We start from the raw sequence: 72,089 nt of genomic DNA, 5'->3' as shown, positions 1-72,089 counted from the left end.
TTTACACTTTATTTGCAATTACCATTATCTCAATTACGAGTGAAAACCACCATTAAGAAATCCTAATGATGGTTATATATGCAGTGGAATGTTTCTGTAATTTGTATGAACTTGGGTGATATATAGACGCAAATATATGAACATGAAGAGCCAGCACACACTCAGGTGGACGGACTAACACACACACATGCACATAAGATAAGTAGGCCTATACTGCCCTAAGAGGCACATATAGCAGCACACTTTAATCACGGAGTTCATTTCATGTCCTCCCCTCTCTCCTTTATCACTGGCTTGGTCCATATTCATCTTCATAAGAAAGCAGAGGAAGAGGAGCCAGCCCCTAATAGCTCACTGATTTACATGATGAGTGTTTAGCCCCATATACAAACTTCTGGGGAAGGCAACGGCAAAAAAATAAACACCTCCTCTTTATCTATCTCTCATACGCACACAGAAGTATAATTTGTTTTCGTATTTCCTAAGACACACAATCAGAAGCTGATACATCCATACACCCAAATCTATACCCAAAACGCACCCAGAAAGAGAACAAACAAGGCACGGCCCCACTATAAACAGATGAGTTAGCACCCGCTCGCTGCTTTGCTTGCTTAGTGTGTAACTCAATTTGAAATGCTAACACTGCCACAGGCTCAGGGGCATGCAGCAGCAAGCCGAGCATCATCAGCCCACTTCCTAGCAATTTAACTTCACTCTTTCAGCACAGAGCAGCTGTGCAGTGGCCCCATATTTTACACACAGTGAATAAAATTAATTGGGAATTTTTTGGGCACATTTGCACGCTGGACCTGCTCTGAATTGTAGATGAGGAAGAGGAGGGGAGGTGGTCGAAATACACTGCAGCATTTTCCAGCAGGTATGATTGTTTCTGTGTGTTGTTACTGACCAACAAAGGTATGTGTGTGTGTCTGTGTGTGTGTGTGTGTGTGTGGAGGTTACATTGATGATAATGACCTGGAGCTACATCAACAGAATCCATCATCAATAGATGTGTAATGATGAAGATGAAAGGAGGGAAACTAATTGGTCATATGAGTAAAAAATGCACATTCCACATTAATGCATCAGATGGCGCCCTCTTTAATGAGAAAAAAACACAAATACATTACAGTCACATACTGTATACAGGCAAAAGTTAAAAGCAAGAAAGAAGTATGTTGTTAAAGAGTTGTTTAGAAAAGATAAATGTTCCTGGTTAGGGTCTATAAAAGTAAAGGCCAGCTTCTGCTGGAGAATAGATATTTAAAAAAACGTGCTGAGGCAAAAGGGTTGTAGTTTCCAGAGGGTGCAAATAGAAAATATGACAAAGGTAATTATACAACTGATTAAAAAAAGAGAAAGAGTGAGTAAGGTTCAAACCAAGCCTATGATTTCTAGCACCACACAGCTGATGGTTAATGGTAAATGGGTCTGTATTTTTATAGCACTTTTATCGTCTTGATGATCACTCAAAACGCTTTATAATATAATTTATTTCCATTTCCATTTTCCCATTCACACAAACATTCATACAGTGTATCCTAGGGCAGTGCTTTTTTTATCGAACCTTCAGGGTTCAGTATCACGCAGATCTAACCCTTTGGTTCTACCCCGTTAGCCGCAGTCACCCTAATGTGTGTGTAAATGTTATGGCCTACAGCCTGGTGAGCAGTTGACCTAGCTAACTGGAAACAGACAGAACATTTCAGCCTGGCTCAGTCAAAAGTAAAGAGAAAAATGTGACAAGCTTATTCATTGCATTTTATATTTTGTTTGTTTAATCTGTACAAAAATCGCTTTTTGTCATTACACTCTTTGTGGTGACCATGTAAAGACATTTTTTCTCAATCTTCAATATTGAAAACTGAGGGCCTCTACAGTTCCTAGATCAGCCAGAATGTCCAGATCCACACCAAAATTAAATGGGATCTTTCTTCTTCCACCATTTGTTTGTAATCCTGCTGAAATACAAACCAACCAATCACTAAAACAAACAGACAGGGGTTGAAAACATAGACTTCTTGGTGGAGGTAAAACTTTCCAAAGCAAAGCCAAAAGAGCTTCAAATAAAAACCAAGGAAACATAAGAAACCATGAAACTTAACCAAACAATAGAAGACTGAATCGGAGGCTTTCAGGAAATGGAACTCTAGGTCTACTGACAAATGCAGCAATTTCCAAGTGCGTTAAAACTCGAACATAAAAGGGGATTTATGAAAATAAGGAGAGTATAAGCCTAGAGGCTGGCACAAAAAGAGGCTGATACTGCAGGACACCTTATGAAGTAGAGAGAGAAACCAAAACACTTAAGTTGGATCTGAGTGAAAAATTGGATTCCACCATCACTGCTGCTGAGAAAAAGTGTGTTAACTTTTTCTTCAGAGTCGGTCTAATCATTACCTCAGCGACAAGCACGGTCATAATGAATTATAATTTACTAAACACAGCCAATCACCACGTCACACTAAAACTGTTCAACCAGTTTATGAGAAGTACTGGGAGGAGGAGGATGTGGTGATTTGGGCTAAGGTGTAGGAGTTTTGCAGGTCTGACAACTCCACATTTATGTTAGTTGGCTGTTGATGATAACAGGTGGAGCTCACAGTGAGGGCCCCAATTAAAATCAAACTCAACCTGCCTGCTTGTAATTGCTTTTCCGCCTTCACATCACATGTATATGTGTGTGTGTGTGTGTGTGTGTTTGTTCGAAGGGGGGTGGGAGTGAAGTTGGTGCTAAATTTAACGACACAGATTTCACAGATTAGTTTTGGTTAATAGACATGTTCCCGATATCATAATTTTAAGTGATCTTTATAGCTGCATAAAAACACAAGGATTAAATCCGGCACTTTTCTCTGTGAGTGTATGTGTGTCTGTTTTGGTGTGTGTGCGTGTGTCTTGGTGTGTGTGTGTTTGCGAGCAACACAGGAGTCATGGATATTGATTGGTCTGGGCGCTCAGTCTAATCTCTGCTGCAACACAAAGTACTCAGGTATCCACAGGAGAAATAAGACACACTATCCTGACACAAACACACACACACACACAGACTGACTGACTGACTGACACACACATGAATGTGAATGGCTGCTCTGATGGACTGAGGCTATTTAGACACACACACACACACTCTCAAACTCAAACACACAACACATACGCACACACACGCTCAGCTGTTGATGGAGTGAGGCCATTCCTTCTCCTCACCTCATGCCCAGTAGCTGGCTGCCAGCCCAGTGTAGACTTGCCAATTGGCCCTTACACCAAATCAACCACACAAACTTTTCTGATGAGCTCAGTACAGTACACCCCCTTTATGTCACACACACACACACACACACACACACACACACACACACACACACACACACACACACACACACACACACACACACACACACACACAGTCAGTATTGATTACTCCGGTAGAGCCCCGGTGGGCACTTTTCCTCCACTTCAAAAGTTAGGCATTCTGTTAGACTGCGGAGTCCTTTGTCATTTGCCTCACCCAGGGGCTTACAGAGACATTCTCTCTCTCTCTCTCCTCTTCACTTCTAGGATTTTCATCAGACTTTCAAAACGTGCACACTGTCGATTTATGTTGTACTATTCTTCTCCAAGGTTGGATGAAAATCAGGCCATATGTCGTCAAGTTATTTTTGACCATAAGCCCCTGGTAAAAAAAATAAATCACCTAATGACTGTAATTGTCAAACAAATGTTTAAACATAATAGACCACCTATAATGTGTTTTTAAAGTTCTCCATCTTCATGTTGCTGTATTAAAGGGTCTCAACATAAGGCTCAACACGACAGATTTGGCCAATTATTATAGGAGATGGCAACAGGGGTGTTGCAACAGGGAAGGCAAAGCAAGCGATTTCCTAACTTAGAGGGGGACTCTGAGAATGACTGGTTACGATGGTCCACAGCAATGACAATTTTGTGAGACCTCTTAAATTCTATCATCCACAATGTACAGGAGACTGGAAGGACACCAGGGTCAGAAATCCCCTTAAACGACCCCAAACCACTGGCCTTCTACCAGAAGCTTCATAATCTTAGAGGTTTGGTTTAAGACCAAAAAGTCTAAATGAGTTTATGATTTGTCTTTCACTAACTATACCTACAATATACATTTAGCCCATAGTAAGTGCCTATAGAACTAAACCCAATAATGTATTTCGGGATTGATTAAGGTTAAGACAATGGTTTTCATTTCAGTGTTGTCTTGAGGATAGTCTGGAACAGATTTTAAACCCCTAAGCTTTTGTCTTAGTTACATGATAAACTGTATGTTTAAGAAAATCTAAGCATAACATCTAAAGGTCAAGACCGATAGAGCTAAAGCAATAAGTGCCGGCCTTTAACAGCTGCTCAGGCCACACATCCCTGTTGGGCCTCGACAAGTCCTCTGTGAGGATGTGAAACAAAAGATCCATGAGGCAGCAAATTGACCTGGGATCTCTTTGCTGTCCATCTTCATTTGAGCCTCAGAAACACTGCTGCCCTCTGCTTTTATAAAAACAAAGAGAAGACTTTTCATGAGACACTACCCATTGCAACTAAAGTGCACATTTGGATCCCCATGCCTGTTTGTTTCAACTGTATTGACTTGACAAAATAATCGAATATGAATTTTTCGTCATAAAATCTCATAATCAATAAATACAGTCAAACAAAAATCTAAATGAACCACAAACCCTTTACACTCAGGAATATTCAATGTTCAGTTTAATTATCATAATATCAAAAAATAGTTTTTCCTGGTTTCACATGTGCATTAACCAACAGAACAGCCTGAACCAGAGAATCAAAACCTCTAATGTGTGCTGTCGGATGTGTGTAGAGCCTGAAGCTACTCCACCGGCAATGAAAGTGAGACTGACTTTGAGAAGAACTCGAGCAAAGACTCAAATTGAACTGACTTTTGTATCTGAACGGTCAAATCAGTCCCGAACCATGAGGAACACTCTAATCCCCCACATAATAATGGTGAATGGGATCTCTCTCTGTTCTTTGTGAATTAGAGCATCATAGAACCGGGAGAATCACAGAAATTATATTTCGTCCTTTGCGACTGTGAGAGTGATGAAGACTCACTGTTCCAAACCGCACTGTCCTGAGGCGGAGAAAGAAAATGTGTACAAGGCTGCAATTTACTGCCATTTTACTGACTGAAGGTGTCACGACTGCATAATAGACACTTGTCTAGTTCTGTTTTATATGGTTTTAAAAGTTAGCAATTCTTTTTACCACATCACAGTTTTACGCCTGCACCAACCAGTGCAGTTTTAGTCTACAGAATTTTTTTGCCAAGATTCACATGAGGTCACCCTGACTGAGTGGAAAACAATTTGAGACAACACTACAAATGTGGGTCTTAAGTGGCCAACTTTTAAAATAAAAATGTGGGCCTTTTTTGGCAAGCTGTAATCTGAATGTAGACCTCCAGTGGCCCATGTGGTAAATGGTGAATATAACCAACAAATGCCACCTTTGGCACCTAATGTTGACGGTTCACCTGTGGCTTACTTCTGACCCAGATCTGGCAACCAGGGAGCTAACCGCCCATGTGCCATCAATCCATGCAGTATGTGGGCCAGCTGGCCGGATGACAGTGTGGCAGGGTGACAAATAAGTCTTTTGTGAGGTCACAGTGACCTTTGACCTCCAAATTCTAATCAATTAATCGTTCAGTCCAAGTGAATGTTTGTGCCAGATGTAAGGACATTTCCCTATTAGTGTTCGTGATCACCGAAATCGGATCAGTTTCTTCGAGAGTCCAACTGAACATTTGTACCAAATGTGAAAAAGTTCCCTTCAGGCTCTCTTGAGAGATTGTGTTCACTAGAATGACGGACAGATGGATAACCCCAAAACATAATGCCTCTGACCACTGGCTGTCGCCGGCACAGGGGCACAAACATTTTAGGAATTTTCTAAATTATTGCAGACTATTTTATTAATGGACAAAAACACAATGCAGCTTTATCATACAATATAAGACAGCATGAAAATATACATTTACAGCATCAAACAATTTATTAGTCATCTCTGAAATCTGGTTCATTGTTGTCAACGTTTGCCGCCCCCCTCCTCGTGCACATCTCATATAACGCTGTCTCCTCCCTCTGCTGACCCGTCGAGTCTCGGATCACGACAGAGTCTCACTGGGAGATGGAGGTGACCTCCCCCACCGCTTGTCTGATGTTTTCCTGTCTTCCGTGTTCTCTCTGGTCCTGTTCAGGTTCCTGCTGGGGGTGCAGCCGTTCAGGTCTGTCCGTGCACCACAGCTCCTCCTACACACGATGGACAACGGTGGAGATGGGATGAGGAGAGGTTATTGTGAGCGACAGCGTGTGCTAGTTTGTGAGATGACCTTGTGGTCATCAAATTTCGTACTTTGTCAGAATCAACAGATTAGCATGCAGCCTGTGGTCACACTGAGGAAACATGAATCAAACTGTAGTGAGAAGCTGTTTAATGTGAATGACTGAGTTTCCTCCTTCGCTCTTAAACATGTTCATAATTAACACAGTATCCCTTGATAAGGTGTTGAACTGAATATGAATGTGCCTACGTATTTTGACCTTCTGAATTCCCGTTTACAAAATGTATGATTTCATAGCGTGACACAGAAATGTGGCCTAAAACCTCTTAAACATATTTAATATGAAATTAGAAGGGCAGTCAGAGAGCGCATACCTTGACACTATCTCACCATGTTAAAGAAAGTTTTTTATTAATCGTTAAGCCGCCAATTTATCCGGATCCGGTTTAAATTTTAATTTGTTCTTCCTTGGTCACACCCGATCCCTCCACAAACCTTGATGGAAATCAGTTTGTTACTTTTGTTTATTCCTGCCGATAACTGCTGTTTGCTCAAGTGATCATTTCCCTGTTCTTTTTTTTTTTTTACTATTTGATGCTATAAAAAACAATTTGAGACAACATGATTGACAGCTGAGACTGACTCACTATAGGTTGAGCTTCTGTTTTGGTGGGATCTCGATACCATGGTTCCATCCACAATTGCTCCAAGTGTGCAAGATGGCAGCGTTTTAAGGCTGTTTGTTTGTTTGTTAATGGTCTAACACCTATTTATATATTTGTTTGTTTATTTATAAATGTTTCTGTTTCTGTCTTCACTTCTGTGTTTTTTACCTCTTTAGATCCAGATGATCTGGGAGTGTGGTGAGGGAAGGGAGAGAGTGGCATGAGTGCTCTGTTAATTCAATGATAAATAGTTTTGACAGTGTTTGTACCCGGGCATCTATGTTGGGGATTGAAAACAAATCATATTTGCGTTGTGCTGTATCCCAGAATATGTGCATATTAGACGTACATGTTGCTTTCATTCATGCATGTTCTTCTTCAGGTTATGATCCATTTTCTGTTTGTTTGTGTCTGTGTATGTGTGTGTCTGTGTTTGTTTGTATGTCTTGGTGTGTTTGTGTGGGCCTGAGGCAAAAACTGAAATGAAGCCACATTCAGCAGATACTGCCCTAGGCCAAATATGGGCCCTCTTTGACACGAACACACATACACATGCCTGAACCGGGCCAGACGATGGGGTTTCACATCCATTTGGTCAACTCACCGCCCACCAGCACGCTGCAGAGTGGAAGGTTCAGGGCTTCACCTGACCGTTGTACATTTGAACAGCTAGGATCTAAGGCACTGACCTTGACTATGTGGCACCAAACAATATGTTTGCCATCCGAAACAGTTGATTTCACCGATGCAGGTTATGTTGTGTATTTCAAGCTACTGCAGTGCACTGGAATGACCTGTGTTTGTACATGTATGTGTGTGTGTGTGTGTGTTTTTGTACCTGTCCGAACAGACCAATGGTATCTCCGGGCAGAAAGCTGAGAGCCACGCTGCAGTCTGACGATGCTGAGAGAAGGAGGAGCCTGTTGCCATGGATACACGTCTCCAGGTGAGTCACTCGATCGAGGTGTGGTCGGAAACTACTCAATAGGTTTGGAGGTTCTTTGGTTTTTCCGTTAACTGGTTCAAGTAAATAATCCTGAGGGATGGGGGAGCAAAGCAGGGGATTACTGAACAGTATATTGCTATAAGATTATTATAGCATCAAATATTGATGAATAAATATAAAGCACTGTCTCCAAACATGGAAACACTGAAGGGTCCAACAACACGTCCGACCTGCACCCATTCGATTTTACTAGCTGTCAATCACACGGTATCCACTCCCAAATGCATAACCTTGTTTTACGGTCTATTTGACTCTAAATGGGACTATAATTTACAACATGAACATCATACTATATTGAGCAGACTTCAAACTAGAGATTGAGACCATAACCTCCTGCAAAAAATGTCTACAGACGTTATAAATCAAGTAAGATGTAAGGTCAGTTTCTCACAGACGTCAATGGAAATAGACTTCTTTTTGCGACCAGAGTCTCCCTCTGCTGGTCATTTGAGAGAATACAGGCTTCAGGCACTTCCACATTGGCTTCACTTTCCAGTCGCAGAGTCTACGTCCACCTTTTTATTCAGTCAATGCTAAAGTTAATTTATCTACTTCGTCCTACCAGTTTCATGTAACTGACAAATGATCACGTCAAATGAACAAGAAAGCTACTGGAACACGTTTGGAAATGATTTCAGTGTTATACAATGTTAATTCCTAATAATCATATGGAATAATTTATAGCCAGTTTAAATTAGTTATTTCACTGTTTGAAGTTACAGCTTCACTGCCTTCCTAAGACAATAGAAACTTCAAAATGCGTACGTGAGAACTTATACTGAACTGCAGTAATCCTGTGAGTGAGAGGACAACACTGTATAGGCCACTGTGCAATCGTGTTAGTCATCCAGCTGATTCCAAAGCACGTGCCAACTTGCTGTAGGACAGGATTTCCACCAGAACAGTGAGCTCACCAAACTTTCTTCTTCTCTTCTACATATACACATTTCCATAAATTAAACTGGGAGCCAAATGAGACGCACCCATCTGAATGCATCCCCTCTTATACACGGTGACAGAGTTGAGCTCTGAGTATTGTGGCAATAATACCCGGGAGGGGGTTCTTTTACTGCGATTATGAGCATGACAGTGATGCTGCTTCGCCTCAGAGCAGCATCACAACCCCTGTCTCCGCGATCAGAGTCAAAAAGTCAAAAGGTCTCTGTGAGGTGTCAGGAACTCTTCAGTTCCCAAGTGTTCATAGGCTGAAGTCAATCTGTGATCAGAAAATGTAATGACAAATTTTTTCTTCTTCTAATAGAGGTGATTTTGAACAAAGATAAGATATAGTCAACCATTGTTTTTCCACACATTTAACAATTATTGATTACAGTTTCTTTTTTTAATGCAAAACCTCCTGTTATTCATTGTAGTGGCTTCTAAATTTTGAAATACATTGCAGCCCTTTTTCACCAGCGAATTCAAAAAAGAGGTGAATGCAAGTAATGAGATCAGAAAGATTGATAATAAAAAATAATGATATATGATCAATTTTAAAGATGACTGTTAATTGAAGCTATGACATAGTTAATTGAAATGATGAGATATCTCATTTAAATTATCAGATAGTTGAATACAATTATGAGAAAGTCAATTAAAATGAAGGGATTTTAATTAAACTCTCATAATTGTTTGGTTATGAGTTTAATCATAATCTTAATTATTATTACATACATTTACATTATTATGATTCAAGAAATTCAATTGAATGTCTTAATTGAAATATCAATAATTAATATTTAAATTAAATTATAATTTGTTGATAGTTATTGATTGTTATGGCAGTTAATTCAAATTATGAGATAATACATCTAAAATTATGAGATAGTAAAGTGATATAACGAGAACGTTAATGACAGTTAATTGAAATGATCAAATAGTTAATGAAAATTATGAGATAGTAAATTTAAATTATAACAAAGTAAGTCACAATTATTAGATCGTACAAATTATCGATAGTAAATGGAAATTATGAGATTGTTATTTGTAATTATAAAATAGAGAATTAGTATAATGAGATTTTTTGTCAAAGTGGCAGAAATGTTCTTCAATACAATACAATTTATCGTATCAGTGGATCTTTTTTGAAGTGATTGACAGGTGTGGCTGTGTGTAAGCTGTTTGGGTTCAGAGTGACAGACAGTGCTGTCGTTTTCAGAGGGGACCGCATATCTGATCTTATAGAAAAACTGAGGCTCACGCTTTCTTCATCATCTATTACTGCTTGTGTCCTTATGTCTGTCTCTCCCTCTGGCTCGGTGTCTCCATTACTCCCTCTGTCTTGGCCACGCTTCATATGACTGTCCACAAACACATCATGGTGGAATGTACCTTTCAGTGGGGCCCACCGCAGATCACAAAAACATGTAGAGTATGTGCACACCTACCTGTATGTCCCATGTCTTCAGTGTCCCCTCTCTATCCGCAGTGACTAAGTATTTCCCACGAGGGCTGACCGTCATGATGATGGATCCCAGGTCTCTGCTGTGAGCTGCGAACTGTCCCACAAGACGACTGTGGACAGTGTTCCAGAGCCGGACCACACCCGAACCTCCACACGACACCAAGTCTGCACCACCTGATGAAGTTTCAGACATAACGCTGCTCAGACTGCCTGGGACAATGTCTGTGTGTGGAAGTCAGTTGCCTTTTCGAGTTGAATATGAATGTCGGGGCTTACGGACACTTGGATGACACCACAGAAGAAGTGTTCGCCAGTTACTACAATTCTATTGGATTTGGCTGCAAAACTGTTTACCCCTGAAACTCCAAAAGTGTTTTATGGACTCCAACACGTCACCCACCCACCATCAGCAAAGTGTTGAGTAGATAATAAGTGAATTTTCCTTTTTCAGTGAACTATCCCTTTAAGGCAAAGTGTCTTAACTCCATGGCTCTGGGCACATGTTCACTCTTTCTATGTGGTAATCCGTCATTGGCCCAATCGCTGATCAAGTTTTGTTTTGTCTTTCTTTTAACCGAGCAGCTTCAGCCAGAAGCAGCAGCTACTGTCGAAATAACTGAGAATAAATCAAACTGGAGAACAGGTTTGGATAAAAAGAAAAAAGGATAAGTAAAGTTCAGGGTTTCAGAGGCTGTGAAAGAAAGAAGCTAAAAAAAACTTGAAAGGAAGGAAACACATCAAACTATCACCGATGTGGAGATACTGAAAAAATGGATTAATGTGCAACTGTGTATTTCGACAACAAAACAAGGCTGTGTATGCAGTCAACTATAACTGTTCAAAATACAGGCTGCGTCTACCTTTACCTGGAATGAATCGGTTTGTAGACAGGCAATTATCTGACGCATGTTGCTAATTTGGCTTTTGTATTTGCTAACTTTTTATAATATAATGTATAGAAAAATGATTTCCATGGAATTGAGAAAATTAATGAACCCGTTCATTTTGTACTTTGTATTACGACCAGCAAGGGAACTTCCTCCTTATTCAAACATTATATCGTTCCAGGCAAAGACTACAAGCAATCATGAAAACTGCCTCTTCTTTGTTTTTACCCTCTACTGTTAAATGCTCTCAACTTCCTTTAATTGGTCTGAACGTCTGAATTATCTAAAAAAAATGTTCACGCTGAAAACAATACTCATGCGCACCTTTCACACCTTTTATTTTGGCTCGGACTAAACTGAGAAATCCAAAGTTCCAGACCAAACAAGGCAGGTGTGAAAGTTCCCATAGGCTAAGTCTGTCTGAGATTACACAGTAAATAATTTCAGTTTTTTACCTGCAGCTGCAGATGTGCGTCCTGGAATAAAGAACAGTCTGGTGATGGCGTCAGGGGAGTCGTCTAGGAAATCACAGATGACCAAAGTATTAAAAGTGGAACAGAAAAATAAGTAAAGTGAGAAAGATCACAGACTGAAGAACAAGAAAATAATTGGAGTGCCAACATAATTTAGTCTTTAAAAATGAATTGCGCTAGTAGATTTAATCTTTGGTTTAAAGTAGAGAACAGAGTTTTACAGAACAAAGAGTTTGTTGAAATGATTTGTGAGACCTGGCTGCTTCTTGTTGTCTTCCTGCTCAGGATGTGGCTGCAGTTTCCTCAAAGCTTTTTCTGTGTCATTGTTCCACACTATAATCTCTCCATTGTAGCTTCCTGCAGAAGGGAGACCAAACAAAAAGCAGAAATCTTTCAAAAACTTTCTCAACACCGCACTTTGATTTAACAGCAGTTTTGTATCGGAAAGTAATTTTCCCAGGCTTTGTGAGCTTCTCAAAAGAAATAGGAAAACACACCAAAACCTTTGGTCGACACACAAGCTTTTACTTTCTCTGTGCTGCTGAATGATGCAAGTCACTAAACCACTTTAAAGATGATAAAACTCCACATCTGTCCCCAGCTTCCATCTGTTCCACCACTCAGCCCTTAACCTCAACAGAAAGATCTTTTTAGAACAATCTTCATCTAGCGTGTCTAGGTGTGTGTGCGTGTGTTTGTCTTTCTATACTTATGAGGGCCAATTTGGTTCTATACAATCATTATGAGGACATTTTGTCGTTGTGAGGACATAATAGCTGGTCCTCATAAAAGGTCAAAGGGCTGTTTGAGGGTTAAGACTTGGTTTTATGTTAAGAATTAGGTTTAAATTAGGGTGTGTGTGTGTTTGTGTGTGTGTGTGTGTGTGTGTGTGTGTGTGTGTGTGTGTGTGTGTGTGTGTGTTTGTGTGTGTATGTGTTTGTGCAATAGGCAGCATAAAGTTTATTGAGAGTGTAGATCTCCTGCATTATTCATGCAGCCCAGAGCCACCTTCTGTATTTCAAGCGACTTTTATCATGCTCTTTGTGTGTGTGTGTGTTTGTGTGTGTGTGTGTGTCAGAGGCGGAGAGGAGTAGAGGGGATGAGACAGTGTAGATACCTGCATCATCAGCACAATGTTGAGTTCAAAGATTTAAATGGGTTATTAAATAAAGGAAACATCCTCTATCCATTAAATAATTCCGGAAATGTCAGCGTCTGTCTGTCTGTGCGTGAGTCGCATATCTCCAGAGCTGTTCATTTTATCGGGTTCACATTTGGCATGTGTATTAATTAGAGCCATAGAAAGTGCTGTGATTTTTACACAGTATACCTTCAATATCAATAAACTGCAGGTGATAAGTGCTCAGTAGCAGCTGCAGCTGGGACGTTGTTGATAACTACAACTAAAACAACAACTGATTCTTCAGTTCAGAGATCTGCATATTGAGTAGAGCTTCACTGAACTTTGAATAAACAGCTTGAAGGCTTTTGATGCAACAGAGGTATAATATATCCCAATATATATACACCATATTACAATCCTTTATAATTCTTTAAAACTTGGCTCCTACATAATTCACAATGCAACATGACCACCAAGAGTCCAGGTGTGTTATGATATAATGTTTTTTTCACATTGTATAACTCCAGACTATAGATTGTATATAGAGATGGACAACACAGCTGCGACCGAAAAGTGACCAAAGATGGTTTCTGAAACTTTAGCTAGTTATAATCACACTGCTGCTTGCACAGTTTGATTTTAATTTGTAAATTTTGACACTCTCAAAACATTGTGAACCTCTGGCTCCAAATGATGTCATCAATACAAGATGACAGTTTTCATATCCGCAATATTTTAGCTTGACTTCTAAACAGTGAGAGGAAGTGGGCAGACTTTATACACAGTGTATGTTCCAGACCTGGAAATTGACTTTCATCTGTAGCCTCAAAGTCCCTAACATGTCAACAAAGACATTTCAAATATACAGTATACCATATATTGTAAATCGGAGCATCCTCTGCGTAAGAATATGTCACTGCTGTCATTCACTTTTCAGATTTCTATTTCCAAAACAGTTTGGCTGTTCATCAAAGTTCAGATGAGTTTTTCCTTGGTCGCTTGGAAGGTGCTCAGCCAGGGAGGATTAAGGGATCCGAGGAGGTTGTGACTGAAGGAGTTACACACAGGACCCCTGTGTGTACCCTGCCATGTGTGTGTGTGTGTGTGTGTGTGTGTGTGTGTGTGTGTGTGTCTGTGTGTGTATGTTTGACAGTGTGTGTGTGAAGCCGAGCGGAACCTCGCAAAGACTCTGAATATGAATGAGGAGGCTTCAGTCCCACATCAGCCAAATGTTGCTGCTGCAACTTGATTCAACTTCTTGGGACACAAACAAATAGACACATGCACACGCACAAAAAACACACACACACATACATACACACACACACACACACACACACACGGTCCTGAGCACGTGTGTGTGTTCCCTACAGAACTTTTAAATTACTTTTGTCACTTGGCGGCATTAACACATAATTTGGCAGAACACATGCTTTGATGTGAGAACTTGCTGCAAGCGTGAAGAAATCTGCTGCCAACTGAAACTAAAGCGTCATCACTCTTACAGAAGAAGCCTTTGTGCTCGACGGATTTGAGAAAGAAAGAACATGCAAATATCGTTATTGTAGATAAATAATGCTGTCGATAGCTCAGATGTCTTTGTTACATTATTAACATACGATAGTTTTGCAATTTGTAATTGAGGGAGCACGATAAAGACTCTTGTGCAACATGTGAACCTCCTGCCTACGTGAGCTGCATATGTTTATACTTGACACCGATTGGTTTGATACGGGCGTGCATCTAATGTGTGTTGTATATGATTGTATTCGCTAACTTTTTTTAATTATGTGCAGTCTCTTCATTTGAATAGAGAAAAAGAATGAACCGTTTCACGTCATTAGTTTTTTTACCGCTGAATTATCAGTATGTTATTACTATCAGCAATATGAACATCCTCATTGTTCAACCATTATATCCGATGAGGCGAGGACTGGAACTAATCCTGTGCACTGATTCAGTTCCCTTTTCTTCTTCTGTTGTTAAATGCTGTCTCAACGTCTTGAAATTGTCCGGATAATGGTCAGAGGCTCCTTAACACCTGTTATTTTGGTTCAGACTAAACTGAAAAGTCAGAAGGTTCGAACCAAACACGACAGAATGGCACCTTCGAGTGTGCAGATTAAAATATTGGACAAGAGATGAAAGATATTCATCCTTTTTTCATATTAACCCAAAGGCCCGGAAAAGAGAGGGAGTAATGTAAAAGGAATTTATGAATAACAAAATTTTGTTGATTTTGTTCTGACCAAACACCAGTTGCACCAGTTGATCTGATGAAACAGAGAATCCGATTAAAAAAAGTGAAAAGTTTGATCCACACAAAGTTTTCATGAAGAAATTCACTCCATCATGTATTTTTCCAAGAACCCATCAACTCACTTCCAATATAGTATCATGTATATTGCTGCTATAGCTTATAATATAAAATAATATTTATGACTTGAACCTTTTGCATTCATCAGACAGGTTGCCAAAACCTGGAGAAGTGTGTGAGTGTTGGCTGAGTGACAGCAGGTTATGAAGAAGAGAGAGAGCACAGATGAAGGGTGATTTCTGCAGGTGAGCTGCAAAATGTTTCTGTTATCTCACTGTCTTGCATCAGCTATTAACCGAAGGAGTCAGTGATTCAGTTCAAGCCTGAAAACGCAACACATTTCAGAGATCTACGCAAATAGACACATACTGTATATTGTTATTCTCTCTTTCTGGCACACACAGCCCCCCTATTCCACAGCATTAACACACACACACACACACACACACACACACTCACACAAGCTTGAAAGACAGAAAGCGCTTCCTCTCATTTCCTCTCACCCCCACTGAGAGAGCTCTAATAAACATAATTTAAATCTGAGAATCTGGATTAAATTGAAGGTGGTGGGGGCAGCATGGGGCTGTGTGTGTGTGTGTGTGTATGTGTGTGTGTGTGTGTGTGTGTGTGTGAGTGTGTGTATGTGTGTGTGTGTGTGTGTGTGTGTGTGTGTCTGTTTGTGTATGTGTGTGTTTACGTGGGTGGGGAAGAAATGAAGCAGGCTAAAGTCAAGGTAAGGAATAAACAGAAATGAAGAAGTGAAGAAGAAATGAAGTCAGTTAAAAAAGCAGGAAGGTGAGAGGCAGCAGCTGAACACGGTCCGAGAGCGAACTCTGAACAAGTTTCCAAGTTCACAAATTAACTTCTGAATTGTGTATTTTTCTTTTGTTCCAGCTCCGACTGTTCATTTCCTTCCAAAAACTATAACTCCCTCCAGCTTTGAGAACACCCTCTCTCTTATCTACCTTTTCAGCTCCATCCCTCACTTTATCTCTCTCCCTCTGTACTTATCTCTGGGGTCGATGCGTCTTGAAAGACCAGAGAGGGTCCTGCGGTTTATGACAGCTCTCTCTGCTCTCGCACCAGCCTGATAAACTGAAACTGAACTTTCGATACGTGACCAACAAACGATACAACTTTTACGAACTGAAAAGCGTTCTCAGGCAGATTGGGTTCAAAGTGTTTGTAGTTTGATGGTTATAGAAGCGGACCAGTGACTGGAGGATCGCCAGTTCAATCCCTCAGGCAGAAAAATCTTAAATCAAAACAGTTATGAGAGCTGAGGGGCTTTACTTCTATTTCAAAGTCTTCACTTAAGACCTTCATTGGTCGAGTCATTTGTTTGCACGTTGATTTTCTTCACGTAACAGGAAATGTTCTTTGTTTCTCGCCCATTGTCGCTGGCTGGTCTCGAGCAGATCAAGCTCAGTGAATCCAAAGTGCCACAAGGTTGAATTCCAGGGTCTCAAAAGAAAGCACAAAACCACGCTCAAGAAAGTTTTCGGAGACAAGCTTTAATGTCTTGCACGAACTCACAGAAATGGAAAAAAAGACGGAGTGATTGAAAGAACACAGAGGGGAAAAAAACGGATCTGTTCACAGCCAGAAGCTCACAGCATTTCTGCACTTTAATAAGAGCGTGTGAGATTCTTGAGGACTCCATTGCCATTCCCTATATCACTGAGTCCCAGCACTGAGCTGCATGATCGCTTTCACTGCAACCCAGGATAGATGTGTGGAGTGTGTGGTTTGATTTGCTTAGTGTTTCAAATGTTGTGCAACAGCAAAAACACAAAATTAAACTAAAATCCCCCAAATCCTGCAGGTCCAACCTCTCACTTAAGATAAAAAGAGGAGAGGAAATGTGTAGTTCTGAGTAATTGCTCCTCTAAGCTCTTTGTGGTTATTGTGCTTAGTTATAGTTATATTACCTCTATCCCCCCGACTTTCTCCCCATAAAAAAGAAACAGATTTACACACATACACACACACACACACACACACACACACACACACAGGAAGAGATAGGAAATTAAATTAGGTGTAAAGAACAGGAATAACTTTAATGAGATGTGTTCTTATTAGACACATATCTTCATCTCTCTCTGATAGTACTCTATATATATATGTATGTTTTTTCATAAATCTTTCTTGACCTTAACAGTTCACTTATCTACATTCACAGCTAAATTAAAAAAATTAATTAGGTAGGAACTTGCCAATTAACAGATTTTGACATGTTCATTGTGCGGGCAGATGACAGCTCACAACAAAGAGACGGGAAGCTGTTGTTCCTCTGGGGAATAAAACACTGGGTTATGAGAATAAAGCTGCCAAGAGTAAATCAGCAGAGTAGTTTATAATCACCAAGGGCAACAGGGAAATGGGCTGATGTAAATGGTTCTGACAGTTCTGCTTCAAGTTAAAACCACACAAGACGAATCTAATGAACTTACACACATTTTCTTATAAATCTGACTGTACTGCTGATAGAGTATAAATGTTGCCTGGTGTTTACAACTGTCCGAATGGAAGTGTGCATTCGTTTTGTTGTGAATTCTGAGACACAGTCCATCAAGTCTCTTTCTCACATAAAAACCACAGGACCACTTCTAGCAGAGAGACATGTGGAGCACGAGTTCTTTGATAACAACACCACTCACTGTAATCAGCAGATAAGTGCTCCCATGTTATTTTTCATTCCCCTCATATTATTTAGAAGATTAATTTTCCCTTCCCAAGCATTTGTTTTTTTCTCTCTTCATTTCATCTCTCTCTCTCATTCCCTCTGCATGAGCCCTCATCCTCAGTTTAAGTAATGAAAGTGTATTTTGGAAATGAAAGACAACACACAGCACTATACTGTGGAATGGAAGGATGAGGTAGTACACACAGCGTTAAATAACTGTTGGTTAATAACTGTTGATTTCTCACATTCTGTGACTCAAATTAAACTCATCAGTAAACACAAGAGGTGTTTTAAATGTGTAAACACAATTTACTATATGCGTCATCAGCTTGTCTCGCTCTTACTGTTGCATCATTAGCTATTTGAGCGCCAACCACGTAGCTAGCTTATTAGCTTCGTCAGCGGCGTGCTACGAATCCAGGATTCCATCTCTTGGATTCCTTGTTGCTTGGGAATGGAAGGATGCATTTGTCGGCCACATTTGAAAGAGCCTTCTCAAAGTCGCACCGCTGAGATTCAATCGATCTTGGTGCCCTTGAATTGAGACACTTGATCCAGATAAGTGTTTGGAGCTGAACCAAATTGCCCACACTCATAGATATTAGTCTTCTTAAAAAAAAATTCATTCATTATTCTCTAGGACATCTGATCTGTCAATCAATGAAAATATAAAAACAAAATGCCCTTTCTCCCAATTATAAAGAAAGAAAAAACTATTTCCTGGATCTGCTCCTTCTTCTCCAGATCCACAGCAAAATATAATGGGTTCTTTCTTCGCCCATCCTTCCACCGTGTTCAGTGGAAATCGGTTCAGTAGCTTTTATGTAACCCTGCCGAAAAATCCAACCACAACCAACCACAGAACAAACAAACAAATGCAGGGGCGAAAGCATGACCTCCTTGGCAGTGGTTTTAAAACACTCACCTGTGACCAGAGTGTGTGGAGGCTGGAAGGCGGCACAGAGCACATCACCTCGATGTTGAACACCTCCCTTCCACTCCGAGGGCTCAACAAAAGACTGCGAGAAGGAATGCAGCCGGAACACAGTCAACATCCTGCAGAGAGGGAGACACAGAGAGAAGGAGGTATTGTAAGAATGTGCCACACAAAGAGGCTCCGGTACACCACACTGCAAGATGCATATGAGAGGCCTCGATACGCATCATGGGTTTTGATTTGGACGTTTTTTGGAAGCTGGTGAAAGGAGAACGAAGGAGAGCAGCTGATATCGTGTGCAGACGATTTAAATGTAGACTTGATGCATCAAGGCGACCAGAAGGTGGAACAAAATACAAACGCTAACAGAGTAACATGAGCAGGTGTCACCCAGTCTGAGGATTGTCTCCCACAGCATCCCCATATATCATCCTCTACTTGTCACCCAATATGACAGTGAATCCATGAATGGCGAGAACTGCTGTCACTCTCTACGTAACATGTAGGTGTTCACATCCTATTGGATAGTTAAGTCTGAAGTATGTATACCCAAATCACATTGTGTCCTTACGTCTTGCCCCTGGTGTAATGAAAAGGAGTTGGAGTTTGCTGGCTCTGTTACTGGGACATCTGAATAAGATATAAAAGTCCATGAGCGTAGAGTCTACAATGTACTGCTAGTTGGCCCATTATCTGTTACCTGACCTTGGGTACTGCTGGGAGAGAAGGGAGTATGTGTGGTGTTAGACAGGCACTATAATCCTAATGTGATTTATTTTTATTGTGGTTATGGGCCTGGACATGAAATGGAAAATGATGCAGTTGCCTTTAAACAGAGGAATGTATCTGTTGATGGGATGTGGACATTTCAACCTGCATGATTTCCTAAAAGCATCACAACACAACATGGACTGAACCATGTCTCAGTGGGAGTGAGGGAGCATTGTTTTCTTTTGCTGCTGCTGATCTGTCGGCTATGATCTCTTAATGGTTTGTTTTTATATAGCATGTGCGTATGTGTGTGTCTATGTGTATGTGTGTGTGTGTAGGTGTGTGTGTTTGTCAGGGTGGAGAAGAGAGGGAAAGACAGAAAAGGGAGAGAGTGTATTAACTTGTTGATGCTGAGTTCACTGGGTGTGAAATGATGAGGATGAAGAGGAAGATGAAGAGCAGATGTAATGTGGGTATACAAAGACACACACACACACACACACACAAACACACACACACACACGCACTCACACTCACAGTTTGAGGCAGTCGTACTAAAGTGATTGGGAGCACCCCAGAGCATTCAGACTCGTTAGAGTCCAGATGTCTGGTTGGCTGTGTTTTTGGCAGTCTGAGGGAACACACACACACACACACAACCCCCCCCCCCCACACACACACACACACACACACACACACACACATACACAGTAGTTCTTGCATACAAATATTCTCATTCTCAATCTTTGACAAGTGCAATGTTTTTCTCACACAGTCGATGAGGGTGATGCTGCAATGTAACATCTAAAATTATACATGTGAATTTTAGCAGTTTTTTGTATTTCAGACTTTTCATGTATGTAATAAATGAATACTGGAGTGCAACAGAGACTGCATAATGTGAAACAATAATAATCCCACGTGCATACACACTTCTTCACTACCTTTCCCAGCCCATCACCAGAATGCTCCTCTTCAGCAGCAGGACTTGAGAGATCTCCACAGCTCGACCCAGGCCGGCGTTCATCCTGTGGAGGCAGCGGCCATTAAAGTCCCACACCTGCAAAACACAAAACAAATGACAAATCTATCACAACGCCGAATGTGCTTGGTTTCAAAACACACTCACATGCCAACAGACAACCAAAACTTTGTCAAGAAGTTTGTTACTTCAGACATGTTTTGAGTTTTTGGGTCTTTGACTCCATTACAAGCTAATCGACTTGAAAAATGAAGATGTAACTGAGACAGGGTGATACTTACTGTTGTATTCAGTTTTGAAAGAGCTTGTTATTTTTTATTCAGGCAGACATGGTTTTGATAATAGCTTTGCTGCTCCTTAGGCAGTTAAGCTACTATTCTACTGTGTGTCCATCAGATGAATAGGAGTCAGATAATATCTCACACTGTCCAATTTTGCATGATGACGCAGTTTGAATGTGTGCTCTGCGGTTGCATTTTGACAAGAATTAATGAGGCTGATTATGTTGATTACACAATTATTTTGTTTATCTGTTCAGAATAATTGCAGTAAGTCACTATGTGATGCATTTAGAATGTGACTTGAACCTAGAGTCATATAATAGTGCATGTTTGAAACTAAAGAAAAGAAAAAGAAAAAGCTGTACGAGGCATGATTCTGCTCAGAGAAAGTAATCATGCCTGTATGTGCACTCGTAGAATTAGGTTACAGAGAAGGTTAACACTTAACACCTTAACAAGGACACAAATAGTCTGATATAAACCAGATTAAGATACAAATAAATCTGAAAGAAACACTGCCATGTAAATAGCACTTTGAATAAGGTTATGTGTTCAGAGATTACAGCCACACTATAGATATGAGTATTCTAATATACAGTAATGACACAAGATTAAAATTTTACAGTTACTGAGAGGGACATTGTTAAAAAACATGGATCCTTTCATTTTTGTTGATTTTGGCGTATTTGTGGACAAAAGCGGCAGCGTTCCATTTTCTCCAGTTGTGAAAACCTTGGTCTAACCAGCCCGTGTGTTTATTTTGGAAGGAGTGAAAACAAGAGCTGTTTGTAGGAAGCAAAGCGATGAGGCAATGTATCTTTTTGTTGCTGTATGATTTATAAAAATTACAACATTATAACTTTGAAGTACTGTTCATACACTTTGGTTACATGTAATCCTACAATATGTAGTTGCAAGGTTATAGCAATTTCACTCCAAAAGCTAAAGAGCGCAATGTTCCCTCGTAATGTTCCTTCTTCACTGAGCCAACATCAGATATCAATCAGTTGCAAGGCCGACATTAACTGTTACATTAAACGCCTGATCCAGCTTCCTTTCAACTGGCTAGCATTCTACTCACTGTGAAAGTTTGCCGGTGGCAAAAAGGCCGTAGAACATTTCATCTGGCCTCGCTGGTGGTGCGACCCGACCAATGACATTGAGAATAATGAGTAAAAAAAATGGCAATTTTCTTCCTGATTGTCTCCTTTGCTGTTGTAGGTCACAAAGAGGCATCAGGATTAAAATGAGACCATTTCCTAACTAGTTAAAAGCTCCTTGTAGGACGTTTCAAACATCATCCATCTTATGTTGCATTGGTGCCATCAACAAGTGGAATGTGAAGATAAACTATAAATCAAGACTTACACCATATAAGCAGCTACAGGGACAGTTACCCCTTCAGCTGTTTTGGCACTGGGTCTGAGGTTGAATGGCAAAGCCCTTCATGGCTTCAAGTCATGACAGATTTGGCAGTGACATGGTTTTAAGTGAATGGAATTCTTTTATCTGAAAGGCCACTTGACCTTCTTTTTATCATCTTTTTTCTCATCACCGCCTTCTTTTATAGACCGTGTATTTCAGAATTTGCATTTCTATGAGGTCTGACCTGCAGCTCAGTGAATTTACAGTATGTGTGTGTGAGTGTGTGTGTGTGTGTGGCCCTGCACCCACTTTGACCTCTCCGTCAGTGCCTGCGGTAAACAGCCGCGTCTGCGTACCATCCAGGACCATGGTGGAGATCTCGGCGTCGCCATGACAACGGTGGAACTGCTTGACCTTTTGGCCGGTGTCAGCCTGCCAGCAGATCACAGAGGAGGCAGAGTCACTGCTGACTACCTGCACACGCACACACGCAGACACAAGAACACACACGCACACACACACACACACACACACACACACACAAACACACACACACACACACACGTTGAGAGAAGAGATCAATTATACTATTTCATTAATCTCACAGAGCCAAACAGAACTCCTCACTTTGTTTCACTGTTTTTGAGGCATGCATGAAAATATGCTAATAATGTGTCTGTCAAGTAGAAATAGAAGCAAGAGGAAAACAATCAAGAGGGAATGCATTTAATAAAATGAGAGATATTCATATTGGATGAATTAGCTATTATTTCTTCTGTACTGGGTGGGATACTAATATAGCTGTGTAAGTGTGATACAAAGGAGACAAAACAACAATTTGCTCACAAGAATTCTCATATACAAAAAATGTAGAAATTGTTCTGTCTTTGTAAAACAAAATCCAATCTTTTGACTATTTAACATCGCTGTTATATCAAATCAAAATAAATAATCCAGATAAATGTATCCTCCAGGTAGTCCAGCTTCCTTCCACAGTCCAAAGACATGCAGGTTAATTGGAGACACTAAATTGCTCATAGGTCTGAATGATTGTTTGTCTCTCTGTGTCGGCCCTATGATTACCCGGCCTCTTGCCTCTAGCTGGGATTGGCTCACAGCCCCCCCAGTGACCTTCAAAAGATATGGGATACAGTTAATGGATGTTTGAAGCAACTAAATTTCCATTTAGCAGCTGTTGTGTAGCCTTTGATAGACATTGAATCATCCTCAACACCAAATGGACAAGCTCAAAGAAAATGAAAATTTGAACATTTGACAACTGGAAGACAAAAGCTGCTGCTACTTAATGGACCATGAGGTGTTTTGTCAACTTCAAAACTCAACTATTCATCGGGATCCGAGTTTTCTGCTCACTTACTAAATGTACTACCAACTAGTCTATATAACACATCCAGTTCACAACCATTCTCCCAACAATAGAAAACTACTGAATGGGATGAGAGGGACCTAGTTTCCCAGCATACCTGTCTGAACAGACTGTTGTACAGCACACAGGTCACAGGGTGTTCGTGGCTGCTGGTCCTCCTCTCCTCCTTCGTGGTCTCCAGCAGAAGAAGCAGGCTGTTGAAGGAGAGCAGGAGGAGATGACGCTCCTCGTGGAGGAACAGGAGGGTGTGGGTGTCCTCCAGTGTCTTTGGGAAGACGCCAGCCAGACGGTGAACACACTGCTGACTGGGCACGTCCCACAGGAACAGGACCTAGACAAATGATGAAAGTGTACGAGTGTGTGTTTTGTAAGTGGAGAAGCTACAGTTTATAAATCACCACATATAGTGGAACTATAATTACTGCCCTCTGGTTGTAAAAAAAATCTGACTAACATGAGCGAATTGTGCCGTTAATGTTCGACATCTTAAAAAAGATATTTGAATCCAAGTGACAAGCGGTAAAAATGTAAGACATTTCTTAAAGGCACCTTGCAATATCACATTCAAGAGGATAAAAACATGTTTTGTGAGGTCACTGTGACCTTGACCTTTAAAGAGACAATATCTAATCAGTTGCTCCTTGGGACAACTGTGAATCTGCCACAAATATGAAGGCGTTCTTGAATTATCGCATTCACAAGACAACTCGGAAACAGAATGCCTCCAGCCAACAGTTGTCACAGGTGCAGAGGCATACAAACAAACTTTAAACCTTCTACTATAAAAACCAATGTTTATGAAAAGACATTGCAAAGGTAACCAGACAAATACAATCATTGCTGAGAAGAATGGTTGCCATAGCAGCCCTGCACAGCACAGTACAAAGCCACACTCTGGACTTCACAAAAACTCGGCCATATTGCTTCCCGACACAAACAAGATGACTGTTGCTGTTCCAGAAACTCTTGCAGAGGAAACTAAGGTGAAGCTCTCAGAGTTTCTTGATTTGGCAGATGGTGTTTGAGGAGAAAGCTTATGGATCATAAATCACTTCTAAAATATGCATTCTCTTCAGCGAAGCCAAGGAGACTGCAAACATTCACCGAGCTACAACAGGGAGAGGAAAAGCAACACGAGCACCAACATCCTCCTTTCATCGGAGAGAAGGAAGGTTTAAAGGTGATGTGGTGCTCGGCTCTTTCAGCGGAAACAGAGAGAAACAGCCGACCAATCATCTGCACCGCACTCTCCTTTCTCTGCAGTAATTACAGCGAGTTATCACAATTAATATTACAATGAGAGGGCTCTTCATCATCACATTATCTCTCCCAGCAGAGTGACACACACACACACACACACACACACTCCTACCTTATCTTTGGAGTAGCTGAGCAGTTGTTGCTTGGTCTGCATGAAGCGAACTGCGAGGACCGGGCCCATATGTCCGCCGAGCACACACACCGGCTCCGAGGTCACGTACGGGTTCCACACCAGGACCTGATGATCCACGCCTGCTGTGGCTACAACCAACCGGAGCATCCCAAATTAGCAGGGTGGCTAACAGCACTTAAGAACAAGACACCATATTGTTTTAGACGCCCAGAAACCTTAACCTGAACCGAACTTCTGTACCCACCATGACATCACTAATTGGTTTGTGAGCTGATATTTTGAAGCATCGAGTTTTGCATTTTGTCGAGCGCCATATTGCTTTTTGAAACGAGATGACTGAGAGAGTATGTTTTGCAAAATGAACATCGTGCTGTGTCGAAGAAGACTTTGAACCAGAGATTGAGACCATAAAGGAAAAGGAAGATGTTTACCGATGTTATAAATCAAGCTAGAAGTAGAGTCATTATCTTATAGACTGCAATCAATACAGTTTTCTTTTAGGAGTCGCCCTCTGCTGGGCATTCAGAGAAGACAGGTTTTGGCACTTCCGCTTTGGTTATGGTTATTTTAAAAAAAAGTGTATGTAACATTGATGGAGTGGCCCTATTAATTTCACCCTACCTATCAGATTGAGTTTACGGTGGTGGTCCACGTCCCACACGCCCCTGTTTGTAAGAAACGATGTGGTTCGAAGACTGCGGCTCTCTTTTTCCCACCAGCCAATCACCAGGCTGCTCTGTGGTCTGGTAGTACACGACACAAAGGCTTCCAGTGAGTCCAGGTAACGCACTGCAGGGAGCGGGAAAGAGTCGAAAATTAAGATCAAGTGTGACAGATACTGTGATTCACATTAGTAACATTGACGAAGAACAATTGTGCTACCAATGCCATGAAACTGTATGCGAACAACACAGCAGACAGACAGACAAGTTTTTTGCCTCTTGTTTATGTAGTTGGGTGACATTTAAATTGTAAATCTGTTGTTTATACTGTGTCGGCACCAGGGACTCATGAGACAGCTGCTTTCGGATCTAACACTGAACAAAGCAAAACAAAGGTTATATTTCTACGATAAACTGGGACTGACATGTGTTGGGCAAGGCCCAGTGATCCGACATAGAACAAAGAGTCGTAAAACCTTAGGCCAGGCTCGGGAAACCCCTTACATTAGAAATCCAGCATGGGCCCTTATCACCATGTGGCAGCAGGTCACTTCCTGGGTCCCCATTGTAAGCCCGCCCCTGGGGGCCAAATCCTGACAACTCAATTGGCTGGAGGGCCACACTGACCCCTGACCCCTCCTCCCAGGGGGGAGTCACCTAGAACATGACTTAAATAGGCTGAGCTCACAGAAACCTTTCTCTCTTCACTCCGATGCTGATGTGACAACGGGACCCCCCTCGGGGTCTCACCAGTTAACCCAGCAACTAAAGGAGGCAACTAACTTCTTTCTCTTTTTCCTCCGATGCTGACGTCGCCACTAGACCCCCCCCGGGGGTCTTCATAGTCGACCCAGTAAGCTAATGGAGACGATAAGACGTTTGTTTTATTCATTTCAATTCATTTCATTCATTCATTCTTTTATCTTAGTTGACGCTTTATTTTGGAAAGGACTTTTCCTGTTTTAACTTGGAAAGACCAAACAGGAAATTGCTCGATGGACGATCTCAGACTGTTTCCTTTTCCACACGGACTTTACTTTTATGCTTTCTCCACACGATCTACAACGGCTACAAACCCGCACGTCCCTGTGAGGCAGCACGATCTCCGCTGCTGCAGAAGAAGACGAAACCTCATCTCGCCACGGAGCACGACGGATCGGCTCCGGCCCAGCTGCGGTGCTCACGAGAGCCCGCCTGAGAAACTTCAAGCGATTCACTGAACCTCCGGGGATTCGCGCCAAGGCGCATGCAACCCACGAAATCACGGTCACAGTAAGAGGCTTATGTTGTCTGGGCAGATGTTAGTTTTAATATGTAGCGTGTTGATTTAATACTTGAGTGTATTTTGTTGATGGAACTTCCGTGTTCCATTGTTTTAGCCGGCCACTACTCCGAGCCGCTACTTCCGGTTTCCGGTTTGATCGCAATGTTTTGTGTTGCAGTAAATAGGGCCGCGAGAAGCGCCTCCGCCCGCACTGTTAACGTCTGTGTGAGTCTGCAGTGATTTCACCGATCAGAACCTCGGCCCACAACGCTCGCTTGAGGGCTGAGGGGTGAATCACTGTTAACTCATCTCAGGCGTACTTTTAAGAGCTTCTTTGAACTCTCCTTACATGTTTTCTCATGTTTTCTCTCTCTCTCTCTCTCTCTCCTTCTAAACCGACCTATACACACTTCTGACCTGTATTTATAATACAGGTCATGTCACATAGTTAAATCTATGCTTAGAGAGGCTGAACACATCTGGAAACCATTCGGCCCCAAAGCCAAGCAGAGATAAGAATTCTCTTTGTCTAAAATTTCCTTTGTGTAATTCATGTGATGACCACCAGTGTGCGCTCCGGCCACATGGTGTCATTAACATATTCTCCATTTTGGATAACGTTAAGTTAAACCCACCATTTTGAGTCTATTATTGCCACGCCTCCGCTCTCTCTCTCCTCCCATCCTGGCTCTAAATTCATAACGGCTCCGCCATCTTGTTTTGTAGTCAATCCGCCATTTTGAGAGTTTTTAGGCCTTGATTCCACGAATCATGATCGGCCTCCATCTTAGATGTGATGTCACTACGCGTCATCGCCACGCCCCTTCTTTTTCTCTCTCTCTCGCACACACACACACACACACACACACACACACACATTGATAGACACAGACAGATACACACACACAGAGACACATAGATGGACCAGAGGTTACATGCGTGTTCTAAATTGTGATAAGCTGCTGTTGTTATCTTTGAAATATGGGAGTTTGTTAAGATGATGAATCATTAAATAACACTAACTTTATTTCACACACAGACACACACACACAGAGAGACACTTTGACACAGACACACACACACAGACAGACATACATAGGTAGACCGCAGGTTGTCCATGTATTTTCTGAATTGTGATGCTGCTGCTGTGTTTATCTTTGAAATATCGGAGCTTGTTAAAATGATAAATCATTGAATAACATTATAACTTTATTTCCCCTGTTTAATAAATACTTTTGTAATTAAAGTATCTGTAGTCTGTGATTATTTGTGCATATGTATGTGATTGCAGCTGGATTATGATCGCCTGTGCTCGAACTTAGAAGCCTTCACTGTTTATTAAGTAATCGTTAATATTAAAATATTGACATTATTAATTTGACATTTATCATTATGAGACTGATAATTATAGCTTGACATCGTTGGTCCCTGGGAAACCAGGGTGGTGCCCCCCTTTCTCAATTATTAATATAGATAGTATTATCCTTAAATTGATAATTCTATTGTTTTTTGACTAATTATTTTCATTATTCTTGGTTGATAACCTTATCATTGTTAATTGATAGCTCGTACTTTCTAATTGATAATTCCTATTTTCTCATTAGTGGTTTTATTGTTATTTGATTACTGATCATCTTCAATTAATAATTTAATTATTTTTGATAGATAATTTTTATTATTTTAATAATCATATTTCATGATTATTAATAATTAGCCAACGTCAAGTCTACTCCTATTGCACAACACATGTAACATCTGAAAGTACAGACACCTGCATGTATTGTTAATACTTCCACCAAGTACGTGTGTGTTTATTGGTTTGTTGTTGTTTGTTTGTCTGTCAGAATCATAGACTTTATCTAAAGATGGATGCTGGATCTTCACTTGCTCCTGCTATATAAAAACGAAGCCAAAATGCAACGGATAGGAACGCTGCCATCTGGAGTCTACAGTATGTTTGTGTCAATTTTTTCCAGTGAGTTTAGTTTTAATCACTTATTTGATCCAGGGTGAAATAACATGATTGGCAGATGATACTGACTCCCAATTGGTCGATAGCAAGTATCGGCAGGAGCTCTTACCCACAACTCCGTCCCCTGATAGCTACTGGGCAGACTCTGGCTCCAAATGCACAAGATGGCAGCGTTCGAATGCAGGATATTTGGGCTTCTTCTCTGGATAGTGGGAGGAAGTGGAGACACGTCCTCCATCTTTATTTACAGTCCATTGTACACAGATGTAAAGAGAGGAAAGGCCACTGGTTTTTCTACATGCGAAAGAAGCAAGGGATTCGATTAGTTCTTTCAACAAACTTATTTAAAAAAAAAATACATATTTTGATGATGACACACTGTTAATTCTATTTCATTTCTTCAAATTAGACACGTCTCCCTGCTGATGCCAAAGCGTTTTCTCGAGCCGACCTCTGAAGGGCATCAGCTCTCTGTGCTAAGTGACCTCGTGCTCATGCTGCGTCGCAAACCAACCATCCAACGGCGCTCACAATTACGCCGGTTTGATTTGCTCACTGGTATTACAGAAACTGTAATGGATCTTGCATCACCATCTATCTCAATTAACACTTTGACTGAGAACAGTTAAATTGGATGTCACATGCCTCTATTAGAAGCTGCTTAGCTTTCAAACACTGCACAAATAGTTGTGGGTTTGCTGAGATGGCATGTGACAGTCGCAGGTCAGAGATCGGCCGCATCACCGGGGCCAATAATTACATCTGATTGCATTTCATACACAACATCTTCTCCCCGCCCTGTGAATTAACAAGATCTGTGGGTTTTCAGACGGCGTCACCAACTCATCATTGATTAATGAGGCCGTCTCGCTTTCACTGACATGCACGCATCATGAAAATCTGTTTGTGATGCAGACCCAGATACATAACATCTGCCTCAGCCAGCATTGCAGCTAACCTCACACTGTTACTGTGTGATTCCTCTCAGTTTTCCTCCCTTCTCCTCCTCCTCCTCCTCCTCCTTTTCTTCTCCTTCTTCCTCTCTCTGGTGGCCCCGTGAGCCCGAAGGTTTGAGGAGGTCTGGATAACCAGCCATGTCTAATAGTACACAGCCCACTCATACTGCAGGGTGGGCAACTTCAAAAGAACAGCACCAGCACCCAGGAGGTATGCAAACACACGCATACACACTCATGCACACGCTCCCTCTTTCCCTCTCACAAAAAATACCACACACAACCGCAGACATGGAAATCCTCAACACACACTCTCGCTCTCTCTCTCTCTCTCTCTCTCTCTCTCTCTCTCTCTCTCTGTCTCTCTCTCGCGGTTTCACACACATCCTCACACACACACACACAGCCTGCTAAATTTCAATTAAGCAGTGTTTTTAATGCTTCTGGCATTGTCTCCAATGTTTCCACTGATTTTTTGTTATCTCTTTGTTTTCCCATTTGTTGTGCTTATTTATATGTGCTGTACTCTTGTCCCACCCCACCCTTCATCTGGAACCCCCCCCTCTCAGCCACCCTACTGTCTCAGAGCGCTGCTGCCTCTGCTGAATCATTATCAAACAGCCCGGCGAGCCATCAGACACTCGCCGATGATGATGCAACCAAGACACAACTAAGCGACCTCTTTGTTGCTCGAGTTGAGCTGAAGCGGGGGGGGGGGGGGTCTCAGGGGGTCCGACCTGGTGCCCGAGACTCGCTGCCAATAGTCAAAACTTTGGCTACACAAAACTAGAAAGTGGATGACTCAGGAGAGGCTGTGTGTGTGTGTGTGTGTGTGTGTGTGTGTGTGTGTGTGTGTGTGTGTGTGTGTGTGTGTGTGTGTGTGTGTGTGTGTGTGTGTGTGTGTGTGTGTGTGTGTGTGTGTGTGTGTGTGAAAGCGCAGGCGTTTCCATGGTGTTGCATAAGCCGTTACTGTAGTGACAGTGAGAGAAAAAGAAACGAGCGAGCTAGCACAGACAGTGGCTCTGATCCCAGGTGTCAAGGTGAAAGTGCGTGTGTGCGGGGTCTCCTTTCTCTCCGTCATCTCAGACACTGATTTAGTTTCATTGCTTTCATTGTGTTCGACTATTCCAATGTGTTATTTTTGGCCTGAGGCCCTGCAGGTGAATGCAGTTATCTAAGTAACAAGAGCAGCAGGGTAACGGTCAAATGATTGGACAGAATGATTGTACAGCCGGCTCTTTCTGCTGAGCCTCTCATTTACTCACTATATAGCTGTTTTCAGATATGCACTGAAGTCCTGTAACTTTCCTGAAAATGTCCAGAAGGGGTGTACAGGATAATTTTAATGTCTGTGTTAGGTGCTCTGGAAATTCCCCTGAACCTTTTTCTGCCAGACCCCTCGTAAAATCTTCGGAAAATGTCAGAGTGAGTCCAGGTGAGAAAACAGCAGGAAAATGTACGGAACATTTTATATCGCAGCATGAAAAATGAAGCTGTGCACGTAATTTTACAGATATTTTCTGATGATGAATAAAGACATTTGGGGCGAGATAAGACAATTAAGAGAAAGGGAAATGACAAAGAAGAGAAACAAGAAATTGACAAAGCATGACAGAAAAAAAGGTTTGGAATTATGTTTTGTTCCGTAAATAGAGCGTTTTATGTGTTTGTTGGGTGTGTGTGTGTGTGTGAGTGTGTGTGTGTGTGTGAGTGTATTTCCTACCTTTTCTAACCCAGGCGGGTGCGTGTACTCGGTGTGAAACAATGTAACAGGAGATGTGTTTTCCTCTGACCAGCTCATCCCACAGGACGATGTCTGCAGAATCTGAGTCCGTCCTCTGACTCAGTCTCTCAAACAGAGAGATCTGAGCTGAGGTGAAATGTAAAGCACTGACCTGGGAAAAGACACACACTCTCACACACACACACACACACACACACACACAGCGATGGACTGATGAGCACATGTAGATGATGCAGGAAACAAAAGACGAAGGTCTTCTTCCCACTGTGTATTACCTGTCCTCCAATGTCTCCTATGGTGAGAACGGCCTGGTCCGGGTTAGAGGGATCGGCCCAGTAGTCAAGACACCAGGGAGTGTGCGTCAAACCCTAGAGAAGGTAAGCAGTCACGTGTGCAATGTTACATGTAAAAGTTAGTATGTTATAGCATGATTAAAACAACAGAACCATAACATTAGAATAGATATGTTTATTTATTGATATTATTTTGTGTAATTTATTGTAATTAAAGCTGTTACCTGGACTTTATACTTGCAGCTGAAGTCCTGTTTCAACAGTATGTCATAAAAACACACCTCCTTACTTGTAAATGAAACAGCTATCTGAGAAAAAAAGGACGAGTATGAGTAATTGGATTCATCATTATGACAGAATAAAGATTTGAAATCTGATGCAGAAGCGTCATGGATCTAAATCTTATCTGTCAGACGCAAATTAGTGGATTAAAGCCTTCTAATTAGAAATAAAGATCAATAATTGATGCTTTCATTACAGAAAAATGAATGTTCGTTTTCTGAACAATATGCAAAAGCTGCGTGGCCTTGCAATGCCATCAACTACTAATCAATAATTCATTAATTGAGTGAATTACTTGTTTACTTCAAAACCCAATAACCGAGACCACTAATCAATATTAATTCATAAATTAATTTCAATGAATAGCAATTTTTTAACTATCTGTCCTGATAACCAGACAGGGCAGCAGATATCAATCATGGGACGGATCAATGTTAGTTACTTCGTACAAATTTAAAAAGTTTAAAAAGGGATCACCATGTGGACGTTGTGCAGCAGCACCACGTCTGTGGCCCAGAGGTCTTTGGGGGCGACCGTGCAGTTCTGCAGTCGATGTGTGTGTGTGAGGGACATGTCCTCTCTCTCCCGCAGCCCAACACTTCCTCCTTTGCTCACAGTCACATACTGACCTGAGCTCTGCAGGTACAACACCTGTGGGGACCAGAGGACATCAGAGAACAACAATGTGTTTTCCACTAGTGTAAAAACACCTATAATGCTCTCTGCAATGCAATTTGTGCAGGAGCAGATCCATGTTTTGAAGAAAAAAAAATTGTCACTTACATTAAATGTAATAAGTGCAGACAAAGTCATTTCCCACAGCCGCCTGCAAGCTTTGTCAGAGTGGTGCGGCATACATTTATCCCTAATCATTCCAATTACCAATTGTCAGTCACAGGTATGATGAGTTTCTGTTACGTGCTGTATCTTAATATACCTGGTGTATATTACTTCTGTCTCTTTCTTATTGTTGAGTGGCATTAAATTATTCTCAAAGCTAAAATTGGGAAATACAAAAATTTTACAATGGGAGCAGGAGCCTACATTACAGAAACCTGAGTATATTTGAGAAATGCAGGAAGACAAATGGAGTAATCTCTAAATTGGAATGGGGACAAGACTTCAGGGGAGAAAAGGACGAAACTGTAAAAACATTTTTGATGTAGTATCACATTCTAAAGCTGCCATGGCTAATATGTCAGACAATTGTTACCTCTGCAGCCGGCACCTGCACTCAATGCAGAACCTGAGTAAGTCTGTGCACTTCCTCACAGCAACAAACAGCGTAAACAGATAGGAACAACCCGGGGACCATAGTGTCTAGCAGACACAAAAAAACATTCGCACTAATGTTGTCTCATGTTCCTGCCAGCTGACGACTGAATGTTCAATTCTCATTGTCCTTTAAGCTCGGTTTTGGCCTCCACCAACTCCTGAAGGAACTATTTTTCTCTTTAGCTTTTTTAAACACAGACAAATCTTCGCAGCAGGAAACTTTGAAACAGTTTAAATCTAATTGGTGAACATGGCACAGTATTTAGCAGCTAAAGACACAAATATTTCCCTCTGGAGTTGGTAGAGACCAAAACGGAGCTAAAAGAAGAATGAGTAACATTTAATGGTGGCTAATTCACTCTGTGACAACTTAACACTCGGTTCACTATGTTCACCAGATTTGTTGCCAACTTTGGTGCTGCAAAGATAGCTGCAGGGAGCTAATCAGATTTTTCACTGTACAATTTCTTGATCAAAGTCAAAACACTGAGGTTGTGAAACTGAAACTGAAGCTATCAGCTGAAAAATATCAAAAGCTGAGTCAAACTGTCGTCACGACGCCCTGATTTAGTAACTTTGTTGTATTAAACTGTCAGTTGATCATGTAAAATATTGATTAGTGCAGCTTTAAGTATTACTGTTGTATTTACCTTGCTTGAGTCCAACCACATCACTGACAGAAACCAGAAATGAGTCTTCTAAGCTGCTTGAGTCTGTCTGACTCTTTATGACTCTTTAAAGCCTCCGGCCGAAAACAACCCGCACAACATTCTGACATTTTGACATTCTCAGGATTGAAAGATTAAAGTGGTGAGCCATCATTTTATCCACAGCGCTCGACACTTTATACCAGCCACTTCATTTACATATTAATTGATAGATGTTAAACTAGTCCATAGCAATTTATCCCAAAGGAAGTGTACCATTTTGATGAACCAGAACCTAATGCTTTTGAACGTTTCCTCGCACAATGTTTAACAATGATGAATTCCTCCGAGTCAGCAGAGATTTGGATTCTCCAGCCAGTTTTAAAATGTTTTTTTTTTGATAAAGTGCCACAAAGAATCATGTGGTTACGATAGATTACGTGTTCCTATATGTTAACCACCTTTTACCTTCTGGACCTGATCCCGATGTGGGCAGGTCAGGGTGCGGGGGGGCTTCCAGCACGGCACTGTGCTGGTTCTGTTGTTCTTCACTTTCTCAGAGAGCTCCAGCAGCAGAAAAGAGCACAGGCCTCCCCAGTCCACGCGTCCCTCGTCCTTCACGGCATCGCTGTCCAGAAGGAGGCCGCGGTGCTCCTGAGTGACAACCACGCTGTCGAACAGGAGGCCGTATTCCTCCCTGGAGCCTCGGCCGACTGACGACCAGGCCAAATCGATGAATTCAGTTCGGGACAGGGAGCGGGAAGCGTCCAGGGGGTCCTGCATGAAGATCAACAGGATTATGAGACCTTGCATTCAGACACAATGTGCCACAGCCTCTGTATTTTAAAGGTTTGCTATTGTGGGAAGCAGAAACATAAATCTGAATATAACTCCTCTTTAAGTATTCATGATGTGAATGAAAAGTGTCTGAATGTAAGGTTGTTATTAAACCCGCTCACCAGGAAGAGGCTCTGAAGCCTTCTATAATCCTCGGTGTTCATCCCGCTCTCCAGCTGTGCCACCTCCATCCTCGTTCCCATGGTTACACCTCACCTGTCAATCCATCACTGGCATGTCACATGAGGTGAGAGAGGTAAAGCACATGTCTGCAGCTCTGAACTCACAGTCAGATAATGACTTTCTCATATTCCTAGGTGTCACATGGCGAAAAAAACAAGATGTTCTCCGGCTCGAGTAATCCCTCAGTAACCTTCCATAGATGTTGTACTGCGTCAATCACCATAATCACGCAGTGGAGTCACAGCAGCATGCAGACTGCTTTTGTTGCCGCTTCTTTCACTCCGTCCAAACATCTCTGCATTGAACGGCGTGCAAAGGTCTTTTCTCAGTTTTCAAAGGGCCATTGTAACGGCCTCCGAATTATTTCTCAGGAATGGCTGGGGGTAGGCGGCGAGTTGCCAAAGCACGTATAGCCTCTGTTATGTCTGCTAATGTGAAATGAAATGCTGCAGTCAGGTAGACGAGCGGCATGAATAAAAGCATGAATGAAAAGGCACGATTTGTACAATTAGCCTGTGCCGTGATTTCAAAAAAAGGCAGAACAGAGAGAAGTTGGTGATGAAAGGTTTCTAGAAAGGGCAGCGGAGGACAGCGCCTGCCCACCCCCCCACTTTAATTTCCAGCTCGACATAAGCTTTTATGAGACAAACTCATTGGAAGTGGCGTCACGCTGAGCTGAGATTTAGATGACAGGTTGTGTAATAAAAACAGAAATAAATGCTCCGCGGAAACCGTTGTTTTTTTTCTCGACGGCGATTAACCGCAGTGTGATTTTGATATGATGAGTTTATCCGCCTTTTTTAAATTTACATCGCTGACAAACTAGTGGTAGACTGCGACAAATTGGTTTATGCTCCTGTAATAAATGAAAAGAATGGTGGAAACCGTAGGGACGCCCGGTTCATGTTTTGTTTATGAACGCGATAACTTCAATCCTGATTCGTTTTGCGGCAGGCAGCTGGCGTCAGTCTTTATGTGATCACACAAGCACAGTTCCATAAAATGAACACAAAAAAGAGACCAAAGTGTATTTGTACCTGAGGCGTCATAAATATTGCCGTTTGAACAAACGTTGGAAGATGTATGGCCTTGCTTTCAATGTAAATTTCCCTACAAGCAGTAATTTTGGCTCCTATTTGAACAGGTTCAGCATTTTTAGCTCTTACCTTACGCAAGCTTTTGTGTCGTCCTCCTATTTCACATCACTTTGGATAAAAGCATCTGCCAAATTACCTAATGTAATGTAATCAAATAATACAAGGAAAAAAGAAAAAAAAATATATATACATTATGTATATACATTATAGTGCTGTCATATCCGCTGCCAAACAAACTCCACTTACCAGTGTTGTGTCTCTTCTTCCTGGAGATCCAGACTGGAAATCCAGCGCAAACTGGATTTCTCTCTGGTCTTTATTGGAGTTGGACAGAGTTTCACCCACTGCAGTCAAACTGTCCAAAAAGACTATCTCAGCACCCGGCTATAACTGCCCCATGACAGACTCCTGGCTGGGCAATGCTTCATTCAAGCACGTTTTAAATCATAAAATTCACATAGGTTTGAACACACACTCAGTTAATATAAAATGTAATCTTACCAAGATACCCAAATTCATCCAACTTTCAGTCCACAGTGGGTGTCCACAGCAGCTTGACCCAGAGCCTCTGTGCTCATGCAATGAATCGTTTTTTAAATGTATGAAATTCAAACAAACCTCTGTCTCTGGTTACAGAGATTGTGTCGTTCGTAGGAGGTTCAGCTGATTCGAGCTTTGTGTCCCGAAGTCTGTCCAAGACGAGGCATACAGAGAGTTAACTACTGCCCCCAACTAGTCCAGAAAGTGAAAGAGGCCACACACACATGCTCTATTCTTTTCTTTTATTATGCTTCACTCTCAAAGACTCAGGGTAAGTTTCCTGGCAACCAAGTCGTCAAAAAGAGGGTTTGTGAGTCCAGACACTGTTGTCTGTATGTAAGACAATGTGGGCTGCTGTAGCTATGGTGTGTGTGTGTGATGTGTGTTTGTGTGTGTGTGTGCGTGCGTGTGTGTGTGTGTAGTGGTGTAATTATACCTTTCATATTATCTTTCCTCCAGTGCCTGGATCTGTGACTCGAAAGTAACACACAAACCCACTCACACATTTGCTCAGCTATGCTTATCAGGACTTTGCATTGATTTCCCTTCATTGTCGAAAGCCTAACCAAAACCTTATCCCTAACCTTTACCAGAATCGGTTCATGCCTAACACTAACCTTAACCCAACCGCCACGCACATATTACCACTAACCCTAACCAGGAACCTCACAAAAGATGTTTGGCCAAAGTCAGTTTACACACACACACACACACACACACACACACACACACACACACACACACACACACACACACACACACACACACACACACACACACACACACACACACACACACACACACACACACACACACACACACACACACACACACACACACACACACACACACACACACACACACACACCATGGCTAGAGCAACACAATTAACGAGAACATCAGTATTCTACTGTCACTCATAAAAGTGTTCATGCATTCACTCAAGTAAAAAAATACTGATGTGAACCCGGACCTGAACAATAATAAAACACACACCGCCAGAGCTTTATAGTGTCATTCGCATGCCTTTGAGGGGGCATCCAGTGGGTCACACACACAGACAAAAACACACATACACACACACACACACACGCGAAACAGTTGCAACAAAAGTTGTTTTTTAAACTGGAACAAATTACCCCTAAGTTCTACATCCAACATAGATGTTATCAGTCCACTTCCTCCCTGCTGCTTCAGTGACCAGGACAAATCCTAGCGTGCAACTTTAATGACCTGGAATAACTCGAATTAGCTGATTACTGCAGTCGTCAACGGCGACAGGATCTCAGAAAATTAGGTCTCAGCGATTTCAATAATAGAGCTTTAAGAAATTAACGCCATTACAATTGGATTAGAGCAGTGCACGCAGGAGCCAGTGCAGAGCTCCAAATAGCCCACCGCAAATCCACCACAGAAAATCCACCATTATACAGGGAGAAGAATGAACTCGCTGGAATTGGAGGGAGAAATGAAATTGGTGGATCTTGGCGCACAAGAGAAAACAGAATGGAGCAACCGAGCGAAAATAAACCACTTCTCTTACAACAATGGAAATCTGGAAAGTGACTCACATTGGGAAACTATTTCTCAAATATTGAATCCCATTCAATCACAATACAATGAAGAGAAAAGTTTGTTTTTTCTTAACACACTTCATGACTCTTGTTGACAATTTTTAATAAATAAAATTTGGCTGAAGGAACTCCGTCACGGCCACTGCATCAGAAAGAGAGTGAATGGAGACAGAAAAAGAAATAACACATGTATTTTCAAATACAAAGATGTAATTGTTGTAAAAGGTCTTACTAAGTACTGCTTCACATTCTCTGGGACATGGTTTAAAGCTCAGATAAGTTGTTCAATGCTAGTTTGAGACTGTATCGATCTCTATCAATGTCCATTTGTCTCCTTATTCCGTTTAGAAAGTGTGAGAGGGTCCAACTTTCTAAGATGGAGTTCTGTAACTTCTCCTGCTCTCTTTCCCTGAAGCAAATGTCATCTTCTGTTTCTGGTCTTCCTCGGCATTGAAGTGGAAACTGGGGTCTATAATTAAATGCTGACAAATATCAAAACACAATGTTTTTAGTGTTGACACAGGGATTTCTCTGTGTGGCAGCTTTATGTAATACCATGTAATCTACTGTATGTTTATCTACACTCTTCACGTTTCAAGGTGGATTTGCTTTACTCACATTTTCTGAGGGGTAACATGATAATTAACAGAAAGCTGATATACAAATACATGTTGGTAACCGCTGATGTACAGGGGGAAAAAACTGGGGCACACATAGAATCCATATAACATGTCAGCTCCTCAAGAATGAAGCCAAAACATCTCCATCGCCACCTGATGTCCTCACAAACCCCCCCGTCCTCGATGTGAGTGGATTGGACATACTTCAAACCAAACTTCAAAGTACCCATCAAAAGCATTGAGCGTGTGTATCAGTGGGACCTCAGTATCACGGCTCCACATATAACAATCCCAACTGCACACACTCTGCCTCCAAATGACCTTATTAGCTCGTATCCAGGATATTTTCACTTCTGGATAATGGTAGTAACCGGTATTCTTTGCGTTATCCTGTTGACAAACAAATAAACCAACCAATAAACCAATAAACTAAGGGACAGGGGTGAAAACATAACCTCCTTAGCAGAGGTAAAGACATTGGCTCGTTGGATCTTCAGCGTCCCATGTGTTATTTTACATGGTGGATTATCTATTGTTAGCAGACAGTAAATGAGGAACTATTTCTGTAACTAAAGTACAGGGACAGACTGCACAGCTGGTGTGTTACTGCCTGTGTTTATGATGCACAGTGTGAAGCCGACCAGAGCAGGACACAGAGAACAGACGGGGAACACAGTCTCTTTCACGTTATATTCCCCAAGCGCTTCTCCAGATCTGCATTTCTTCATAGGATCTAAACGTTTCCCACTTAAGTTGAAAATGATGTACGCTCAACGTGGCAGGATATTACTGCTGAGTAGAAGACACCACTGTGAGTTTTTACAAGATGAAATCACAATTAAATTAAGTCAAAGAACAAAATATTTGTGGATAAGTCTGGAAACAGAATGCCAGTTGTTTTAATTATAATTTCGAAAGACATTCATTAGCGTACATTTAAGGACATGAAAATAATCACACTTTCCTTATTCTGTTTTGAGACCTACATTGTAATGAACAGAAAGTGAATTATGTAAAGGAAAATTGAAATATGGACTTAAGATCTGATAAAAGAGCAACATAAAAAGAGTAAAAATCCCTGGTAATTACTGTCAACCTCATTTCCTTTTAACCTCAAACAACCTGATCTCCCCACAAAACCACAAAACAATAAATTAAACAGCTCAAAATAAGACAATGTCTTTACAAATTACACAGCCTGATGTCAACTCTTTGCCTCCCGGTGTGCGAGTGTCTTCTCCGGCTGCTACGCCACAGTCTTGAAGGCCTGCAGTATCATGTTGGTTTGGTGGGTGAGCCGGTTGGCGCTGACAAACACGTTTATCACTCTGGAAACAACCGTGACAGAGACACAAGGGACACGGGTGTCAATCACACAGCAAAGAAACCATGGCAACAGTATCAGTATTGATCCAGGAAACATTTCTGATCTGGCTGGAAAGGAGAATGTCGGGCTTCACAGGATACACGCCAGCATGAATTCAACGGGAAATGGGTCATGGGAATTATTCAGCAGTGGCGGATTTGATGGAAGCGGGTCTGTGATCAAACGACAACGATTTACATGGTGGTGACAGAGTGTGTATGTGTGAGTGTATGGTTGAATGAGTGAGTGAAAACACAGAAAAGAAAGGGAAAAAGACCAAACTCCTAAAACAGAAGGAAGTAGAAACAGTGTCATACTTTCCGTCTTTGAAGTAGGTTTTGAGCGTGTCGCTGAAGCTCTTGGAGTATTTCACAAACTGTTTCTTCTGCTGCTCCAGTGCCTTAACAATAAATACAGACAGACTTTCAGCTCCACATATTTCACAGCGACCGTGAGTGTGTTTGCATTTTTCTCTCCTCCCCATGTATTTACGTACCCGTCGGTTCTGATGCTGGTATTTCCTGAAGACGGTGTTAACGGTGTCTAGCAGCTCCTTTATGGCGCTGGCAATATCTCTGTGGATGACACCGGCAAAAAGTGCACATTGAAAAAAAAGAAACAGCATCTCAAAATCTGTCTGTTTTCATCAGGCAGGGATAACCCTGAAACTGCACTTCTTTGATCCTGCTCGTTACTATATTCCCACAAACTGACTCTCATCCACTTCTTTTTTTCCCCCCTCCCATCTTACTCACTTGAAATCTGCCGTACCATAACTTTAATTTTTAGCATTCCCTTTGAATTGATTTTATTCCTAAGCTGTCCGCTGGGTAAGTAGCTCGAGCAGCAACTCGCTAGGACTGAATTCGATCAAAATAATGACAAAGTGAGCCGAGGAAATGAAAGCTCTCTCGCTTTCTCTCCGTAGTGTCTGTGTGCGTGTGTGTGTGTGTATGTGTGTGTGCGTGTGTTTGTGTGTGTGTGTGCGTGCGTGCGTGCCAATAGTGCAGCTCATAGAGGTAAAGAAAAAAAAAATATAGAATCTTATAGGTTAGTCATCACTATCCCACAACATAAAGACATCGGTAACATTAAGATTGGTATCTATAAATGCTTGTGTTGCATCTTTTGTACATTATATTTAAGACTTTTATGTCCTTTTTAAGACCATAATGAATGAAATTTAAGATCTATTACATAAAGGAATACCAGAGTTCCCAGAACTACTTATGTTCGCCCATAATTAAAGATGATGAAGTAGCATAGTAGAGAATACACATTAAAAGTGCAGTGTGGTGTAGTATCAGTTTTCCATGTTGGTCTTGTTTATCACTGAGAAAGAACTACAACGCACTGAGACATTAAAAAACAATGTCACACTGCAATTCCATAATTTAGACCAACCTAAATATATTTAAAACCTAGTATGTAATATTTTAACATATTTAAGACTTTGTTAAGGTGGTAAATTCAGATTCAAGAATTTTGGGCTTTTTAAGACCCAATGAAAACCATCCATTGTCTCCCCTTGTCTGGGCTCCGGTCTGGACTCTCTCTCTCCCGAGCCCCTCCAGCTCTTTCTGGCAGATCCCGAGGTGCTCCAAGGCCAGATGAAATATATATATATATATATATATCTCCATCTTCGCTGGGTGTGCTCGGTGCACCTAAAACAGAAGGCGCCTAGAATGCACCCTGATTGGCTGCCCGGACCACCTCAAATATCCCCTTTCAACCTTAAAAGAAATCAGCGGTTCTCCCCATGAAACCCAGTTATGATTTGATCTCTAAACCGTAGCCAGCCCCAATGGCTGATGAAAAGCTGCACACTTGCAAGTGGACCTTTGAGCTGAGATTCTTTTTGAATACACACTGTTTCCAAGGTTGCACATGAAACCTCATGCTCAAGACTTCATCATATTTTTTTAGATTAAAGATTTTTTTTATTGACAGGACAGAACTTAGGCAGGAAAGATGGAGAGAGAGGAAGGAAGGCCTGCAGCAGAGGGCCGTGTCTGAACTCAAACCTCCGTACACACAGAATCTAATCAGGGCACAAGTGTTGAGCATGACGGGGGGCCCAATTATCCAACTGGTTGAGTGGTGCCCCCCCATGCTCAAGACTGGTGCCCTGATGGTTTGATTTTACTCTATGTTCTTGTTGCAAATTAAATATATATTTTTTGAAAAACACATTTTTTAGAGCACTCCTTGATCTAAAGTAGCAAAACTGACCAGTTGGATAAAATATCAATTTGAACAAAGTCATTGACTTCTTCAACCATTTTCACTTATATATGTATAAAAAAAAACGATTCTGCTAACTGAAGGTGCTGATGTGTTGCAGAGCATTCTCTTGTGTGTGTTTGTGTGCAGACAGACTGTGAAGTGTGTTACACAACACACATTCAAATCAATTCACCCACTAGACTGTTTGTACCGTCTGTGTTGATTCGCCCCCAGACGACCTATGTACAGACGCTTGCTTAAGCAGGTGTGAGTGTGGCTGTGAGTGTGTGATGACTCAGACTGACCTCAACTAGAGGATCAACTTTTCACCTTGTACCCGATGAGCGTCATAAAAGAGAGTCGCATCTAGTTGCAGCCACTCTTGTCTTTTTTCTCCATATTCAAACACATCTCATCCGAAGATCACCTTTTGTTTGTTTATGTTTCTATGTTAGGAGGGTCTTCATCATTATGAAGAGACACACTGTATCAAAGCAATTGTCTTTGAAGGACAAAATATATTAATAAGGTAATTATTGCAAAATGTCCTCCCGTCATTTTTGGAGAATCTAATCAATGAATACGAGGTTTAATATAATATAAGAGGTTTGACTGAAAAGCTGTTATGTAGAAATAAATCTGCTGTGTAATGCCCACTCACTCAAACACACGCACTGAGTTGGCTTACTTGATGCTCTGCAGGAAGGCCACTCTGTCATTGATCTCATCTGGTATGGTGCTGAGGATGTGTTTCAGAGCTCCGGCCCTCTCGTTCAGCTCCTGGAACTCGGGCTCTCGCCTGTCAATGATGAACTCTGAAACCACAGAGAGGAAGAGGGAGAAATAATAGTGATGTCAGCGACGCACGTGTCTGCACACATGCAAATAGAGACACCGAGAGGAAGCAATTAATAACACACGTGTGAGAGACACGGCTACGATTCAAATGAATAAAATCAACAGAGGTGTGTGTGTGTGTGTTTGAATGTGTGTGCACTCTAAAGTGTTTAGTTTGTCAAGTAAAGGCAGTGTTGTGGTAGAAGTTGGGATACGCTATGAAGGGAGGTACATTTAAAATTCATCCAAAATGTGTGTGTGTGTCTGTGTGTGTGCGCGTGAATTCATTACTACCATCAATCACTGTACAGAGCACAAGGAATTCAATTACAGACAGAGACGGAGGAATATTTGAGAGCTGGGAGAGGAGACGATTTGTGGGGAAACAGCTCCCCCCAGTGGATAACTGAGCTCATGCAATATGATAAAAAAATAACAGAGACCCCAGGCAAGTTGAGCTGGCGATCACCCAGCATGATGAAGTCTCCTTGAGCAAGGCAGTTGGTGTTGTTTCTGAAGGAAAGACTTGTGTTTCTTCCTCTGGAGTTGACACAGTTATCATCTGTGTGCAGCACGTGCATTGCTTACCTGTTGGGTTTCTGGTATGACTTCTTGAATAAAAGAACCCTATGTACTCAACTAAATGCCAGGACTCTACGGTATGAAGTAGTGCATCTTCCGCTCGTACAATAACAATAACAACCCTGTTGCAAACCATGAACGATTCAGTCAACAGAAACACTAGACTGCTTTTACTTGGAAACAAGTACAGGAAGTGCTGCAATTATTTAAGTTTGTGACATATTCATAAGTTTTCAGTGTATATAATGCTGTTATCCCCCCCGCAGTACACAGAGAAAACAGGCGACACCCTGACTCTCTAGAAGAGATGTGCTTCTCATGCAGATAGTGTGGCTGTTCTAATCTGACAACATGGCCGCCAAAATAAAAAGCGTCTGGAAAAGCACCCAGCGACCTACCTTCCACATCGTCTGAAGCCATGCGCAGTAGAGACTCACTGTAGTTGACTTTTAATTTCTTCTTCTCCAGAACTTTGATGACAATGTCCTGGGTCAGACCTGGGCTCTCTTTCTCAGCCTTAACACAATCAAACAAACAAACAAACAAACAGTTGAAAGTAATTACTGTCGCCCCCTCGTTACTCGGCGGAATTGAAACTGATCAAATCTACAAATCACCTGAGAGTTGACTTGGCAGAAATTATTTGAAAAGTAAAAGGGAGAGACAGTAAACAAACCCACCTTCATAAAAGCTGCTCTCAAGGTCTGTGCTGCTGATAAGTTGACTTGCTCCAACTGAAAGTTGCAACACACACAGACACACACGTATAAGCCAGCAGCACGAACCATAACACAAACAAACACACAAACAGCTTAGCTTTTATCACTGCTTCTCTCCTCCTCCTGAAATGTAATTCTGCAGAAAGTACATATAAGCCCGGCAACCTGCGGTATCAAAGAAGGACAGTGTGTTATTGTGTTGTTCTGTGTACTGAGCTGAGTCTGCTCATCTCTATTCTACATCTCATAGGAAAAACAGTGTGTTCAATTCCTCTGAGCGGATATTCTGGTATTAAGGATGAAGCTTCACTGAAAGAAAAAGTTTGTTGGATTTGTAGTTATAATGTTGTGGGTTTTTTTGTCTTTATTCGAGAGTGGAAAGACAAGAAATAAGGGATTTGGAACAAAGACAAACTGAAGAGGGTGTTAAATAAAGAGATTAATTTGACAATTTAAAGTGTCTGTCTTTCATACACGATGTTTTCTACGGTGCAGTATGAAATAGCTTTGTTTTTTATTTATCTGTATGAGTGCGTTTTTCTCATTGATTTGCTACATAAAGACCATAGACGTCAGTTTTAAATTGTTTTCAGTACAAACTGCGATGTAATTTGTTTGATAAATGAAGCCCGTTGTTCTGTTTTCAAGTACGTGCCACCATCCTCTCCCGCTTTTCTTTGTCTCGTCATTTTTATTAAACCTCCTGACACCGCTGCATTGTTTACAGCACTGGGTACTTTATGGTTTGCCATGTCTTACATTCATATGTTTCTATACATTTTATTTTATATTCCTTACACTTAAGTATTGCATGCTACTTAGTACTTGCTGATGTCTTTTTGACACTTTGGCTTTACTTCATGGGAGCTGTCCTCTTTTCCATCTTTGCACATTTTTTATGGTAAAAAAATGTAATTCATAAAACCACAAAGTCTATATGCATAACACATCAAGACTATAGCTGATTTCAGACATTCCAGGCACTGAAGTCCAGACATTCACGGTGAGCGAAGGATGTGAAACTGGAGGATTACAAATATCTCAGGATGAAAAAAAGGTGACATTCACATAGAAGATGCAGATAAAATGTCAGCTTGGAAAGACAAGGAGATTTGAGAGCTTTTAGTGATAAGGGCCGATGCAAGTGTTGATATTGGATGTATTATGAAGCAGATATTGATTTCCGCAATGGAATTCAAACATCACGTCCTGCCTCCTGGATTCTCTACTCAGACAGGATCTCTCGCCTAAATGTTTTGGACATTTTCCTGTTGTTGTGAATGCGTCAGCAAAGACGTTCTCCTGCCGTGTTTATCATATGTGAAGGGAAACACACAAAATTTTGCAGACCCATTATTCTGGACCTTCGGCTGAGTTCATGTTGGAAAATAGCTTCGAAAATCTAACCTGCAAGTACAGTAATTTAATTTCTAGAGCTGTGTCATCAAATACCTTTCATATATAAACAGTAACCCAGTTAGAGCAGTGTGGTCTCTCCACATTACTGTATGATTATGGCGTGTTTGTTATGTTGTCATTTCTTCTTTGTTTATTAAATTGTTGATTATTACTTCTTATTTTTCATTATTGATTTTCTGGCACGACAACAAACCTCAGCCAGCATTTTCATTAAACACACTCTACCCTTCCCTTCTGCTCGACCTGAATAGGAATACGTCATATATTTCTTTCTCATGCAACAAACCTTGGCCCTATTTATTCATCTTTGAATTATTTATTTATTTCAACTTTGTACAGAGAGTCGGCATTCTTCACCTGGTTAAAGACGGGGTACATCACAGTGTACAGAGCCATGGAGTCTACTGAGGAGGCGTCGGCTTCATTCTTCATGTGGTCCATGGTCATCCTTGACCGCTCGATGGCCCTTTGTGTGCGTGTCCTTATCGACAGATGCCCGTCTCACTGTCTCCAATCACTCACGAGGACTGACGCAGCGTGAGAGGACGAGGACCTGAAGGAGAGGAGGGCAGGACAGGGAGACAAGCAGAGAGAGATGGATGGCGGGGGAGGAGGGCAATGACAGAGACAGGGATTTTAAAAAAGGATAATAAATTGCTTAATAAATTTGGGGATATTTAATGTTGCTAATAAAAGAGGGAACGGAAAGTTAGTCAAAGGTGGAATAAGTTCATAAAATACATTTTTCTAATGGCTCCTTCACTGCAGTGACTCTATGTCTTCATTACGTGTCATAAACCCTCATGTGAGCCAATTCCCAGCAGGGCTTTAATTTACAGATGCATAATCATATAACAGCAATGTTGCAGAGTGTGTACTTTACTCTTCCGCTGGACTGCAATGGTGACAAACCAGGCATGAGTCACACCTGACAAGAAACACCCTCTCCAATATTACTGCCGCAATAAAAATGTCACTGCGATAAATATAGAAACTTGGCTCACACGTCGATGAATTTTCTGCTCAGCCTCGACATGAGGATGCAGTGAATCCTGGTGGTTACAATGAGGGAAAATACGCCCTCTGTCACCGGGCTGTGTTGCGTCTCTTTCTCACAATCACACACACACACACCCGCCTGACACCTCCGGGACCAGTTCTGCCCCTGCCACTGTTTACTGTGGGACAACTTTACAGGATCTGAGATGTCATGATTCGCTCCGCTCAGCAAACATCAGATCACTTCGACGAGGGCAGGGAGAGTCGCTGACATTCCAAGGCTCTGTTCAGTAGCACGTGTCTTTTCAAGCTGCCGATGAGTCAGCACCTGCTGATCTGACGACAGCGCTATGGCGGCCTTCGAATCAGAGAACTCTTTGGTTTCCTGCCGGCTTTGATTTGCCCTTCGATAACCTCTATTACACAAAGATTAGGGTTATAATGGGACCAGTGTGGCAGTGTTTCTTAGTCCTAATAGATGGATTTCAAGAGAAAGATAGCTCAGTGTTTTTAACAGTTTTAACTGGGAGGTAACAAACAGACATTGTTACCAGTAGCCCTGCTCTGGGCAAAAAGTGTACAGGCTCGGCTCTCCTAATGCTAGAATGATTAACCAAGCTGGATTTTACAAGCACATATAAAGAGTCAGCTGTTCAGTGTGCTTTATGTTCATTATGATTATTTGTGAACCACCTGTGCTCTCAGAACATACTAAACCTTAGTTTGACATTAACAAAAGAAAACCCCTAATAACTGATTTAGATTTCAAAAAGGAAATACTGGTCAGGTGGACACATGTTCCTGGTGCAATACAAAATCCATGGTCAAATTTGGGATAAATTATAAATGTTTGGAAGGTCAATTAAATACAGTTCAATAAGGGTTGTGCAAATGAAGGAGCAAAGATCTCTTAAACTTGGTTTAAGGTGGAGGAAACTTAAGAATGTAAAATAGATGGGTCGCTAATAACTAACTACAAACCTTCTGGGATCTACCTCTGTCAGAGCCACCATCACAGAACTGCACTAAACCTGTCTCCTTGCACTGTGTACTGTACAACACTCCGCTCCATATACACTTACTTCACATCATATGTGATATGTGTTCATATACACCATATTGATATTATATATCATTTTATACAATAATATTGTCTTTTGCACACTCTGTCTACATATTCTTAGACTAATAGTATATTATATTACCTATTGTATAGTCAAATACTTATATTCATATTCATACCTCTACTATATATCATATTCTCTGTATGTTCTTGTTTACATAAGTCTATATACACATATTTATACATGTGTACATGTTATAATTACTATTATTATATCACCATTATTATTATATATACTGTTGCTGCCATTACCATATACTGCTTTTATATTGGTATAATTACTATCATATATAAATATATATTATGTTATATTATATACTATATATACTGTACTATTCTTATATACTGTCTAACAATACCATTACCATCATATCATCAGTACTTTTACCATCATCTTGCCACTGCACCTTATCTACCTATTTTATTGTATTTTATCTTGTGCTTCTGTTTTTTTATTCTTTCTACCTCAATATTTTTAATTTTATTCTATTGTATTGTATTGTATTTTATTGTATTCAAATATACCGGCTGCTATGACAACTTAATTTCCCTTCAGGGATGAATAAAGTACTCTATCTATCTATCTATCTATCTATCTATCTTTGGTACCAGCCTAAGCGTTTTACCTGTTCTCCCTGTGGTTCACTAGCCTTGTTATACATTATAATAAAACCTTTCCCTTAGTAGCAGGTGGACACTTCCTCTTGACACACACCAGAGAGAGAAAACACTCGCACCACTATAAGGTGATCCTGGTGTTCTGATGCTGACCCCACGTAAACGTCAAATAAATATGAATAAATAAAGACATCACAGCTCGGTTCACCTACTGTGTAGTGTCAGAGTCTCTAGGTGATGTGATCCTGCACAGAGGAGCCACATCAGCAGACGACAGTATGTCAACAACCAGGGTTTGACAGCATCCGGACACAGAACATGGACATTAGAGGACACTTCTAGGACCGAATCGAAACTACCCCCCCTCCCCCTCCAGCTGAAGTTTGACACCGTGAGAAACTGAGAGTAAAAGTGCACCGGATGATGCTACAGTGCAATAACCCTCACAAGTTACACACAAGTTCTGATCACTTAGCTTCACTCCCCCAGTCCCAGCTCGACACTTACCCGGGCGGACGAGGCTGCTGGCGGGGAGGAGAGGAGGCAGAGTCCCGCTGCTGTCCCGGAGTTGGATGGACGAACAGGTAGCGTGCTAACAGGAGATTAGCACTTTACAGCAGGTGTTTTATCTGCGTGCTGAGCTAACCGGAGCTAAGTGGCTACAACCGCAGAGGACAAGTGTCTCCGTCCCCGGACACGGACTCGCGATCCGGCTGCTGTTGTTGTGGTTAGTGGGTCAATCAGGAAGTTCTCCTGTCCCGTGGAGCAGCAGCGGAGAGCCGGGGCGGGCCGGGCCGGGGCAGGGAGCTCACAGGCGGCTTGTAGTTCTTTCGGTCAGGCTCCTGAATGAGCTGCAATGGAAATGGCCTCCAGATTGGACTTCAAATCCCAAACAGGTGCAGGAAACGCGTTCTTAACCCTTTCGACGCTGTAAAGGCAGCAACTATCATTTGGATTTACATATAATAAACGGTCACCATTAAACTGTGAAAGGTCTTATTAATCTTCACACTCATTTGTGTGTAGTTCAGTTTACTTCAATTGTTTTTAAAATATACAAATAAATGTGTACAAAATAATCACAAATTGATCATTTGCAAAAGAAGTAGCAGAAAAACTAATAAAGTGAAAACATAAATAGTCAGTGACGTAAATTAATTAGATTAGATGTATATTCCAGCTGTAACTGGTCTTTAGCTAGAAATACATTATACTAACACTTGTAGCAAGACAACAACAACAACAACAACAACAACAACAACAACAACAACAAAGATAGCTAATTATAACATCTAAACTCAAGGACAAAAAATCTAATATTAAAACATAGTTTCAAATTAACAGCAAAGGAAAAGGATGTACGGTACATAATAGTAACAAAAATCTATCAAGCAAGAGCTATCCAGAAGAAGCACGTTTTGAGAGATGATTTAAAACAATAAAAGTAAAGTTTCAAGTCATACTTCCTTTAGTAAACTGTTCCATAGGGGTTAAAATGTTGTTGTCTAAGAACACAAAATAAACAGCTTTTCGTCTGAGTGATGAGTCACGTTCTCAGCTCCATCGCCCACTGCAACAGGTTCCAGACTGAGACGACAGTGTGAATGAATGTTGCTGTTCATTGAGAAGCTTATGGTTCATGAAAATATGCACAAAACGTTAAACTGTTGAACTGGGACGTACAAGTTGATACATTTGTGACATCTTTTCAATGACTGAGATCTTTACCAGGGTTCCCTGTCTGCCAAAGAATTTACTTTAAAATCCTGCTGTTGGTCAATAAAACACTTAGGGTTAGGGGCCACAATATATTTCTGAAACACTGACCCCTTGGTCGTCCGGAACAGGTCGGCTTCTTGTCCACAGATTCAAAACTAAACATGGAGAAGCAGTGTTCAGTTGCAATGCTTTATATTTGTGGAACAAGCTCCCAGAGGTGTTCTGCAAATCTTGGTTAACATATTTCAGCAGGCTAATATCAGTCCAGTTTTCAAGCTATAGAGGGCTGTCCAATTGAGACAGGTGAATTAAAACAAGTACAACAACAATAATAATAATGATCATAATGACAACAAGAAGTCTTTCCTGTTTGCCTCTGCGTTAAATGAAATCAAACTATTTTTTATTTGTTACGTGCAATTTATTATGCAAGTGATTTTTCCTCTTTTATCGTAATTATTTATTTATTACTCTCTGTGTAACTCTTTAGCTTACTTTCAAAATTCCTCTTTTTGTATTATCTTATGTTACTTTTACAAACTGGCACGATTTCTTGTATATTTCAGCCTGTGCAGAGCCCTGCCTTGAATTTGTTGTTCGCCAGAGCAAAGGCGGAAGTCGGTGGGAGGGGTTGATTTTGCCTCTCGCCTTTACTCTTCGGTGCACGCTGATTGGACGGCGCGGAAGGGGGGGGGGCGGGGTGTGCGGCAGAGGAACAGGCAGTGGTCTCTGGATCAGGAGGAGAGAGAGAGCAGCAGAGAGGGAGACACAGGCTGCATCCGTCCGTCCATCCTCACCATCTGCACCGTGTGATCGGTAAGAGCTCGTCTCATTACCCGCAGCAGACTCACTCACAGCCCGGGTGGGGGGGGGGGGCAGTAAACCGTGGGAGCTCCACTGAGCATCTCTCTTTCTAACGCCTCCCAGGATAGAATATAATAATGTGCTATTTGTGAGTTTCTCTCATGATCATGTTCTATGAAGGAGTGGGTTTGTATTACAGGCGATTTTCCTCCTGGAACAGTGTGTAACGGGATTTTCTCTCTGCTGTGTAATCAACATGTGTTGGCTTTCAACAAGGGGGGTGGGTGGAGTCGCACCCTGAGTCAAATAGCCTTTATTTCTCCTTTTTTTTCTTCTTCTTCTTCTCCTTCCTCTTTTTAATGTCTTCTTCTGTTTATTTCTTGTATTTCGTTTTTTTTTTTTTTTTTTCTACTGAAACCAGCTGAGGCGTTGCTGCGCGGTTCTTGTCCTTGAGACGCAGGCAAAGGCGCAGTGAGTGAACGTGTGTGTGAATTAACGAGGCAGATTGTAGTAGACTGGTCCTGGAGCCCGTCCCCACCCCCAACACACACACACACACACACACACACACACACACACACACACACACACACACAAACACACAGACACACACACACACAAACACACACACTGACACACACACCTATTGCTATTCGTATGTTGGTGTTTGGTAAAAAATCATGAATGAACATGTAGATCCTGCAGTTGCTTCAGGTAGCCTCTCTGACCGACACCTCTAAATACATAATAAACTATAACATAATGATGTACTCATTTGTAAAAATGACTCTGAACCACAGGTTAGATCGTTATAGTGGGCATTATAGTGTACAGTAAATACATGGTAAACAAAATGTAACTCAATGGAAAATGGCCAATATATAAAAATAATCCCCACCTGTTTTAGTAGGCTGCCACCAGACAAACACACCTTGAGTCCCTATAAGTATATGAAATGTATTAGTTTCAAGGTTGTGTCAATGGCTTTTTAATGGGTTATCGTCTGCCTTACACCAAAACATGTTTATCAGTAAACAATTCAATGTTCTCTCAGTCTCATTCTCTCAATCCAACTGTGATCTCTTTATCTCTGCCACTAAGATGATGAGCTCGGAAATCCTCGCTGAAGCGGCTCTGCATTCAGAAAGAAAAAAACGTAACAATATCCCTTTCAGTCATAATCTAAATGTATTAATCCCATATGCATCTAAATCACTGGGTAATCTCTGCTGATGTACAGCCTGCTGTTTTCCTCCCCATGCCTTTCTGTGGCCTGGGCCTGCGTGTGAGCGTGTGTGTGTGTGTGTGTGTGTGTTTGTTCTGCCTATTCCCAGGGAGCGCTGCATTAATTGTGTTTCAATAATTAAATGTCCTTCAAATCAGCCTAGCGCAACAAAACCGGGAAGAGGGGGGAGCAGCCGAACCCGCTGAGCTCTGCGTGTGCTGGGGCTGCGTGTTTGTAACCTTCCAGATCCATGTTTGTATGAGCAGGAGTCAGGTACATGTGAGAATAAGGGGTGGGGGGTCTGCAGTTGTCGGAACTGGCTACTGTGTGTTTTCTCTATAAGCCTATGTGCTGCTTAATGAAACGTAAGGGAGCAAAAAACTCTAGTTTTATCCAAGTTTGTCCTGAAGTACATTTTAGTCCGGAGTTACTGAATTCTCTGCAGGTGCTTTAGAATAAAAAACTGTCATCAGCATAGAGAAATTTGCTCATTTGTCTTCTAGAAATGCAATTTACACACTTGAGAAAGATTAGTAAACACAGTGTGACAGGTAACAAATTACAACCGTAAGTAAAAGGTGCTTAGATCACATTTAGGCCCTATTTCCTCTGGAATGTTTTCCTTCCCCTTCTAAAGAAAGGCCCAGTCTGAGCCGCACCACCTGCTCGTACGCAGCAGGTTTGTCCCCCGAACGTTCTGCTGCAGCAGGGGATTAGCTCATACCTGGCCAGGTCGGAGAAGGAGAGAGAACAGGGACAGAGGTAGGAGTCACAGAGAGGGAAGAAAGTAACTGGAATGGAATTTTGTTTTTAATTAGGTAGCAAAATATCCAGGATTCAATACAGCCATGAAGGGGAAACAAATGATATATGGATCAAATTAGAAAGATTACTGTAAATGTGATCTGTAACTGGTGGATTTTATCGTGTCAACATTTGAACCTTTCAGAGTCTGTGCTGCTCGCATCAGATCTCTGCTCCACAAACACACACACACACACACACACGCACACATACGCACTTATCCTGGAATCGATCTGTCAATTGATTGGTGGGATCGAGGGGTTGGGCTCAGAGCAGGGCCGATGAGAGAGGGCGACATATCTCTGAGAAGACGACAGTTAAACGGTTGCAGCAATTTGGTTGTGCCCGTATTTTCTCCCTCGGTCAAACAAACTCTGCAGCTCTGAATTATTCTCTTAATTGTCTCAGTTGTGAGGCCACTGACTACAGTTGGTTTAAATGTAGTCGCATGAGCCAGAACACACACTGAGATCCTCTGGCAGAGCGTTGCAGGCCTCTCAGGGATCTAGGTTGAAAACAACAGGAGACTTTGGTTAGAAGTTTTTTATTTTCACGCTTATATTGAAATGTTACTGTTGTGAGCGAGCCGTCCCTCCAGACCCTTAACCAAGCAGAATGATCCCTGGTGGGTTTGTGAGCGGCCTAAACAGCCTCATCATCACCTTGTTGTCTTCTCTGCTCTCTCTCCATCTCCACCTCTCACCAGGCTTTCACTTCTTATTCTGCAGCATCCTCCTGGTCTCCCTGTCTTACCTGCATGTGTACACACACACCCACACCGACTGCACACGCATCTCCCACAGGAGGGGTTGATCGTGACCTTTCCTGTGCTCCGGTGTCTCCCTGGTCTTTACTCTATTTGAAAAAGCCTCCATTCTTTTCACTTATACCGCTGACCCCAAATGGAGGCCGATCCAATTACAGCTGGAACCTCCCTGCGCTCCACCGTAGCTCTTAGTGTGTGATTGTAATATAGCAAAAGAAAAGGGACACTCATGAGTGTGTGTTGACAGAGTTTGGGAACAGTGGGACATCTTTCCATGCTGGGCAGGTGGTCATTCATATCATTGTCGCAGTGGAAGCTGGTATCTGCCTCTGTTCAGCTCTTCCTATCTGCCTGTCTACTTGTGTTTATATGTGTCTTCCTCTCTTTTCCTGATTTTCTACCTACAAGTCATCAGTTCTTGTTGCTTTCCTCTCTCTCTTTCCCTCTTTATCTCTCTGTGTGTCTCTCCCTCTGGGTGTCTCCGTTAGCAGGGATTAATAAAGAGTTGTTAACCTTTGTTTGCCCTCTGTGGAGTGTACCGTGGGCATCCTGGGACTTCAGGCAGCTTCTGTAGCACATTAACCCATTTTCTAACAAGGGCTTGAATGAGCTGAGGTTCAGTGAGCTGAGGCTGCTCTGCAGACAGGTGACTGTGTCTGCCACTGGAGTGGATATAAACTGCAGCGGTGACATTTGAAACATAACAGTTGTTGTAATCACAGTCATATTGGCTTCCTGGAAATAAGTGTGCATTGTAGCATGAAGCTTTATGGAAGATTACAGAGTGATGAAGGTGTGACAGGCAAATTCTCAGCTGTTAGCGTCACAGATGGTTTCTTAGCAACCACAGACCTGTAGCTCAAGTCTGGCTGAGCAGTTAATCGAAATATCAGGATTACAATATGCCAAAGAAATAAAAGTAAAATTATTCTGCATATTATTGAACCCTACTGTCACTTTATTTAGTTTAAAGGGTGGTTTCTGTTCATATTTACAGGATCTAATGAAACCCAGGTTTCTGGTGCCTATTGTGTTGTTGTGGCTGTAATCCAGACGGACAAAAACATTGACAATGGTGCACTTTTAGAGACATTGTGTAGAATCAGGGTTTCTCTCTGCACCAGCGGTTCTGTGTATTACAGCACATATGTCGTGTTGCCGTCTGTATTACAGAAAAAAATATAATCTCTAGCACATTTCACACTTGATTAGTTTCCCAAGTGTGAGGACATTTAATTAATTAAATTGGCCACTTGAAAATTAAATGCTGTAAATGAGCCAATCCTGAAGTTAGTGGAGACACAGCTTCAACTTTATAAGATGATACTTAGTGAATCCCCTCGGATTTTACTGCCGAGGCCTGAGAGGAATCTGATGTGGCCAGAAAACTGTTGGATCTTATTAAAACTCACTGAGATAATGTAAGCTGCATGTTAGCTGTGATTAGGATCTGTAATGCACCAGTAGCTGAAATACAGATTAACACTGAGAGCTGACTACCTTTACTGGGCCAAATCCTCTAATGCCTCTAGTAGCACCTCCACTGATGTCAACACTGAACTGTTGACTGATTAAACCTTAGACCATAAATAAAGATGGACGACAGCTGTCATGACGTGAAGCCAAGGCATCTTAATCACTCCCTGGTGGCTGGCTGCAGTGTAGATCATCAACCTCCATGTGTGTGGATGGGACATGGGCCAAACTAAAAACGTCAAAGCGCACACATACCATCATGTTGCACCACCATGTTTCTACGGTAGCCCAGAACAGACAAATTGCTTCTCCTACCTACATGCTTAGGGGAGGGTGAGATGAGAGGTCTTCGGTTGGTTGCAAAATGCAACTTTACCACTAGATGTCACTAACTCCTACACACTGAACCTTTAACCGTTTCTGTACAAACCATTGAGTGTATATAATGATGGACGACCTGATAGCTCCCGAAAAGTGAAGCCAAGTAGTGGAATTATTGTAATCACAAGAAATTAATAATCATTTACTCACAAAATGAATATTTACAACTAAACAAAATGATTATCTACTCTTCACTGCTTTAATGTTGCTTGCCCTAGACAAGTACATCACCTCAGTTTGGTAACAATTAGCCATGATGACTGTTGTGTTAATACTGTAATTCAGTGTTAATTCAGAGAGATGACAAATAGGTTTATTGCTAAAAAATGGGATCTATCGCTTGTCGCCACTGAAGTATTGTTTCCTGGAGCGACAGGTACAAATCAGGGGCCTACACAGACAAATTGACTCAATAGTTAGAACCTTTTTATTGTTCACATGAATATTCCCCTGTACCATTTCTCATAGACAACACTAGAATCAAAGCTCTTGCCCCACTGGTGCTTTTTTACAGCCTCCCTGTGTAAATTCCACATCAATGGATAAGCAGTAGGTGAGGGATGGTTGTCTAATCAAACAGGGAAAGGGAGACACTCACTTGAGAAGCTTTATGTAGACTTGATCATGTATGTGTTTCATTGCATTGTTCAACATCAGAACGATATGCAGAAAGTGGCTGTAACGGAGCCATGAACAATAATCAGACTCTATTATCTTTGTACTGCAAAGCCCTTTATAAATTAGACATATTCATGGTGGAATCGTGCCAGATAACGCTGCCGCTTTAAACAGAGCATCATAGCGCACAAAAAATTCAAAGTTTCATGGTCACAGAGATGATGAGAGACATCATTGTCTGCAGTTCATCCCCAGAGGGAAAGGCCTTGATCAGATGGGATGTTAGCACTTTCACAGAATTCAACAAAGCACCTTTATGGACAGCAGTATGGAGGTGAAGAGCCAAAGTGAAGGAGCGTGTGTGTGTGTGTGTGTGTGTGTGCGTGCGTGCGTGCGTGCGTGCGTGCGTGCGTGCGTGCGTGCGTGTGTGCGCGTGTGATAATGTCAGAGAGTGCATTAAGTGACAGAGCTGTATCTGGTGGGAACAGTTCTTGTAAAGTGAGGGGTTGTATGAGAAAGAAACTGCTGAGTGTTGTTTGATAAAAGGAAAGAAGAGTTTATCTGCCTATGTGGAAGGAGGGAAATATCTTTAAAGAGTAAAAATTCTCCCTGTCAGCTCTGCAAAACGAAAAATGTCCATCACTTGCAGTTGCCTTGGGAACCTTGGCTTGGAAGTGTGTGTGGAAATGTGTACCTCAAAGTGTGTGTGTGTGTGTTCATGAATGAGGATATTCATGTTTAATAAATTCCCCTGTCCTCTGAAGCGTGCCGTCTCAAGGTGTTGGGTTTAAATGGCATCAGGGATTATCGTGCGTGCGGCGTGAGGTCACGTTTTAATTGTCGGAAATGTCAACTGCCAATCTATCCAGTCCGAGAATTGGGATTACACAAAGTGATTAAAGGCTGCTTTTAAAGGCCAGTGAGTTTAATTGCATGGAATTAATCAAATTGTCAGGATTAGACCTTGAGAGATTCCCTGACATGTTTGGCTCTTTTCAGTCACGAGAGAACGTTTAATTACCAGGTGTTGCGTTTCGCCGCTTACCTGAGAGGCATGCCGGAAACCCCCCCCCCCCGCCCCCCCCGAGGAGATCAGAGCCAAAGTTTAGTCATCATGGGCCCAACTGGCAGAAGTGCGGGATCCCCTTGCGAACGGCGTCCCAAGACTCAGAAGGTCAGAACGGTGTCACTGTTACAAGTAAAAACCAGCCACCCATGGTGTTATCGTCCACTCACACGCGCACACTTACACACACACACACACACAAACACACACAGGTGCGTGCACGGTGATGCCCCGCACTACTTTCCCTGGCTTAACTGCATGGCTGGATCTTTCCTTACAGAGAGCGGGTCTGTCGGCCTCAGGAAGGTTCAGCTCCCATAGCTCAGAAGGTCAGGAACATTACCTCCGTTTACGTGTCTGCCAGCCGCCCCCCCCCCCCCCCCCCCTCCTCCTTTCCGTCAGCCTCTCTCTCACTCCTGTCGGAACGTCTGACTCACAGGATGACATTTGAGAGCAGGTGGACACACGTGACTCACACAATATTAACTCAGAACATCGGGTTGGTGCCCTCGTACGTCATTATTTCTGTTTACATCTATTTGAAGTCGAGCATCTTTAATGCAAAAAGGCTGTTTGAGCTTTATAGTATTCAGTTGATATCCGCTGGTCATCAGGCGACTCTGCTGCTCTGCTCTTCTCTAATCACTCAGATGTAGAACTGATCTTTATAAAAACCTGCCGAATCATATTTATGTTCCTTGTTAAACAGGGTGTTGCTTCTTCTGCAACAATAAAGTTTAAACACTGCGTTGCATCATTATCTGCCGGAAGAACTTCTCGCTTGTCAGAAGGAGTGTGTGTGTGTGTTTGTGTTTGTGTTTGTGTTTGTGTTTGTGTTTGTGTGTGTATCTACTCGTATCTGTCACTTAGGACGATCACATTTATAGAGTTTTGGATTTTTCTTTTCAATGTGTTCAAATACAGTTAAAGTTGGTACATCAAAATATATTTCCATTCACTTACAGTAGCTGCTTCTGCCGGCTCTGTGCTTGTAGAAAGCACTTTGTGAGAATGCTCATGGACGGAGAACAAACATGACGAGTCTTCACTGTCAGTTTAGAGGTGGCGTGAAGTGGAAGTGACGTGGGCGTGTATGTGGTTTGCAAGAGAATGAGGAATCACATTCAGTAGCTCATAAAGTACATGGAGTTCATTGTAAGACGTGAGCAGAGATGACCAACTCTATCTAAGAGTGGTGATTTATGTTTGTCCACTAATGTTTGTCCATTTGGATATCTTTGGGTCATTCATATGAACACATGCAGGATACACGTCACGCAGCATATTGTTTATATATCATATTATATACACTTTTATTTTTGGCTAAATAATTTCCTGAAACAGCCATGCACTGTATTTTTAGTAGAGCTCAACAGATTGATTGTTTGATTGTTGAGCCGATCAGCTGATATGAGCCTTTCAGAGACATTCAGAGCATCAGCGTTGATATTTCCGCAGATATGAAAACATTTATTTTACAGAATAAACAATGAAGAAAATATGTACATTTATGTTTACACTTGCAAACAATAATTATACAATATCAGGCCTCTGTCACATTGCTTTATCATAGGAAAAACATTGTAGGAATCACTAGATTATATATATTTACTGCATATTTCAGTTCATTATATACCGTCTAAACCTCTTTGAATATCACACTGATTTAACCAAAGATAACCTTAAATTTATTCTCAAAATTGTTAAGGATCGGCATCTTCCCCTAAACAAACCATATCATAGTCAGGCTCCACTTTTAAGCAAATACCACTCAATAAACACTTTACAGTCTATGCAGTCTGCTGCAGACTTGTTGCTGTAGTGAGTATTAACAACAGCTGAATAGAAAAGAGAAATGAGTCACAACAGTGACCATGTTCCCAGTGATGGAGGAAGAAGACACACAGCACAATGTGGTTCATGTATATGATTTTAATGTCTCCTGGAATATGAAAATATTAGAGAACAATAGATACATAGACAACACTTGTTATAGGATCAGTTTATTGTTGGTCATCGCCTTTCCATGGGATTAGCTGACAATAAGGACAAATATCCCATATTTTAAATCCCCCCCCCTTCCCCACTGAGCTGGTTTATTTTGGAAAGGTAAATTGTTTGTCACATGCCAGAGCAGAGCAGAGCACAGGCCAGAACACAACAAGCTTGGGCACTCATTTTCTGGCTGATGCCTATTGTTAACGTTGTTGACACCACAGTTACCTGCTGTCACAGACACACACACATCCACGCACACAAACATACACACACGCACACACACACACACAAACCCACACACGCACATACAGAGCAGCAGCAGCCAGCAGATTCCAGCTCTGCATGGCTCTGCTAATTGAATCCTTTATACTCACTGTACGAGGACAACAGCACAACAGAGACACACAACAACAAAACAAATGCCCATGTGTTATGTCACTCCCTCGGAACATCTTTCTTTTATCTCTATTCTATATATTATCATTGACCTTTTTTATGTTAGGGCAGCAGAAAACAATGTTGCCTGGCAACAGCTGCGCCGGAGTGATAGCTTTGTGCGTGTGTTTGCCTTCCTTTTCATTTTGAAAGTTATAAAAGAAGGTTAAAGAGACAAAAAAGAGAGGAGAGCAGAGAAAAGACAGGACAATGGTGAATCAACAAAATATATAGATGAGAAGGAGAACTAGAAGGTAGGATGTGATGGAAAGACAAGGCGAAGGACGGAGGTAAAGACCTCAGTCATTCTGTTCTGTGCACTCTTCAAAGACACACACACACACACACACACACACAAACACACACAGCTGAGCAGAGCAGAGCAAAGCAGATTTTGAAGGAAAGAAGCTGATTCAACTCAGGATGATAAGATTTGACATGAATTATGTATGGGCTCATTTAGCAGATGTAAAGCAGAACTGACTGCAGTCAGTGGCCCAGCTGTACTTACTGCACTCTCTTGTTGTTTATATACTGTCTTTATAATCTCCCTGCCTCTCATCCGCTCTCTCCCTTCTCTTTCTCTTCTTTGGCCTATTACCAACAAACCAAAATTCATTTTGAATCTGTAACTTCTTCTTTTCTCAATTAACTTTCCCTCAGGATTTGAGCGTCTTTATGAGAAATATTCATCTTTGTATTTAGAAAGTAAACATGAGAAGTAGAAAAAATTGTTCTATCAGCGGTTCCTTTTTCTTTGGCAGAACGATTGACTGACATCTGTTTTCTGTCTCTCTTTTTTTTCATCATCTCACATCCCTGCTCTACTTTCAATTCTGTCCCTCTCCTTTCCAAAATCCTCTTGTCCTTCATCTTTTTTCTCCCTTACGTAATAATCTTTCCTCCCTTTATCTCACTCTCTCTCTCTCTTTCTCTATGTCCTCTGCAATTCTCTTCTTTTGGCTCCATCCCTCCACAATTTTTTTCCCCTTTTTCATCTTGTCCTCCCTCCATCCTCATCTGTTTTCCCGTCCTTCCACATCCCTCTCTCCCTGCCCATCCCCCTTTCATCTCTCCTATCACTCAATCCCTGATCCTAACCCTTTCTTCCGCTTCCATCTTTCTGTCTTTCCTCCAAACACATGTTTCCTCATCCTCCCCCTTTCCCCCTCTATCTGTCCTTCCTTTATTCCTCCCATGCTTCCCTCTTTCACTCAGCTATCAGTGTTCTGTGCTGCGATGTGGATCCTGGACGTTTTGTCCCCGCTGCTCCTCCTCTCCATCGTGTTGCCGGGCTACGGTTGCTGGGCGGCGGACATTCCCGAGGACACCACGGCGGAGTTCGCGGTCCGACTGTACCACCAGCTTCAGGTGGCGGGGGGACAGGATAACATCATCTTTTCCCCACTGAGCGTGGCTGTGGCCATGGGCATGGTGGAGCTGGGGGCCCGAGGGGCTTCGCTGGAGGAGATACGACAGGCTGTTGGATTCAGTCACCTGCTGCCAGGTGAGACGTGCTCATAGACTCAGATCCACTTGCATCACAGTCAGTGGCGGCTGGGCTTTACTAATTACATATGCATTTGATAATTCCCCTCTAAAGTTTGAATAAACACTCCTTGAATCCTGAATATGTCGCCCAGGTTCTTGGCTTGAACTTGAGACATGAATTTATATTGGAAGGCCTTCATTACAAACTAGAGTTGAAATTGCCCTGACTTTTAGGATGGGGCGCCGATGTAATGAAAGATGCAGTCATATTACTTTATGGGAAATGCAAGGTTCAGCCCTTGTAGGGACTAATATTCATCTCTGCCTCCGCTGCTTCAGTTTGGCCAATCCTGTGATGGATGTTTAATGGTTGAATGGGTAACTCAACTTTAACCTTAATATTAAAGAGTAATATGACAGCTATATAAGAACTGATCCTACCAACAAACTTCATACATATTACACACAAACTTGTATATGAACATGAAATGTAAGCAGCAAGATATTTAAAATACAGAATTCTAAAAGTTTCCAATTAGAATATTTGTGCTGTACCATTGTTTACCAAAACCTGAATGGACTGTGAAGTAATGACATTTTAAAAACATTATGTCACACAACCAAGAGGGTAAACATGTTTTTTTCATGTGACTGAACACGGCATATGACTACAGCTCCACACGCAGCAACAATATATGTGTCACTCCCTCTTCTCTCCAGGTGTGGAGTTTTCTTTGCTCCAGAACCTCACGGGGGGGCTGCTGGATGATGACGCCCACTACGTGATCCGATTGGCCAACAGCCTCTTCCTGCAGGAGGGCATCACTTTCAACCCGGAGTTCCTGCACCTGATGAGGAAGTATTTCCGTGCTGACGTGGAAACGGTCGACTTCAGCGAATCAGCCGCCGTGGCCGATCAGATCAACACCTGGGTGGAAAATCACACAGAGAGTTAGTGAGAAAGGAAGGATAGAAGAAAGGAGAGCTGTATTGATATCATTACTACAATCCCTGCGTAGTGTAAAGTGACATGAAACAATGTGGGATGATTTATCATTGTTTGTTTAATCGTAGTTTCTTGTAGAAAAACTGAAATTACTGCTTAAATCCCATTCCCTTATCCGCATGTACAACTTCAAATTTCCAAAGGCCCTAACATAGCTGATAATGCATGGTACAAATCACTTCCTCCAGGTCAGATCCGAGAGCTGCTGTCAGCCGAAGACTTCAGCAGCGTGACCCGTCTGACCCTGGTGAACGCCATCTACTTCAGAGGCTCCTGGAAAAACCAGTTCAGACCGGAGAACACCAGAACCTTCTCCTTCAGCAGAGACGACGGCTCTGAAGTCCAGACACTCATGATGTACCAACAGGGGGACTTCTCCTACGGTGAGAATCAACTGTAGAGTGTAGATGGGACTCCTCTTCGAGAGCCCTTGAATTTCCGCTCAGATTTCCTGGGGTTATTTAAAATGTTAATCTTAGATCTAAATTATTCATATCTGCAGCGTTATTCCCAGGAAATGTTCCTCTTCTCTGCTCACGGAGCTCAGCTGCTTAGATTCTCTTTGCATGCATCTTTGCTTTACCAGTGCATTTTGTTAATGCCATATAATATTAGCGGCACCTTGACAGTCTATGGGACACCATGTAGAACTATATTAGCTTTTGCTAGATCTACCACAACTACCATAACTATTCCAATTGTTTCTCTTTCCACTGGTTCTTTCCCTTATTTGTTAGTTTTAAAGTGAGGATTTATCAAGGTCTGCTGTTCATTTCGACACATGTTTGAGTAGTTAAGCCACTGGGAGTTTCCAAATCCCTCTGAAAACCCATATCACAATAGAAGGAGAATAGTTGCCTCCGCCAGAAGGTTATGTTTTTGTCTGCATTTGTTTGTTAGAAGGATTACAAAAAAACAATACTCACCCATTTCCCTTCAATTTTGAGGAGGGTTACGTCATGAGAATAATTCACTGATCTTGATGAAAAGATATCTGATATTTTTAGGGGACTGATATTTCTGTTGGCAATCTGGTACCTATTTAAAAAACAAACAGGATCTAGTAATTTAAATGTGGTTTCATAAAGGGATTTTGTGAAGGTTTGTTCTTTCCTGAGTGTCATGCTCGGTTAAAATTGTTGAAGCATTAATTATTTATTTTTTCTTTTTGCTAAATTAATTTGTCAGCCCTCCTTTGTTCCCAATCCTGCTGAATGTAATGTTTTTGCTTCTATTATCATGAAACTCTACGTAAACATTCATGTCGGGGTTCGTGTCTAAATCAGGGCTTCAGGTTTTCTATAAAATTATCTATATCATAATATGGCTGCTCTGACTCGGCTGCACTCTGTGTCAGATATTTGTGCATTTGGTATTTTTCCAGCGCTGTAAAGCTCAGTAGTTTGATGATTATCCTTCAGGTCAGAAATAGTGCTGCTACCTCTGAATTGAGGTATTTCTGAGTTATTTCCTCTGATACGATTCCATCATATTCTTACTGCGCTGCTGCTGAAGTTGGTGAATTTGTTATGTTGTCTGAGTCTGTTGAGATTGTGTGAACAGGGTGCACTCACACTCTCATCCTCACACTCTCGGGATCAAGAATATCTGTGAATGTGTGAGCCGGTGCGTTCAGAGTGTGGTGTGCACGGACATCTTTGCCTCAGAGCTGCCGAACAGGGACAGCTCCTCGTGGAGACGGCTGCGTTTACATTTTCATTTCTGAAACACAATCATATTGTGTAAGTAAAAAACGATCTGGGATGCCACGTCCCTTTATTTGCTGCAACGTTGCCTCGCTCTGCATCAGCAAACCTTACACAGAAGTTAATGAGGGATGATCTTTCTTTTTGTTGTAATTTTCCTTTTTAAGCAGCTTCAGAAGAAAAACCATGTGCACAGGCTGGGATGAAATCTGGCAAAGTTAATTGCTCTGTAATCTCCATCTCACAGTGGGATAATCTTATATTTAGATTTAAAATCTAGTTGGACATGTTTGGATGATAAAAGGATTATCTCATCCTAACTAAGAAATACTGCATCACTTAACGCAACTAAATGTTTTCTGCCTCGTCCTGATTAGAATTGTTATCCAAGGGGTTTTGTTGAATTTGATGCAAGGGACGGATCTGTTGAAGATCCACCTCGAGGCTATGGAGAAACCACTTCATAGTCTCTGTAGTGTGTGTGTGCTTGTCTTTATCTTTAAATGCATCGTTTTTCCTCCACCAGGTGAGTTCAGCGATGGCTCTCAGGAGGCTGGTGGTGTCTACCAGGTACTGGAGATGCCCTATGAAGGAGAGGACATGTCCATGATGATCGTGCTGCCTCGACAGGAGGTGCCGCTGGCCACACTGGAGCCAATCATCAAAGCATCGCTGCTGGAGGAGTGGGCGAACAACGTCAAACGGCAGAAGGTGGAAGTTTACCTACCTAGGTATGAGAGATGACAGACACGAACACACACATGCACAAGCATTCATACTTGTGTACAAGAAGGAGTGGAGCAGGGGCAACATGTTTCTGTCCGAATCCGTTTGAGCCCAATGAAGTTAATGTTAGCTGCATTGAGTTTGTGTTACTCTGTTCTCTACAAAACATGGTTATTGCTTGTTTACTGACCAACCCCAACCTGATTTTAATTTTAGTCTACACTGGACCCATCCTGACTGGCCTGGGATCGGAATCAACACATTAGTACACATTCACCCATATGCTGCTGTGTCATATAACCAGGTTGACACTTTTGTGCCTCAGAAGACGTTTTATGTGAAGCTGTGATGACTCACAAATCTTGGATATTTCTTTTCCTCCATCGATGGAATTGATTTGATCATGTGAAATAATTGTTCTTAAAACAGCCTTTTTAGCATCATCCCAGAGCATCATCTGCAGTTAAATGATGTAAATGGTAAATGGTTTTGTATTTATATAGCGCTTTTCTAGTCTTGATGACCACTCAAAGCGCATTACAGTACAGTTCTACATTCACCCATTCACACACACATTCATACAGTGCATCTATTCACAGCACTTAATTATTCTATGGGGGGCCATTCGGGGTTCAGCATCTTGCCCAAGGACACTTCGGCATGCAGATGGGTCAGACTGGGGATCGAACTGCTGACCTTCAGGTTGGAGGATAACCACTCTACCCCTCAGCCACAGCCGCCCAGATGTGTGCATAGTCTCAAAATATATGAATAATACATTATTTAATTTACATTCAACTATATCCTATTTATATCCAAGGAATGTTCAAATTGAAGTTATAACCAAACAGTGATGAAGCCTGAAATATCTGTTTTGGTAATGTTGATATTTCTTTAAAATGCACAAGGTTGGACCAGCTATTAATTTCCTAAAGATGATATACAAACCCTTTGTACATATAAACACAAACATGTGACTATTTACCTGACGGTGTGTTCCAGGTTCAAAGTGGAGCAGAAGATTGACCTGAGGAGCACTCTGCAGGAGCTGGGAATAAAGAAAATCTTCACCAGCGACGCTGATCTCTCCGCCATGACAGGTAACACTCACCTGTACAAACGTGTGGGAATACCTTAGTATTTAAACTACATAAATAGGGAGAATAATACACTTGAGAAGTATCATCAGTTTTTTTCTGCTTCTTGGCTGCAGTGAAGTAGCCTCTGGTACTTTCTAAGGTAACCAAGGTAACTGGCACCAAGTGGGCAGGGCAGCAATGTCACTTCATCCAGTAAAAATAGATCCAGAGAGAGACACACACATATAGAGTCAGAGCAATAGAGACTCATAACAGTGTTGGATAATTCACTTTGAAAAACCCTTCACATCTGTTCTAGACTTATGGAAAGCCACTGCGGTTTCTTAATTACAAGAAAAAAAACCTCATGCTTATTGAAAGCACAGACAAATAAAGTTTGTTCTTTCAGATCAGGAAAAGCTACAGTAGTTTTATAACATAAAATATATGAATACAATCTGCAGACCACACTGTACAACTGGTTGAAATGTCCTCGGCTCAACGTGTGCCCAGAGGTCCATTCTGTCCAGAAGGCAAGTAAGAGAATTTAAGAGGTATTTTAAATCACGTTGTGTCATTGGGGAAGTGATGGTCCTGGAGTAAACATCCTCATTTTCAATAGTGACTCCACAGTCAAATGGTTTCTAATAGTCTGGTCTGTAATATTGATTTTACTGCTACATGTGTATATTCTATGCCCTGAATCAATAATGTCAGATCCATCTGGCAAGCTCCTTATTCTCTTTTGAATCCTCTTAGAGACAGAATTTAATAAGTGTCGTTTCTCAGAACTTTCCACCTTGAAGTTTTTATAGGCATAAAAAAAGAAATTGTGTTCTTGTGAATCTTTTTTCAAAATTGACTAAGTGATGAGATTCCGAGGTCATGGTGGCCTCACAAAACATGTTTTGGTCTCTTGAATATTATATCTCGAATCTGCCTTTGACTTGGACAGAACTGATGTCGGTGAAAAATGGCTGTAGACTGAAACTGCTCTCGTTGGTGGTGGCAGGGCAATATTTCTATTTAATCTTTATCTTGTTTCATCTTTACTTACTTTTGTTTCATTCTTTTCTAATCTGTATCATATTTCCTCTTATAATTCTTCTAACTGCTTATAGTTGTTTCCTTGTGTTTGCCTTCAATTCATGTTGATCTTGTCAAGCACTTGATAGATAGATAGATAGATAGACTTGACAGATTTTTTAAAGATTCTATATAAATATTGTTTACTCTCATCATTATTTCACTCTCAGACTGACTGGTACAGTATATTTTAAAGTGAAGGTGACGATCTGTGTACTTTTGTGCGTGTTTTTTCCAGATGGTAAAGACCTGTACATTGGGAAGGCAGTGCAGAAGGCCTACCTGGAGGTGACTGAGGAGGGGGCTGAGGGGGCTGTGGGCTCAGGTAGACTGAATCTTTTATTACTTCATCATAATCGTTCTGTTCATTAACATAACTACACACCTTTCACACTGCAAAGTCAACTTCAAGTTAACAAAATACCGTTCTGTAAGCAAATAACTAAGATGATGGCGCCCCCTTTCTGTCTCTCAGGAATGATCGCCCTCACCAGGACTCTGGTGCTGTATCCGCAGGTCATGGCTGATCACCCATTCTTCTTTGTCATCAGGAGTAGAAAGACAGGTGTGTGTGTTTCTATGTGTGTTTGTGTGTATTAGATATGATTGATGATGTGGAACAGCAGGCTTTGGGTAATCTGGCACAGTCATTTACATTCTCCAAATGAGGGAAATGTGCATTTAGGGACTTCCTGAAGTAAAAAAAGATAAACTAAAGAGCTGGAGCACATGGTCTGCTGTTGTCAGTGTGAATCTGACTTTCTCTCTCTCTCTCTCTCTCTCTCTCTCTCTCTCTCTCTCTCTCTCTCTCTCTCTCTCTCTCTCTCTCTCTCTCTCTCTCTCTCTCTCTCTCTCTCTCTCTCTCTCTCTCTCTCTCTCTCTCTCTCTCTCTCTCTCTCTCTCTTTCTCTCTCTTTCTCTCTATCTCTCTCGCTCCTCTGTCCAGGGTCCATCCTCTTCATGGGCAGGGTCATGACCCCGGAGGTCATCGGGCTCAATGACAACGACTTTGACTCCATGTAACCACGATTGTGATGTCACTCAATCTCAGCCAGTCTGACGTCATAAATGCTACCGATTCTCTTTCACCATCTTCAGCTGTGTTTTATACTCTTTAAGAGAAAAAAAATCTATATATATATATATAAATATATATATATATATAAACTGGATATTACATGATATATTATATATTGAAATATGACATATGACATAATGATGTGATTGTGTTTTGATACTGGAAGCTTTAAACTCTTGGACACAGACGTGCAGAAAGGGAGAGTTGTACATATTCTCTGGTGATGGATGGTTTGTACATGAGCCAGAAGAACCCATGATATGTAATCCACGCACAACCCCTTTAAGTTCAGCAGCTTCTTACTCACCTGCGCCCACACAGCCAACGCACAACTTACTCTGTTCTCCTTCAATTACATGTACTTATTCCTACTTTAGATACAGTATGCGCACACTGTACCTTTCACACTTTAATTACATCCCTGTACATTCTGTTCCATACACACACAAACACATACGCACACATTCAGTATATATATATATAAAGGCTCAGTATTTATTGCAGAGAACACACGTGCAAACATTTTGTCCTTATTCGCTGAATCTTAGTAATATATCTGTTGCAGACAGTATTCTAGTTTTACACGATGGGCACATGGCTGAACTGCTGATGGACTAATATGCCTTACTCACATCTGAGTGGTTGATTAGGCCCCAGCTGGGCATCTCACAGGTGAGCAGAAGAGACTGTGTAACTAAGGCGGGTTGCTATGGAGACGGACTGCAGCATGCAGACAACACGGAGGAAAAGATCTGCTGCACCTTTGTTTCGATGTACATACAGGCAGAAACCTTAACACCAGCTGTATTCAGTCTTTTACTCAATTATTAAAAAGACGAATGTGTTCCCATTATCGCGTGTCCCTCTCTGAATCTGCACGGACGCTGTTTTTATGACCTTTCTTTGAATGTCACCTCGGCTCACACAGCTTGAGGGGTTTTGTGGTGAAGCGCGAAACATGAAATGCTTCAGGAGTTTATGAAACTTGCTAAAAAAAAAGCCCTTTATATATTCAGAGTCTGAATGTATAATGTGCTTATGCAACGGCTGTCACGGTTGAACAGCCGACCTTAAGAGCAGGAGTTGGCTGTTCAACCGTAGCTCCGCTGCCCGGGGAAGCCAATGTCCTGCCAAGGCGTCTCGGAGCGGGTTCAGGCCTGTGGCCTCACCTAACTACCACACACAGACACACACAGACACACACAGACACACACAGAAACACACACAGACACTCACACACACACACACACATACACACACACACACACACACACACACACACATACATAGGAAAAACAGATCATATCGCTAAAGCAAGGCAAGGATATACTTTGACCAAGGGCGAATAAGACCTGAATGTTGATTCTGTTGCTTCATATGAAAAATAAAATACACAAAAGAACTGTTCAAACATTTATTTGAATTATTTTTATTAGGAAATATTGTGGCCTAGTTCATCTTATTGGTAAATCAACAGCTCATGAAAAGGAGATATGCATAAGGTTTAATGTAGTAGGTTTAATGTGCCTAATTATAAGCAGTAGATCGAGGTAGAACACAGAGGCATCTAACAATATTATACAAATTCATTTATCAATGTATTGGTGATGTATAGTGCTGTTGATCTCTATGCTGTTATGTTGCAAATTAATACAAAATTAAATGTTTTATGATAGCTGACATACACAGTAAAGGCCTACATAATAAATCTTACAAAACAACATCATTTATAAATAATAATAATATAATTTAGAAACAAATCTTAATATATAAATGGTACTAATACATGTATTTTTCTTTATATAGAAATGTTAAAAACTAGAATATTACATGTTCTCCGAATTTTGAAATGAACAGTGCTTCAGTAAATGTACATGTTACTTTCCCCCTCTGCTTACAACTGCCAGATTGGTTTAAAACAACTGTCTCATTAAATATTCATATCACAACTAACAGACAGAGTGCTGCCTGCAAAGCACTGCTGTGGTAATTATTATATAAATATATCAGGAAATAAAACTTGACAACAACATCCCCAGCAGATGTTTGTGCCATTACTCAGTGCCATGAACACAAAAAAAGCACCAAAAAACTTCCTAAAGAGGCGCGTTGATGTGACAACTGTCTTCCCTGTCTTCAGCGGATGTTTAATAGAAACACTATTTATCTTTGGCGTGGTTGTCAGATTATGAGACAGCAAAACAAGTGAAATGATTTTTCATATAAAACAACAAAAGCTAAAAATGCTCTATATTTTACGACTGCAAATGATGAGTCAGTCCGGAAATAAGCCGATAGTCACGTCCTCTACACAAAGTCAGGGGACGTCATCTCCAAGTATCAAGTATCTAATAGCTTTTTTATCACTTCAGTGTTTTTCAGTGTCGCAGTATCTTCTGCACAATGAGCGGCGCTGAAGAAGAACGACAGCCCGTGGGTGTGGGAGGTTATTTATAATCTAAATTACTTTCACCGGCTGCTATGATAGCGGCGCCTTATGTCTTCATTGTGTGCCACTGGAAGTCTGAATCAGCCATATCTCTCCTCCTGCCCAGCATAACAAGAGACGACCAATCAAGCAGAACCAACAAGAGTAGACAAACACTTTTTCTCTACCTGTCCCATAAATTGCATTAACTTACAATATATGGAGATATTAATAATTGGGCCATTTAATACATTTTAAGGAATGTTTTGGATTAATGTTTCAACAATATGACTGAAGAAGGACATATTCTCTATTTCGGTACTTCTATGTATATTAAGGCAACCCAATGCAACTTTTTTTGGCTTGGACCACTGTTTTGATGGTTCACTGACTTGAAATAAGCTTTTATTCCCATTCTGCACTCTGAATGTACTTGCTCCATGTACTGTACCTTTGGTGGGCGGGTACAATCTGTACAAAGTGTGGAACTGACTGACAGGCCCAAGAAGTTCAAGAGTAGCCCTGAACTGCAGATTAGTTAAATTTCAAAGCTGAGTTTGGTGTATTTGTTCCAGTTGAGGCTCTTCAGATAGAGATCCACACATGAGCCAGGGATCCTGGGTAGAATCTTCCGTTCAGTTGTTTTCAGTTCAATGATTGGGACTTTGCAGTCCGAGCAACATTTTTCCGGGGTTTGTATTTTCTCTCCATGAAAACCATGACATCGCTTGGACACAGAGCCCAACATAATTAATCACCTCTAGTGGCTGCAAAGGGCGCTCTAGTTGCTGCAGGGGGCACCAGTGAAAGTGTTGCTTTAAACCTCTTTGAGTTCAGGATTTACTTGTGGATTTAAGTTTTACTGTGGTATTACATGAGTAAAGATTTGAGTCCTCTCCCAACATTGATTCTTTATTCCTCACTTTATTTAAATGAATTTACTGCACCAGGGTAAGGTCTGCCACCCTCATGGAGTGACAGTTTGGTCAGAAACATGTGCACACCAGTAGCCTGTTGGAGTTCATTTTGTAGGGCTCTGGCTGCACCTCCTCTTCCTCCTTTTCCTCCTTGCACAAATAAGCAGATACCAGTCCTGCTGCTGGGTTGATGCTCTTCTACGGCCCTGCCCAGCTCTCCCAGTGTGACGGCCGGCCGGGATGCACAGCAAACCTTCTTGCAACCGAGCGTATGGATGTGTCATCCTGGAGGAGATGGACGGCAACCTGAGTGTGCGGCAGATACCACCTCATGCTACTGAGAAGATCAGTCAGGACAGAGGGAGCAACTGTCTGTGGCCACTACATGTTAGTCTCATAAGAATGTACCAGAATAAACAAATGGAGGGTGGAGAATTGTTAAAAGCATAAAAGAAAATATAGAATAACAGCATATTATCTTCTATT

At 41.6% G+C, this 72,089-nt stretch overlaps 3 protein-coding genes across 3 annotated transcripts; 1 reads left to right on the top strand and 2 right to left on the bottom strand.

Annotated features, from left to right (window-relative positions):
* Nucleotides 1-6,045: 6,045 nt before the first annotated feature.
* LOC133003775 (WD repeat-containing protein 49-like) lies at nucleotides 6,046-35,092 on the bottom strand. Its single transcript, XM_061073586.1, has 17 exons — nucleotides 35,012-35,092; nucleotides 34,521-34,829; nucleotides 32,608-32,781; nucleotides 32,073-32,156; nucleotides 31,831-31,923; nucleotides 31,535-31,706; nucleotides 25,579-25,746; nucleotides 24,937-25,085; nucleotides 23,662-23,895; nucleotides 22,487-22,651; nucleotides 20,494-20,609; nucleotides 18,827-18,957; nucleotides 12,028-12,129; nucleotides 11,755-11,817; nucleotides 10,396-10,586; nucleotides 7,841-8,038; nucleotides 6,046-6,305 (listed from the first exon to the last, which is right to left on the bottom strand). The coding sequence occupies exons 1-17, from the start codon at nucleotides 35,090-35,092 to the stop codon at nucleotides 6,174-6,176; spliced, it is 2,562 nt and encodes an 853-aa protein (XP_060929569.1). The 3' UTR covers nucleotides 6,046-6,173.
* A 4,694-nt stretch (nucleotides 35,093-39,786) lies between these two features.
* LOC133003268 (programmed cell death protein 10-like) lies at nucleotides 39,787-49,577 on the bottom strand. The gene is made up of 8 exons (XM_061072943.1): nucleotides 49,303-49,577; nucleotides 46,413-46,608; nucleotides 44,598-44,651; nucleotides 44,316-44,433; nucleotides 43,187-43,313; nucleotides 40,766-40,844; nucleotides 40,587-40,669; nucleotides 39,787-40,231 (listed from the first exon to the last, which is right to left on the bottom strand). The coding sequence occupies exons 2-8, from the start codon at nucleotides 46,500-46,502 to the stop codon at nucleotides 40,150-40,152; spliced, it is 633 nt and encodes a 210-aa protein (XP_060928926.1). The 5' UTR covers nucleotides 46,503-46,608; nucleotides 49,303-49,577; the 3' UTR covers nucleotides 39,787-40,149.
* A 1,692-nt stretch (nucleotides 49,578-51,269) lies between these two features.
* serpini1 (serpin peptidase inhibitor, clade I (neuroserpin), member 1) lies at nucleotides 51,270-68,277 on the top strand. The gene is made up of 9 exons (XM_061073398.1): nucleotides 51,270-51,330; nucleotides 61,306-61,594; nucleotides 62,299-62,529; nucleotides 62,773-62,967; nucleotides 64,817-65,021; nucleotides 66,019-66,116; nucleotides 67,420-67,506; nucleotides 67,657-67,746; nucleotides 68,127-68,277. The coding sequence occupies exons 2-9, from the start codon at nucleotides 61,327-61,329 to the stop codon at nucleotides 68,201-68,203; spliced, it is 1,251 nt and encodes a 416-aa protein (XP_060929381.1). The 5' UTR covers nucleotides 51,270-51,330; nucleotides 61,306-61,326; the 3' UTR covers nucleotides 68,204-68,277.
* The last annotated feature ends 3,812 nt before the right edge of the window (nucleotides 68,278-72,089 follow it).

This window comes from Limanda limanda, chromosome 6 (genome assembly GCF_963576545.1).
Source record: "Limanda limanda chromosome 6, fLimLim1.1, whole genome shotgun sequence".
Lineage (NCBI taxonomy): Eukaryota > Metazoa > Chordata > Actinopteri > Pleuronectiformes > Pleuronectidae > Limanda > Limanda limanda.
Note: the sequence above shows the minus strand (reverse complement) of the source record. Positions and strands in the feature narration are given on the sequence as shown.

Excerpts from the sequence above, each read along its gene's own strand:
- LOC133003775 (XM_061073586.1), bottom strand. The coding sequence starts at position 35,092 with ATGGGAACGAGGATGGAGGTGGCACAGCTGGAGAGCGGGATGAACACC. Across the intron at positions 31,707-31,830 it reads TAGGAGACATTGGAGGACAG|GTCAGTGCTTTACATTTCAC; the intron begins GTAATACACAGT and ends GTCTTTTCCCAG. Across the intron at positions 25,086-25,578 it reads CCGTAAACTCAATCTGATAG|CCACAGCAGGCGTGGATCAT; the intron begins GTAGGGTGAAAT and ends GGTTGGTTGTAG.
- serpini1 (XM_061073398.1), top strand. The coding sequence starts at position 61,327 with ATGTGGATCCTGGACGTTTTGTCCCCGCTGCTCCTCCTCTCCATCGTG. Across the intron at positions 65,022-66,018 it reads GTGGAAGTTTACCTACCTAG|GTTCAAAGTGGAGCAGAAGA; the intron begins GTATGAGAGATG and ends GGTGTGTTCCAG. Across the intron at positions 67,747-68,126 it reads CATCAGGAGTAGAAAGACAG|GGTCCATCCTCTTCATGGGC; the intron begins GTGTGTGTGTTT and ends TCCTCTGTCCAG.
- LOC133003268 (XM_061072943.1), bottom strand. The coding sequence starts at position 46,502 with ATGACCATGGACCACATGAAGAATGAAGCCGACGCCTCCTCAGTAGAC. Across the intron at positions 40,845-43,186 it reads GCCTTCCTGCAGAGCATCAA|AGATATTGCCAGCGCCATAA; the intron begins GTAAGCCAACTC and ends TGTCATCCACAG. Across the intron at positions 40,232-40,586 it reads ACCTACTTCAAAGACGGAAA|AGTGATAAACGTGTTTGTCA; the intron begins GTATGACACTGT and ends GGTTGTTTCCAG.